This window comes from Sturnus vulgaris, chromosome 1 (genome assembly GCF_052056855.1).
Source record: "Sturnus vulgaris isolate bStuVul1 chromosome 1, bStuVul1.hap1, whole genome shotgun sequence".
Lineage (NCBI taxonomy): Eukaryota > Metazoa > Chordata > Aves > Passeriformes > Sturnidae > Sturnus > Sturnus vulgaris.
The window spans coordinates 76,798,963-76,871,051 of NC_142243.1; the positions used below are offsets into that span (position 1 = coordinate 76,798,963).

At 36.8% G+C, this 72,089-nt stretch overlaps 2 long non-coding RNA genes across 3 annotated transcripts; both read left to right on the forward strand.

Moving 5' to 3' along the window:
* Positions 1-10,928: 10,928 nt before the first annotated feature.
* Positions 10,929-35,249, forward strand: LOC148225315 (uncharacterized). 2 transcript variants are annotated; one of them, XR_015801326.1, is made up of 7 exons: positions 10,929-12,444; positions 16,299-16,398; positions 21,417-21,577; positions 32,359-32,601; positions 32,690-32,807; positions 33,157-33,247; positions 33,357-35,249. It is a non-coding gene; the product is annotated as an uncharacterized LOC148225315 (long non-coding RNA). The 2 variants fall into 2 exon arrangements; XR_015801318.1 differs by having other exon boundaries at positions 32,359-32,807.
* A 6,486-nt stretch (positions 35,250-41,735) lies between these two features.
* On the forward strand, positions 41,736-45,291 carry LOC148225316 (uncharacterized). Its single transcript, XR_015801345.1, has 3 exons — positions 41,736-42,333; positions 43,721-43,779; positions 45,215-45,291. It is a non-coding gene; the product is annotated as an uncharacterized LOC148225316 (long non-coding RNA).
* Positions 45,292-72,089: the final 26,798 nt, after the last annotated feature.

Below are 72,089 nucleotides of genomic sequence, written 5' to 3' on the forward strand. Positions count from 1 at the left end.
TTATTTGAGGATGATTTCTCCAAAGAAAGTGTCATTATTTGGATGCCATTGGAAATCCCACATCTCAAGAAACCACATTAAACAATATAATTTGTTTCCTACACACAAGACTTGTTAATTAAGGAAGGAGGAAGGAGATGGTGGAAATGCAAAACTTGCAGCCTTTCTTTCACTGCTTCTTACTTGCAAGGAACTGATTCCAAGAAAATAATGCCCCATTTCCTATATTCCATATGTAAAATACTTTTATGTTTTTGGCTTTATGTCAGCCAATACAACTGAACTCCTTTTCCCTAGTGCTAGCACATTTCTGTGTGTTGCTCTAGTTTTTACACAGACAGAGACTTGACAGAGTTCTCATTGTTCTAGTCACAACACTGTTTGGTTTCTGGTAGTCTGGCTGGGAGATGGGGAGCTGTATTCCTTTGCTCAGTGGGACTCTTCAAGTCTATTTTTTTGGTCAGAATCACCAGCTGATTTGAAGATGGTCTGGACTGGCCTCTGCTTGGTATCAGGAAGGTCTCATCACTACCCACTGCTGCTGAATGACTGACAGCACTAAATTACAAAGAGAGAATGAAGTTTCATGGTGCCTAACTTCAGTCATCTAAATTACGTTGGAAATATGTACTCCATAGGAAGGTACTTCTTAATTTTTAACTCTGAATTAACTAAATGAAAGGAATAGACTTATGTGTAGTGACTACTCATTTGCCAAAGCAATCAATACCTCTGCCTCAATTGTTGGAAGTCCAAATGGTTTAACTGAAGCTAAAGAATCCTCTGCCCATCTTCACCATTGCAAAACTCCTTGTGTCCCTTTGTCCAACATGTTCAAAAAAGATAAATAAACCTAAAGGGGCAAGAAGTGGCTTTTATCAGAAAGGGTGATGTTTATTCTAGTTTGGCATGGAAAATTGCTGTGCAGATGTCTTTGAAAAGTTGGGCTTGAAGCTTGAAGCTGTTTCATCATCCAACCATTTACTTATTTTTTTTTTCTCAGAACTTTTTGAAGTCTGTGAATGTATAATTTATGATGCTTCCCTTGGTCTTGTGACAATGAATGCCAATGGGCTTCTTGAGGCAGAAGCTTATCCTTTGAGAAGCACGTAAGTGAAGAGCTCACTTAAACTGTAGTAATTCTCTGTTCCCTTTTCAGGATCCACAAATTTAAGCAGTTACAGCACTTGCACAGAATTTCCTGAGAGTGACATTTTGGTGAAATACAATCCTGGTGAATCTGCTGATCTCTCTTTGACTTACTAGATGAGCTGCTTTTTCCTGGCAATACAATTTTGCTGACATTGACTGCTGTTCTTACCCTCAGCGTTCATATGCCGAAGCTGGAGTAGTAATGCCTGGTTTTGCTTAATTGCTTTCTACCACTAGCACAGGTATCATACTGTAGAATTTTTCCAGACTCATCAGAGAGTCTTTCCCACGTGAAAAACACAGATGAGAATGTCCTTATATAGGGATGTGGCTTTGAGTACCCTGATCTCATGCAAAATGTTAATATCCATGGCATGGGGTTGTTGGACTAGATGGTGTTCAGAGGTCCCTTCCACCCTTTCCATACCATTCTCTGATTCTGTTATTCTATGATCCTTCTTTTGTGCACCTCTGAGAAGCACCTGGCTTAGTCTTTCCTATCCCAACACATAACATTGCTGTTCACGGCAATTAAGGTGTGTCCCTAGCCTTCCCTTCTTCCAGCTGGACAAAGCCAGCTTTCCTAGACTCTCTTTGCATACTTTTTAAAAATTTTCCTACTATTGTATGCAAAGTTTTTTTCATTACATAAACATCAGCACGTGTAATATTCTTCTTTTGGATTATTACTATCTTTGACGTGAAAGGTCCATGTAAGTATAGATACAGTGTAACATTTCACAGAAATATGGGAAGTGAATTGGATAAAGTCGAAAACTACATGAGCAAAAGCTGTATAGTTTATAGTTTTTTAGCTTTTTAGTTTATAGGGTTTTGTGATTTAGGGATTTTTTCACACCTCTCTTGTAATAATAACATTGCCATCTCCAGGGTGAAATGTGTTTGAGATCATTGGATGAAAAGCACTCAGCTGCTCAGTAGCAGCAGTGACCTCTTGCCAGCACGATGAAGAAAATGTTATTTTTTTCCTGTATTATTATAATAATTATTTTAGAGAGAGAGAGAGATAGAAATAACTGGACTTCTGAAAGGTTTATTCTACTCTCACAAACTGAAAAATCTCTTATTTCTTTTCTGTGCCAAGTGCACTTTAAAGAAGCAAGAGACCAAGAGCTACTTTGCCGTCTATTTAGCTGTAAACAAGTCCCTTGACAAAAAGGTTTGCCCTAGGGAGACTCTGGAGTTAGTCACCTGAGCCCCCCATTGTGACTTCCCTGATGACTTCACTTTTATCATTGCCTACTTGGACTATAATGCCAGAATGGCTGAGTAAAGCACACAACACATCCTTTACTCCCCTACATACTGAGACAAGGTATGCTGTAACTCTGTTATGTATGAGATATGATTTCCCTGTGGCTATGCCAAGCTGCTTCCTTGGACTCCAGGCCTGTTATCCCCACAGTGGGAGTAACCCCTTTCTGATCAGTGAAACAAATGGGCAGAATTCAGCCGACATACATGTGAGTTCTTGCAGTGTTAGGGCCTGACTGTGGTATTTGCAAGGAAGCACTTGTTGACAAAGGTACAGTTCATCTAATACCTGGATAGGTCAAGGCTAAGAAATGCTGTTAGTTGGGTACATTCTGATCACTGCCATGGCACAGGAAAATACGTGTTGTTATGTTATTGTGCACATGTTGATTGTAAGCTATCAAACACAGAATCACACATTAATCAGGAAAATGGAGATTGACAGACTGAAACAAGTCAGATGTTTTGTGCTCATCTCTTGTGTACATGAATACCAATTGCTTTGGAAGAAAGCAAAACTAAGCTTGCAGTTATGCTGTACATTGTTCCAGAAAATGTTGCCTCGTATTGACCATTACACAGCTGGATTATGTCCTGAAGCATGGGGGATTAAATACTAGAAAGCTGAATTTAGTCTTAAAATGTGGATTTGAGTAGTGTGCATCTTTGCTGCATATGTGTAGCCTTTCCTGAGTTCTGTAATCTGCCTTGATGTTGCAACACACTGCTAATAAAAAATGTGGACAGAGCAGAAGGAGGGGAGGGTGTATATTCACATCACTTATTTTTTAACTAGGTAATGGAGCTGTATCAGTGAAAAGGTTTGCTTCCCTGGGCTCCATGGACTGCTGATGGAGACACATGGATTCTTCCAGAGGGGGACTCGAGGTGGAAGCACCACTTTGACCACTGCTCTTACTCCTTCCACGGTGGAGTTGGTCTTTCTCTTTCTGCTGATTTCCCAGCCAACAGAAGCATTGACCTGCTGCCCAAAGCTGTCACTCCCACAGGTGACAATAGCTTCCACAATGCAATATACTTTTCCATTTTTCTAAGTGTGTGCATAAGAAGTGGGGCCATAGTCTGAATTTTTTAAGTATCCACAAAGGGCCTATGGGGAATGAGGAGTAAGAGTAGCAAGGTGAAGGGTAAATGCTAAGAAACAACACCTAAAAGTGAAGATATATTTATCTGACTTGACTGCTTACATTGCAACTCTGTTTTCCAGGTTTCAATAACAATTCCATATGGCCATGGCTGAACCATCTCATGCTACTTTCCCTGACTTTTTAATATCTAACAAAATGCTTTGAATCAATATAGCCAATAAGGTGTCTTGGTGATGTTATATAAAGTAATGAATGATTAAATAAACCTAGAGCTAAAAATGGATTTCTTAAAGATTTTTAATCCTATCCCCCTTCTGTTGCTAGATTTGTGCTGTTACACTTAGCTCAGTCAGTGGTTGTTTAAAAGTACAGTGTGTGTAAATCCATGTTATAGTGATAGCTGGACCACATGTGCTTGGCTTTGTGAATTGGCTCCATGTGATTAACTGCAACACAAAGTACTTCTTCAGCTGGGACCCTGTGGATAAACCTGTCTGGTTGTATACCTGCCTTAACCTGTTGAAAATGACTGCAGAAAATGTTAGGGAATGACCTTGTGAGCTCATGATATTTTGATTCATTTTAATAGTTGAGTGTAGAAGGGTTGATAAAAATGAGATAAGTACAGAAATAAAGTAAGCCAGTCTGGGGCACAGCCAGCATTTAGCATTCCTTGTCTATATGACATAATTGTTGGTGCTAACCTCAGATTCTGTCTTAAGCAGATCTATCAGCATTTTTCCAAGGGGAGTGGTGCTTGAAGTATTTATACTTCACTAAGGGTGACACTGTTACAAGTTCATCAATGACATGCTCATAGATGCTTGTATTAAGACTGATGAAATGTGAAAATCCTATCTGCAGCTCCCGGGGGCCTTAGAGGCAGACAGGGGACCTCAAAGAATCTAAAAGGATGTGTGGTTCTCAGCAAACAGCTTTCTCCATCATGTATGTTTTCATGTTTACTCCAACAGATTTGGATCCTTTTTCTCCATTCAGGGAAATTTGCTTGGTAAAATCAACCCTACTTGGTAATTTGGAAAAATGCAGTTTTTTGGGGAGTGCAGCCCTCCAGCTACATCAGAACCTCAATATTCCATCTTTCTGAGTAGCTTTTTGCTCAGTTTCCAGTGCCAACCTCCTTATAGTAAACTCCTTATGGTATCCAGTGCTTGATCACCTGGTTTTCTGTTTCTACATGTGTCATACTTCAGGGATGGCTGTACAGAAGTCCAGGGAGCCAAGAAAACCCCATGTCTCTTTGAATGTCTGCTCTAACATCATGTGATGACATCTAATCCTTTTCTCTGAGTTTCAGAACCCTCTGCTTTTATCATCTTTCCCAATCCTGCCACCTTCTTGTCATTTGCCTAACTAGCCAGTTGCCTTGCACTTTCTGTAGCACCAGATTCTCCAAGGTTATCCATGTCATTCATAAAGGTGTGCCAAAGAAGGCACTCTCAACCTTTTTTCAGCATAAAAGGGAAACTCTCCATTGCCAAGCTTAGACTACAGTCCAAAGTCACTCACAAAAGCAGAGTCATAGATAGGTTCAGTGCCTTGTGTCTGCAGCCATTGAATTCCAACAGTTTCATTTCACCCTGCATTCCCGTGATCTTAAATCCCTCTACAGTACTTTGGATGGTATTGTCTGTGAATACAATGGCAGAATTTATGTATTCCTTGTTGAACTGTAAGTAGATTAGAACTGAATCAGAAATATCCTGAGAAACATGGAAAAATATTAATTTTCAAATATACATGTGAAAGTTCTGCTCTGTACAGCATTTTATGACTCATTCAAAGAGATTTTCTTTTCCCCCACACAACACTTCGTTCTCTAACTCCCCAAGCTGTTTGTCATCTTGGTTTTCAGAAAATTTTCCTTTCTGAATTGCCATCAGGTTCCTCACCAGCATCTCAAGAATCTGGTAATGCTGGTGGAACTTTGCACAGAGTTCTGTCTGAACCTTCATTTTTTCTATATTGTGTTTGATATTTTGAATGAAGTAAGTGCAGAGAAACAGTAGAAAAATATTTTCTTAAACGTTCCTCTACTTTATAATTTAGAACCTTACTACCATTACTATTTTCTATTATACAGAAAGGGTAGTACTGGGCAAAGTCCTGTAAAGAATGTTGCTCCATGACTGAAGATTTCTTCTCTTCCAGTAGTCTTGCACTGTATGATGCTGTTTGCTCCTACAAATATAGATTCAAAGCTGTAGGACTAATTTCACATATAATACTCTAGCAGAGTAAGTGTCTACTAGAAATTTGCTACTGGTGAAATGAGGTGAATAATGAATACCATTTGTCAAAAGTCAGTAGAGGGTTTCAATGATGGAACAATTTCAGAAATTTGCAACTACCAACTTGAATAAGTGCGCTCACAGCACACCTTTGTCTTGAGTTATGATAATAGTAATGCTGATTTTTTTCCCCATTTTTCCTCTGAGTAACTGCCAAGAATCTTACTTCCCAGTCTGGGGACAGCAGAGACTGTGTTCTGCAATTAAAAGTTAGGGAGTTTTTAATGAGAGCACCAAGGCTGATTCATAGTTCAAAGTTAGGCAGAAGGTTTTTTTTCTTTCTTTCTTTCTTTTATTATTTTTTTTAATCAAAAGCAAATCATTCATTTTTATCTCAGACAAAAATATGATAAAGGCTAATTCATTGAGCAGGAAGAAGGAATGTAGGGAGTTACTGATGAAATTTAACTAAAAAAAATTAGAGGTCTAATATTTTATTTCATTTCAGAAATGTAATAAATCTTATAAAAAGCGTTATACAATTTCTCCTTGAAGATATTGCAATATGATAATGATGCTGTGCCCTTGCCAGCCAATTTCTTGATTTGTTCAGGTTATTCCAATAATATCTACATTTCACGGGAGAGTATTTACATTCAAATCTTCCCTGAGATTTGTCATGCCCTGTTGTCATCGTGTTTTCTCCTGTGTCACCTTCAAGGACTGATAGGGCATGAAAATCTGTAGGAATAAACAGGACTTGAAATCCCCAGTGAAGGAAGCTGTGCCTCAGCCCTGTGGGGAACTGAGCTCCTTCACTCCCACCGATGTCATTAACACTCCAGGAGACTCAGCATTTTGGGGAAGATGCTCAGTGCCTAGAAGAATCAGGATGTAATTGCCAATTTCAAGCTTATGTGCAGAACCATGTCTCAGGCCAGGACATGGGAAGGAAGAAACAAGCTGTCTGCAGAAAGTCATACACAAACATCACTGGTTGCTTTTGTAGGAGTAGGTGTCTCTTCAGAGAGGAACTTTTACATTTCTAAAGACTCTTGCCTCAGAATAATACACTGAAAAAGAAGCACAGATATTCTCCCAGAGACATATATTCTCTTCAGCTAGCGTACTTGATTCCAAGAAATGGAAAGGCATACAAGGAATAAAAATGGCTGTGTTTAATCAGATTAAATGAATATCTCATTACTTATTCCACATAATTGGAATATTTCAGAAACCAAAAGAATGGACTTCTAGTATAGCTTAGTTAAAACTGGTAGTTTGTTGCTGAGAGTGGGGCTAATTGGGAAATCTTAAAGACAGGTCTGGGACACACCTGAGACGTTAAGAAGACAGTGATTGGACATTATAGTGTAATGCATCCCCTAACAAGAAATAAATAATATAGGATCTGTCTTTACAGTCAAGAAGAGAACAGTTTTTGTTGATTAACCAGACAGATCAGATCAGAGACTGGCAAGATGCTTGAAATATCCTTTTAAAGAGACTTTAAATTTATGGAAACATATTTTGGAAACAGAATACTCAGTTTATGGGGGGTTGTGGGATAGGTATGCAGGTATGATAGAACATGAAACTGGACAAGCAGTTCCCTGAGGAGTTGGTTTTTTTCTGAATGTTTTGTGTTTGGTTGATAGGTTGTTATATTTTGTTTCAGAGTCTTTAAAAATATTTTACAATTGAAGGCATTTCTACCATTTCTAGACATGCAGGCTTTTCTTATTTCTTATTTCTTCAAAATATATAAATTTACCATGCTTTCAAGATAGCAATAGAATACAGAGGATGGAGTATGTGGTTAACTTGCATTTTCCATTTGTAATAGTGTAATGAATGTGCTAATTTTGCTTATATCTAATGGATGAAAAATCAGCCCCCCCCCCCCATCACTGAGTGAGGATCTTCAACATCAGTCCTCGTTTCAGCTGTTCTGTGGCCCACATGTGGCACTGGCCTCAGCCACAGTTCTCACTGGCATCACTCCACGCATCATTGCATATTTGAGCATAACCTTACCCTATGTGTACGTGGAGAATGCAAGTGTATTTTTATGGTATGTGCCAGAATCCAACAGGAAGTAATTGCACGGTCTTATGTGAAAATGTGGCAAGAACAACTACAGGCAAGGAAACATATCGAGTAGAACTCTGTAATTTTTCTGTTCTTACCTTGCAGGGCAATTTCCCTTCTGCTCCTCACAAACTGTGCTCTCTGCAAAGTAGGCAGTATGAGAAAGGAGGGACTCAATACATTATGGACACCACACCTCCCTATCCCAAAAAGAAAAAGGATTGATGTTGTACTGTGATGTCAGTATCAAATGTGAGACACATAAAGGGGCATGGATGCTCAAATTGCCTGCTGCTGTCTAAGCCTGCACCTGGGCACTACTGCTGCTCTGTACTGCCCAGTGATGTGAGTCCTGGAGCAGAACCATGAACATTAAACCCCCTGGAGTGCATATTCCCCTTCTTCCTACACAGCTGGACTCAGTGTGACTTGATCCAGAAGCACGCCAGACAGAGATCCTTGCAAAGTAAGATCCTGCAACTTGAGCTTTCTACCAAAGTGCTGGCCCCAGTCCAGCCCCTGGGAACCAACACTGAGGGTGGGTGGGAGGCTGAGCCACTTGAACCACACTCGCTGCTTGATGCAGGTACTGTACAAGATGGTATTTGAAAGTAACCTATGGTCCAAATTAGCAAATGCACAGCCCTGGCATTTCACTGCTTGTCAAAAAATTCCTGCCTCTGGGCCTTTGTTCAGAGACAGAGCCAGTCTTTGCCAACTAGGCCATGTTACATATCCCAACATTAGCATATTTCTATTAAACCATATGTTATTTTGTTCAATTATGACATTTTGCTTCATTTTTAGCCTGAAACGGTATTTGAGATATCACCCCGATACTCTGTAATTATAAAGATATACCCTATGTATTGCACTGAAAAATTGTAAGAGCATACAGACTACTCAGGCATTCTATTCTTTGAGTACAGCATAGAGAATAATTATGGCTTCTCATATTCTCTGAGTAATTAATTTGAAGAATTTAATTATATTTTTCATATTAATTATTAATGTATTATTCACCCAACATAGTCAGTTCATAATTCATAGATGTATTATTCAAGTAATTTAGTTGATGAATTTCATAGTTTTGAATAAGTTATTCAATTTTTTTTAATTATTCACTCAGCTCTAGGAATGTCTGTTGACGCTTGAATATCAGCTATAGTATGGCAACTTCTTTATTTGCAGGGTCTTATGAACACCTGATATTAAATCCCAAAGCTAGTAAAATGCTGTCCAGTCCTTAAATGTTCTTTTATATAAGGTTACTTTTCAAATAAATGGGATTTTAATCTGATCCATAAGTTTAAATTTGGGATCTTTTTGCCTATTTACTTCTTAAATCCAGCTTTATTACAGAACATTCTCATAAACTACAGGCCTTATTTGCTACATTTCACCCTCATTTAAACTTAGATGGAACACAGTCTTCATATTTAACATTTCACTGATGCTAGAATTATACTGATGATGATATATCCATGCGTTAGTCTATGAGTTTTGTCATTAGTTTTATGCTCAGATAATTCTGTTTATATCAGGAAACTTGTAACCATGGCAGAAGAGAATAAGAAGTAAGATTTCTACAGTATGCTGCCAGTTGATCTGGACAATTTAGCTTAACCTAAATAATAAGCTTATAAATGGCCTAGAAAATTTCCAGGGAAATAACGTGATCCCGCTGGGAGCAGCACCTCTGGATGTGTATCAGGTAATAATTTTGTTCTGGCAGAGGCATTACATGAAGAATCACTTATCAGGTCTTTCCATATCTAGATGTAGTGATTGTATCACATAACTGGGGCCCTTAATGCTGATGGAAAACCAGAAAAGGTTGAACGTATATATGTGTATATATATATGTGCTTGTGTGCGTGTAATTTTATATGGGTTTCTTTTTAGACAGAGTGCCTTGTATGTAAGTATATAAAATAATGGTCAGTTTTGGGAAATAAAAAAAAAACAAGTGAAAAGCCCCGAGTAAAAGATATGTTATTCATGATGTTTCTGGGTCTATTATTCTGCAAATAAAGTTATTTCTATGAATTATTTTTATTTACTACTATTTTTCTTCTAAGAAAAGCTGGTCCTGTATTCTAAAAAAGTTGCAATAATTTTAATTGCATTCAAATGATTCTTGGAAACATTTTAGTGGTAAATATGGCAGTGTAGAACTGATCTTTGGAATGCAATACATAGTTTGAAATCTTCTTCCCTGTACTAACCTCAGAGAGATTTCTTTTTAACAGCTCTGAAAACAATATTGCCATTGTTTTTTCAAAAAATCCCTGTATTTAGACTGCATTGGTTCCAAGTTCTCTGTATTTTCATGTTAGCACATTTACCATTTGTGTATTGCTGTTTCACACCAACCTCAGTGTCTATGTCAAACCCAAAACACAGAGGTATGAGCCAAACCTTTCAGGATTTCCAGATCCATTATTACAATACAATATTCTAAAAGAAAAGTCTCCAGCTACAGGTTGCTTCTTTCACTGAGGAAAGTGTTTGCGTTTTGGGTTGTTACCTCGCTAGCAGGCAGTCCATATGGTGCTAAATCCTATAAACTAACTATAACTAGGTATAAAATTCATAGGGAAAAATGTAATTTATCACAAGTGCACAGCTGGTGTCTGCTTCTAAGTAGTTGTTTCCTAATCTGATACCAACCTGTTCACAGCCCCGGTATGTTATTGAGCTATAAAATCAATAACAAATACCATGCATGATTCCCTGAGAGATTAACCATTTATTCCAGCTGTGAAGAACAAATGAAGGTTAAAGCAAAGTAGCTGCTTTAAGAAAGGTTTTCATGAAATGAAACAAAGTCTTTTATAGATTAATTGATATTAACTGCAATAGCAACGTAGAATGGCTTTTTTTTTTTTAATTATGTTTGTTTCTTAAAGCAACTGACTTTCAAGCTCAGATTTACATGCAGTTTGCTTTCCCTGTGCTCCCAAAAGTGCTTGATACATGATTTACATTTCTTCTTTCCCCCCAAATGTTTCACAGTTTCTTTGCTCTTTTCTTTAATTGCAGCGAATATCTCAGGGAGGATCGCCTGGGGCAGATTGAGCACAAGCACTGAAAGCTGCAATGGTAAAAAAGATACAGCGAGCGAAATTGTCGTGCCCTTTCTTCCTGGCTCACAGCTGTAAAAGCTGTGGATGTTTTAATGTGTGCATGTGCAGTGGGAAGGAAGTGAGAGATCAGAGTCGTGGAGAGCAGCAGCAAGGGTGAGAAATGAGTGGGAAGGAGGGAAAGGGGGGAGCGAGCTCCTGCGGGTGAGCCCTCGGGACCTGGAGAGCATCGGGGGAGCGATGCAGCCCCTAATGCTTCCTGCAGCATGTGGAAAGGGGACCGGCCACGAGAGGAAGGGCAAGATTTTGAAAAGCCTAAATTTTAAAGCAAAATACAGCTCTTAGCTTTAGATGTGGTAGAACCAAACTGAAAGTAGTGGTTCCAAAGGGGGAAGAAACACCTTTTGAGTCAAATCCTTTACTGTTTTATGTGCAACGATATCTGCCTGCCTTTTTCTTAACAGATTAAAAAAAAAAAAAAAAAAAAAAAAGATGTTAGTGCGATTTTAATAAACTTAAACATTCCTGCTGTGATCCTTAGATTTTTTCAACCCTCTGTATGACAGTACTTAGCCCTGTGTACCCGCTGCTCTATCTCCTTTATCTCTGAGCTGGTTGCTATTCATTGTTTTGCATTGTATGAAGTTTGCAAAGGACTTTACAATGAAAGACGCTTGGGGTGAGTTTACTTTAGCTTAATTCCATCAACTTCTCCTCCTTGTTTTGCTGAAACAAGATCAGAATTTGACCTCAAAACACCCCAGTGAGAGCAGTATTATTTATACTTATTTTGTAAAAGGATAAATTGTAACACTGGATTTAAGTGACTTGCCTGAAGGCATGAAGCTTCTCAGTGCCACTGCAGAGACTTGAATGCATGAATCCAGATGCCAGTGTCCTTGCCTTAAATGACAGATGAACTCTGCAATCAGGATTGTGCTCTGAAAAAAAAAATCTACTAACACCCGTGGACTTATAAAACCAATTTAAGCCAGGGAAGAGTCAGGTCTCTGCCTACTTTCCATGAGCAGAAAAGCAGTGCTGAACTGCTTTTTTTCCTACAGGTCTAATGTTTGCTTATGGGATAGGGAAAATCCTCTTTGGAAATGTAAGTTCTGCAGGTTTGGTGACTGTCCTGTTAACAGAAAGCCATTTTTTTTCACCTCTCATTCATCTGTGCGAAGAGTACAGTAAAAAAAAAAAAAAAAGAATTCCCAAAGAAAAACATGTGCCAAGTTTGATTTCATAATTTTATTGTTTTCCTCTATTTGTAATTTAATGCTTTAATTATAAAGGTTTATTATAAGATTTTAATTGTTTATTCATTGATCTGAGACACTCCATGGAATTCCTTCACTGGGATCATTGCAGTAAAATTACAACGCACAGGAGACAGATCAAGCTTATAACATTGGCAGTCTTGTGGGTACTAAAATATCTTCAAAGTCAACACATTTGCTGATGGGCAATAAGAGAGAGGTAAGAAAAAGTAACTTTTCCAGTCCTCTGCTATTTTTAGTGCCTCTGTGGTTGTCTGTACGCTTTCTTCGTGTAGTCTGCTTTATCAGTCATAAAGATAACTGAGCTCAGCTCCAGCCTTGCTGGCATTATCTCAGGTTGTCATAAGAATACACTGAACTCTGGAATGCTGCATGCCCATTGTGAATGATGGTCAGCAGAGACAGCACAATGGGGGTAATGCCATGTCGTTTACCCTGCTTATTCCCTTTTCAGATGTAATGTCAGAAGTCTGATGCACTTTAAAGATTATGCTGGATTTTTAAACTGTTTTGCAGTAAGAAATTTGATGCAGTGGATACTGAGAAGAGCTGACAAAGAAATTATTTGATGTTCCTTTTAAGCCTGTAGAAAGTCTGTTCTCAGACTGTAATTTCCTGGAATTTATTATTCACAATTATTCACTGTATTTTGTTTTGGCAAATCTTTTTAACTCTGTTTTGATCACGCGCAGTCTTCCATGAATAATCATCATTTCAGACTGGAGCTGTTGTGATAGGTCAAAAGAGAAATATGGCACTGTCATATTTGTGACTGCAAATGGAAGAAACCACTTCTAGTGCAGCATTTGCAAATGTGGATATAAAATTTGGCACCTGTAAATATTCATGTACATACACTTGTAACTATGCTCTGGGCTTGATCCAAAGCCACTAGAGGTAAGGGAAAGAATGAATATTCATGTTGGTAAAACTTAATTCCCAGATGGCTCACTGAAAGCAAATGTAAAGAGAAAGCAGTATAGACAAAAATACCTTAATGCCACTAAATGTTCACAGGAAGAAAGTCCTACTTACTACACTCCGATCCTGGTGGGGTGTTTTTGCTTATATGTCAGTGAAATAGCACACATGCACACAAATATAATTACAGTCTTACTTTTGGGACTTTCTTTCCAAAACACAGAAGCTTTGCTCCTTAACAAAGAGAAGTTAGGAAAAAACTAGAATTCCAAAATACACGAATCTGGTCCAGCAGAAAGGAAGGTTTTTTTTTTCTTTTTGTGTGTATAACAGGAAACTGAAAATGTTGGAAAGTGTTATTTGATTTATTACACTTTCCCACAAAGCTCGATGCATAATTACAAGCAGGAGTTAGCAGCTTCACTGTGGGTAGTGATTCTTTCATTTTCTCTTAAAACATACACCTAATCTCCCACATATATGAAATTATGTTCATTTCAGGCCTCCAAACTGAGCAACTGAGTAGAGCAACACAACCAAAGAAGCGTGCATCTGACAGGCTTGGGTTTTTAATTTTTCTTTTCTCTAACAGAAAGGTTAAAATATAATTTTAAGAGTTAAATTCTATTGGATGAGTCTGAATGGGAAAATGCACACCTAGAATGCTGAAATTTCTCTCTAAGGCAGAGGCTGAATTTGGGAGATGTAGTCATTTGCCTCTGACCTTGGTTTTGCTTGACTTGTGTTCATCTGATGGCAAGTAGCCATCTTCACACACAGCTTTCAGGTTCCAGCATCACAAGCTACCTGGAAGTCAAGCTCACTTCTTTCATGAGAAATGAGGTGCCAGGATAGAATATCACTCGTACTAGACCACAGAGCTATGTACTATATAGAAATCTATCACTCCTGTGATGAGTTAATTAACAGATTTGGTGGTTATAGTACTATACATCCTTGTAATTTGCACAATATCAGGCTGAATGGAGGGGTTCCAGTGCTTACATCTGCATGTCTAGCAAAACATGAGCATGTACAGGCAGGAGAACCTGTCATTTTGTAGTTCAAGTATATGGGCTCTATTGTCAGCTGGCATAAATGTCCTATTGTCACTTACAAAGAGCAGTGTTGTCTTGGACTGAGCTCCTGTTTATAGGCTTTTTAAAGGAAGACAAAAAGTTACAGGACATCGTTTTATATCCTTTCCTTTCACCAAAAATTCCAGAAGTTCTTATTGGTATGCTTGTCTGTACAAGGGAGGGTTTGCCTTGATGTAAAAGAGATTGAACCCCAAATACATCAAACAAAATTTTATTGCAATAGTGAACAACCTCCTGCTATAAGGAAAGAAAGCACCTATGGATGAGGGAAAATATGTATATATGAAACTAATTCTTCTGCCGAAGGGCTAGTTTGTATCCAACACAGAGTATTCATAGTCTGTAAGTCAGACTTGGTAACACTGAGCTTTACACATGATTTTCCCTGTTTCAACTTCCAGACACGAAGAATAATACCCAAATGCTGCCACAGAATTAGATGGTTGCAATTAGACAGTGACAGTAGCTCTGCAATTTTGGAGCAGTCTTCTCATCTGCATTCCAACTGTAGGGCTCTGTAAGTGCTTAGAGAAGAAAGCAGATTTTTTTTTTCTTTCCCTGTCACTGCCTCTACCACTAGTTTTGTAAACTGTGTGACAGCATATTTTTGTAGAACATTTTGGTAGGTTCCCTTCCACCAGGTATTGTTTTGCACTGACAAACCTGAAGGTTAGCACTGGGCAGGTGTGAAGCTGCAAGGGGAATAATTGCTGAAACTGGCAGCAAGAAAAGCAGCTCTTCAGTACAGATACTGATTCGAAAGAAGCATTTTGTATGAACCATGGACAATTGCATTGAACTCTAAATAATGTGAAATGAATTTTTGATTTTCCGAAGTGCTTGAAGTTTGATGTGAGAGGAAGGCCTACTTGGTATTCCCAGTCTTCCATCTAGTTCAGAAATGCCTTTCATCTCAAATTGGGACATAAAGTTGCAAATTCTCTCAATATGACATTTCCAAATAATTTCACTTCAGAAATACCAAAGTAGCCCCATGACTTGCTTAATTTAGTTAAGAGTAGAGAATTTCTTTTTGATTTGTTTTGACTTTTATAAAACCCAGCTATGGATAATGAGGTTTTTGTTGGGTGTGATAAAGGTTCATAAAATCAAAAACCAATCCAGTTGTTTAGACAAGGTTATTTGACCTTGTCAAAATGAAGTATTTCGAAAATCTTGTGTAAAAAATGATATTTGTATATTGCAGAAAATGTCTGAGGCAATTGAATCAGCATTCTCGAATGTTAAACTCTTTTATCTGTAAAAACAGTAGATCAGCTTTAATAAAACACTGAAGTGAAAAACAGTGGTTGTGCAATATTTTCAGAGAGCCTGAGAGATACAGTAGGTCAAAATGTAATATCACCTAAGCTGGTGGAAATTTTGTCAATACTGTAACATGACTCGTGTTCTACCCGGTACTTATGAAAATTCAACATTATCTACTTGATAGACCTGAAAACAGCATCTATATGTACATATCAGCTGAGGATACAGTACACTGAAGTTCATCAGCTGAGATTGTGAATATTGCAGACCAAATGCATAAATTTGGCTTCATTATTTGTATTTTTGTAAACTATAAACTAAGTCTGAAGAGCAATGTCCCTTTATGGATACTCTGGATGCACAGTGGGCGTATCAGAAGGAGATGCTGATTTTATTTGGATTTCTGCCCTTTTGTCCACAGGACTTCAGTTTTGGCATTGCTCGCCTTTGCTGCAAAGTTCATTTCTGTTTCAGCATCTGTTCATGGACAGGAGTCTGCTTCTGCTTTTCTTTATGTTGCATCTATTGTTGTTTCACCACTATACATGTGCTTGCTGCTCTTTCTTGCTTTCTGCAAGAGCTGTGCTCTTTCTTCTCATGTCTGCCATACCAGACGTATCTACATGCAGACAGGCCTCTGCCTCAAGCATTTAATTTGTTCTAGTAAGGAATGGTCTTCATTTTCATTCTAAATTAATTTCCTTTTTACACAGATCTGTTGTGATAATCCTACCTTTTCTACTGTATTGTATTTAAATTACAGATGCAGAAAAAGGACAATAAGGAAAGAAGAAAGGTCAAAACCAATAAAATAAATTTATTTCTTATCATCTTAAGTTTTTTCAATCTACTTCTGGTGAGAGGTAGGTATGGGGGAAGTTTCTTGTATCCTATTTAATGTCAAGTCATTTGGCATTTATAAGTATTCATAAGGCTTCTCACAAGGATTCAGCTGCATCACAAATCCTACTGATATTATTGAGAAATATATAATCAAATATTTGCACAAATATTTGAAAATAAAAAAGAAAATATCTATTCTTTATTGTAATTTTTGGTTTTTTACTCTTTTTGGTATTTTTATACTTGTTTGTTATTAGAAATTATGTCCTACAAGTTCCAGATTAATATCACAGAATTAAAAGACTTTCTGTAAAAAGCTTTGTTAGCTGCTCAAAGGCAACTTTTAAGTCTTTCCAGAATATTTTATCCAGGATTTTTTTTTCTAGAGAACCTATTTGTTACTGCAAGGTGCAGTGATGTTGAACAGGTAAGGTTTTCATGCAGCACCAGATGATTCAAGTGCTCATGTGGATTCAAGTGCATCTGGTTTGCTCCAAGAGATGATAGAAGTGTACAAACCTTGATTTCCTCTTTCAATGGCCCCTGCTCACAAAGGAAACTACTTGAGATAAAAAATCAGTTTCAGAGATCACACTGTAAACCAAAGAAATTGCCTCCTGGGCTGAAAGCCACTTAGTCATGTAAAGGATAATGTTTGGATAAATAACTGTCATCTACTGATGCTATTTGCACTAAAATGCTGGAATGTTGTGGCTACATTTATGACAGTAAATTGGATAGTGCTAGGGCTTGTTTTCTTGTTCCCACGTTACCTGGCACAGTCTGGACACCTTCCCATTGCTAAGATCTCTTATCTGCAAGGCAGCCTGCTAATAACTAAGCTACTAAATAGAGACAAGTGGAGAACAAGTCTTTGCTTTGTGCTGGCTCCCAAATTTTGCCCAAGACATTTTTGGGAAAGGTTTCATTTGCTGGGCCAAATGGATGCTAATGACTGTTCAATTATGAAAAGAATATAAGCAATGAAATGCCCAGGAGCACCACTTAGTTTATTAGAATATATGTTCCTTATAATTATATTCTAAAATAAAATATCTGTTTTCAGGGAAGAAAGTGTTTCTTAGCATAAACTCTCCATTCCAAGAGTTGCCTTTTACAGTCACCTTCCCCTTTATATGTTGTCTGCAGAGAGCAAATAGCAATAAGTTCACATGAGGAACATTGTACTTACTATTCTCTATGTTATATGAAATGTGCAATTTTACCCATGCATCTTTAGAGGCTTCTGAAAAAGAAAAGCAGCCTGAAGTCTGCTGGGAATATGCTAATTAAGAGATGTGATTGAAATGTTAATGAAGATATTCTAAGGCTGACAAAGGAAGATGTCTTAATCCTCCACAGGACCATGAGGTCTTTCATTGCCCAGTCACAGCAGAGGAAAATAAAAAGAAATGGAAATAAGAGTAGACCCTGCCCATTACTGGCAAAGAGTCTGCCCTGTGTCTCTAATATTTGCAGTCAACAATGGCAGAAAGCTAAAGCAGAGCTCTGGTAGCTCTCCTCAGCATGCCAGATCAGAGACAAACTTTCGAGGCTAATTAGTAAACCTCAAACGCTTGTAACAATGAATTGTTAGCAGCAGCTTTAGAAATTTATTTTTTCTTTTAAGCAGTTTGTATCTTTGTTCTGTTAGTGCAAATCTCTGTTTTAAGTAAACATGCCATTTAAATCTTGTCTAGAAATAACGCAAATAAGCTGACAAAACATTACACTTTTAAAAAACAAAATCACAGAAACACATAGTCACAGAATGGGTAAAGCTGGAAGGCACCATAGGAGATCAAGGGGTCCAAGCTCTGTGTTCAACCAGGGTCATCCTAGAACTCATCACACAAGATGGTGTTCAGGTAGTTCTTGAATATCTCCAGTGAGGAGACTCCACACCTTCCTGGGCAATCTGTTCAGTGCTTGTTCACTCACACAAGTAAAATTATTCCTCATGTTCAGGAGGAACATCCTGCGCAACAGTTTCTGAACATCTCTATCTTGTATTGCTTGGCACCGCTGAGAAGAACCTAGATGCATTCTCTTGACACCCTCCCTTCAGACACTTACAGCCATGGATGAGGCCCCCTCTCAGTTGTCTCTTGTGTAGACTGAAAAGGCCCAGCTCCCTCAGTCTTCCCTTGTGAATTAGGTACTCCAGTCCCTTGATCATCCTTGTCACCCTCTGCTGGACCTGCTCCAGGAGCTCCATGTCTCTCTTGTACTGAGAAGCTCAGAACTGGACACAGCACTCCAAATGCGACCTCACCAGGGCTGAGCAGAGGGACAGGATCACCTCCCTCGACCTGCTGGCAACAATGCTCTTCCTAGTGCACCCCAGGATACCTTTGTCCTTCTTGGGCACAAGGACACACTGCTGGCTCGTGGACAGCTCATTGTCCACCAGAACCCCAGGTCCTTCTCTACAGAGCTGCTCTACAGCATCAGCCCCCAGCCTGTACTACTGCTTGGGGTTATTCTTCCCCAGGTGCAGGACCCTGCATTTGCCTTTGTTAAATCTCAGGCAGTTCTTCTCTGCCCATCTCTCCAACCTGTTGAGGTTGTTCTGAGGGGCTGCAGAGCCCTCTGAGCTATCAGGCACTCCTCCCAGCTTTGTGCCATCAGGGAACTTGCTGAGATAGTCTCTACGTCTTTCATCCAAGTCATTGATGAATAACTTAAGCAGAGTATTAAATCCTGGGGAGCACCTCTAAGGAGAGGCCTCCAACAAGATCCTGCGACACTGGTTACATCTCTCTGGGATCTGCTGTTCAGCCAGTTCCCAATCCACCTTTCTGTCTACTCATCCAGTCCACACTTCCTGATTTGCCTATGAGGATGTTGTGAGAGACAAGTGACATTCTTGAGCTGGGAGGATATCAACCTCCCTTGAACATCAGCCAGTCTCCTGGACACCTCTTCCATGCAGGGCCTGTTCTCATGGGATTGCTCCCAGATGATCCCTTAAGAGGCTTAAGTTAACTCACCTGTAGTCCATGTTTACAATCTTACCTGCTGCTCTGCATCCTCCTCCCCCAATACTGAGTTCCACACTCACAGTCACTACAGCCAAAGCTGTCCCCAGCTTTCTCATTCCCAACAAGGCCTTACCTGTTTGTTAGTATAAGGATCATCTTGTGGGATCATCTGCTACCCATGTCAGAAAGTCATCAATGCTTTCCAGGAACCCCCTTGGGTGTTTTTGCTTTGCTGTCTTGCTTCTCCAGCTGATGCCAGGATATGAAAGTCCCCCAAAAGAACCAGTACCTGCGACTTTGAGGCTGCTTCAAGCTGCCTGGATTAGATATTTTTGTGTTATTCAGTGCCTGAATGCATTTATACACAGCACTCGGCAAAAAAGGAGAGTATCCATTGAGTTACATGAGTTTAGGAGGTAGTAATGCAGTTTTCTAATAGAGGATCTGCTTGAAATCTGTGCTAACAGTCAAGGGTTTTTTTGGCAAGAGGATCTTAGTGAGAGAGTATTCAGATTGGTGGCTTTAAAAATGCACTAACATTAATCTGTCTGTAGCAGATGTTCCTGCAAATCTTATGTATTGAGTTACTCTGTGGCTTTGGGGGAACTTGCAAATTTTATTTCCTGAAATTGAAAGAATACAAAATTTTATCTGCTCTCCGAGGCTGTCCTAGAAGTCTTGAAATGCATCTCTGTGAATTGCATCTCTGAGGTGACCTGTTAATACTGAGAATTCAAAGTCCAGGCTACAAATTTTTAAGGAAGGTGTGTTATTTCAGACTACATCTAGTGCAGGCCGTGGAATAAATCCCCACAATTTGAACCTAATTAGTTGTGGTTGTGGTGTTCATCTTTGAGTTTAATTTCATCCAAAAGGGATGGATATTCAGTCAATGTTATACTGATCCACTGTGTGAAACAAAAGATGTGGGACATGGGAATGGTTGAACTATTTTCTTCAAAACCACATTCCTCGTCTGAACTAAACCACCAATATGAATACACTCTGTCCTTGAACTGTTGTGAAAATACAGAGATGTCATGGTGATTTTGATGTACTATTCATTGAAATAAACAGAAACAGAAACAGAGGACCTAAATCCTTTAGAAAAGAATTCTAAATCAACCATAATATCTCTCTTTTGAACACTCCAAAAAAATAAGTGATATATGAACACAAAAGATCTAGTTTTGTAGTAATACAATTACAGAAAAACAATAGTAAAGTGAATACAGTCAAACTAATGTTCTTATATCTGTCATTTAAAATTAACTGACATTTGTTTGGAGCACTGAGATTTTTGGTTGGTTCATTGAATTGAGCGTAGATTTTTGTTGCACTTCACTGCTTTAAATTCTTTATGTAGTTGACCTTTCTGGCACAGCAGTTTGGGACCACCACTGATGAAATGTTATTAATATCTTAGCACAGCTACATTAATAATCCAGAGGGAACACAGCTAAACATGCTCCTTCCAACTTGCTCAGTGACTTAGCACCAATGGTGTGCACAGCTTGTGTAGGTGACCTGTTTTCAGCAGGAGGCCTGGATACCCTCATTCCCCATGGTGAAGGAAAGGTGATTCTGTTGGCTACATCCTCTTGGACTGACACCATATTCGAGGCAGAAGCTGTTTCTCAGCACAGCTTTTGTGAGCTCAGGGTAGCTGACTTTGCTGGAACATCAGTTGCAGTGGATGCTGTATGCCTCTGAAAACTCAATCTCGGATCTACACAGACCTCTGAGTGACTGACCAGTTTAGAAGATGCACTGAAAGAGATCTGAAAACTGCACACAGATTCTCTAGCAAGGCCAATGAGACAGCACTGAGTGTTCTGCATTCCAGTCCTTTTTCCAGATTGCAAGATGGATTACTTCATCTTAATAGCTCGTATGAACTGTTAATATTATTAACATTTATTAACCCCTCTTGCAGACTGTTAATTAAATAATGCAGAGTCAAACCTTAATTCCTTTGGTGCTGACTAAATATCTCTTCCACTTGACACAATTTCATTTATCATTACCCTGTGTCCCTTGTGTTTAATTTTCAGATGAACTAAATGACTGCATCTGGTATTTAAGATACCACATTAAAAACGGCTGTGAACATAACAAACATAAGCAGGATTACCAAGAGTCATCACAGTGAAACCAATAAACAAACCTGACTGTAGGAAATTGAGTCCTCAAAAGTGTGAGGAAAGAACCTTGAGTAAGTCTGTCTTTTAATTTAAGCTTATGAAGAATAGCAGTTAATAAGCCTTTTCTGAAATGTGGCAATGTTCTCCACATGTGACAGGTTTAAGTTTACACATAAAAGCTGGAGCAAATGGATGAGGTGATTGCCCAAAATGCGATCCTAAGTTATGGTAACCCTTTACCCCAGCTTGACTTTCTACTATATCATGCTGCTATGAGCCCTACCGGAGCTAAAGGAATGACTTGATGAATGAGCTTTTGAAGCAGTTAAGCTAATGCTCCCATAAACCTTGGGGAAGTATGCAAATGAGTTGTTGTTCTGGATGCTGATAAAAAGCACTATTAATAAATAGAAAATAATTGTTTGACAAGCAAGATAACCTTTTTCATGGTTGTTGGTATGCAATAAACAATATCAGAAGTTTTAAAATCCCGGCAACAGGAGCACTGGAAGAGTGGTGCTTCCCCCTCTGGAATTTTGCAGTGTTTTCCAGAGTTATCTCTAAAAGTAAGCTATGGTAAAGAAAGAGAAGATAGGTTCAAGGATGAATAAAATCTGCCTCCTAGCTAACCACCCTCTTATCTGTCCTTTCGTAGGTCTGTCTTTTCTCTGTCTATTTTTGTTCCAGCTGTGATCCTTGGGATCATGATTTTCTGAACTGAGGGTGGAAGGGATGGAGAAAAAAAACAGAAAACCAGAAATGTTAATAAAAAAAAATAGAAGATTGATACAAAGCAAACATGTAGCAATTTTCCCTTTTCTTTCACAAATGTTACTGGGGAAAGCTTCACCACCCCAAAAGTAAAAATATGTGTGGTGAAATATGGAGAAAAATACTGCACAAGAGCAGATCTTGTTGCGTTGGTGTATCTCACAATTCAAGATGGAAAAGGGCAGAGCAGACTTTTTTCATCTCTATAAATAACATGCAGCTTTTTATCTCTGTTAAAAGATTTACAGAATCCTTTCTTTTGGCACTTGATCCCTCTAGCTGGCAGTAGAAACATAGGAACTTCATGAACAAAGAGAATCAGAGAAGAAAAATGGCTCTGCATTCCTACTGGGATCCATTACCATGGCAGTTTGGTCTCTCATACATTAAGTAATGTTTCTTGATTTTTTTTTCCCCCCTTTATAGCCAATACCAGCACAGTGAACACAGAGTACTGGAAAGGCAGCCAAGTGTTCAGAAGTTAAGGGAAAATTAAGTTTTGACCCATGTGTTATCTAGACCTTGACTTAGTGTTTCTAGCCAATCTCAGTGCTCCAGTTTTCTACACTAAAACTCTTGCAGTTGCTGAAATGGAGGCAAATCAAAACAGATCCTGTGGGCAGAAGAACAAGTGCACTGCTGCATGAAATGCCTTATTTACAACCAAAGGAATGGATTTGATATTAGAACTGATAGCAACATTTTAAAATAACTTGTATAGAATTGCAATGTGAATTTTTAATTAAAGAACACATATCAAAAAAATGCAGCAATCAAATCCAAAATGTTTTTTCATTTTGCCTTTTATTTTTTAGATATTTACTCCTTCCTTTCCTTTACTGAATTTCATGCCCTTTTCATTATTAGAGCTTAATAAGATATGCAATATCTAAGGAAGCATGGCAAGGCAAGGCAAGGCAAGGCAAGGCATATTCAAAGGAAGGGTTTCAGCCATCATAAAGGCTGCAAAATTGCCTTTTGTTAGAAGAAAATTAAAAGAAGTCATGTAAACCTTTGTCAGTCACAGTGATACTATAATTTGATGACTTGTACGTGGTTATGTGATTGTGAGCTGTCTATCCTGGTCATTTCCAGCCTATATCTTAACCAGACTTGATGCTATTAATAAGAAGATTAATTTTTTTTCTTCCTGTACTCTTTATCATTGCTTCTTTCAAACAAATTTTACTGGAATTCATATTAGCAGATTTTCTTTTCCACTATTATTTTTTTAAAAATTTAAATATTATATGACAATTATTTGGAATGTACAAGTATATACACAGGAAGAATATGAAAATTATTGAGACCATCTTGTTATCAATAACTGAAAAGCACTTTTCCCCTAATTCAGACCAGATAAATGGTATATAGTGGTAACATATTTTATATTGCATTCTGTTCAACTGTATGTTTTCTTATCAAAATCCAGTCATGAAGTCTGTCCACAGAGTACAGTGTGACTGGTTTAAAAGTGACAGTGAAATAATCGCTATTTACCTATAGTGAATGCAATTATGAGCTATTTCTCTCAATTTCTCTTTCTTGGCTTTCTGAACATCTTTTTTTCAACCAATTTTTCTGAATTATACAATTTTATTTTCATTCATTGCATTCAAACACCCCACATTAGAAACAAAAATAAGAAAATCCCATTGTTCTGTCAATGCATTTTCTAGGAATTCAGTGGACATTGGGTGGTCTCACTGACACCCATCTGGGCTGCACAAACCTTAACACCAGACAGCAAATGTGTCCCTGCCAGTAAGTAGCAACAGGGACTTTGGCAGGTGTGGGAAAGGAATTCCCATCTTTGCTGTGGGCATAGCAGTGCATCTTTGGCTGTTCCCTTAAACAAAGCTAACCTGGCAGCAGGGCTGATGAGTTCAGCAGGGACAACATGAAGTTTTTGAGAAATCATAGATTTTTGAAGTCAAGATATTCTAAGATTGTCTGGTGTAAATATTTGAGTTTTGTTGATTTACCCTATATGACATATTAGTCTTTTTGTTGCTATTTTTTATTTTTTAAACCAGCTGAACTTTTAATTAAAGTGATATGACAAGAAGATTGAATTTCTCCCTTACAATTCTTGCTTTTGTAGTCATTGTTATTTCCTGTCTTTCTCTGCATTTAAGGAAACAGCAACCAGGTTTACATCACAAAAAAAAAAATGTTTTTTTTTATGATTACTTCACCAAGATTAGTTAGTCGTTATTTAAATGTAAATACCTGGATTTATATTTAAAAATGAACACTGTTTAATATAAGTAGATTACAAACCTCAAAAGATTATTATTAAAAAAAGGAGTAAGATGACTTTTAAAACTTATTAGAAATGTGATTTTACAAATGTTAAACTCAAGTACTTTTAAAATATTAATGTCAGTGGATGCATTCCACTGTCTAGAACTAATTCAATTTAAGTAAATTAAATATATACCATTTTTCCTCCATGAAATTTAAGAGAAACTTACAGTTTGTTAGGTATTTCTGATATGATTACAGACTTTTTACTGCATGTCTTGTTTAAACATCTGCTCATGTGAGAACTATTTCATTGCCTACCTGATAAAGTGACTTTCAGTCTGTAGGATTGAGTCTAATGCTAGATATAATGTTTTTTTTAAACTCTATCTCACTTCCTACATTAAAAGTAGACTATGAAGTGTGGTCATTTCAGCTTGTACAAGTGAAAACTAGTTGGTTGATCATAATAGTAAAGAAAAAAAAAGAAACCTAGAGAAATTTGGTCATTTGGTACTGATTCAGAAGGATGAAACTTCCATGGATTGAAGAAGAAACCAGTATGTTGATAAATTACTGTATTGTGCCTATACAATAACCCCACAAGTACAACAGAATTTTAATGCAATATGGAATTAGAATAATATGGAGTTAGAATAGACCTGGAGTCAGCTTTACTGTGACAAACAAATCCCACAAAATGTTTATCTGGAGTAGTCTTTTTGCTTACAGGATTTTGAAAAAATGCCATTATTTCAGCCATACCAGAGCTGTAGTGAAAATCACCTTTCTTTTGCTACTCCAACATTTCTGTTATTATAGCTGCTAATGAAACTTTAGAAGAAATGAAAAAAAAAAAAAAAAGGGAAGAAGTAATTATAAGCTTCCTCATTTTTCTTTCCTCCCTTGATTCTGAAAGTTAGAAGAAATTATCAAATATTCAGAGATAACTTTATTTCTGTCTATTTTCCATCAGACACCAAAATTCTTCTGAAAACATGAGGGAAAAGATTGTAGAAAATGTTTAGATCTAGCAGACTGTGATGTTTTCATGGCATGCTGATTTAGTGAAGAAAAAGAAGTTAATTCTGAGTATTTTGGCTGTACTATTAAAACAGTTTTTAGTGCTTTGGTTTTCAGAGATTTTTGAGGTAATTAGGTCACAAAACCAAGCAGTATGATCAAGATCTCCATTTGGACGCAGTTAGAGTCTAACATAAAGACTTGTAAAGGACAGAGGATATGCTCTACAGAACACAAGTTTATGCAAATGACACTGTATGCAAGCATTTTTTAATAATAAGGCAGGAGGTCTGTAATTTTTACAGTAGAAGTAAGAGCTGTGCATCTAATGCTGAAAATGTTACCTTTCAAAGATGGTTTCCTTTCATCCTGAACCCTGGGATTGAAATTGTACATGATAAGAATGTAATATTTAAGGTTTTAATTATTTAAGTCTTTCTTATTTTTAAATTTTCTGGACAGTGTATCTCAGGAGCATGTAACTTTGAAATGTTACACCAATTGATTAGCATTAACTCAAGTGAAAATACTGAACCATGACATTTAGAAATGTAATCTTGATTCCACTTAGCTGTTTCTGGCTGGTATCTGAAGGATATTCTGCAAAATAAAGTTCTGATGACAGCACCAGAAAGAAATCCCTAAATCACTTGTCCAGTTTGGGTTTGTTTTTTGGGTGTGGAGCAAAAGCGAAACTTACCGTGTTAAAATGCCGATAATAATTTTTTCCTTGACATTTACAATTTGCCCTCGCAGAAGCCCAAACAAAATGCTTTAAGAACAATTTTGTGACCCTGCAACAAAGGCAGGTTTTGTTTTTAATGCCCCCATCTCGCTCTCAGACCCATTTCCCCTTGCACAGCTGAGCCTCCTCCCCAGACCTTTGCTGCAGCAGCCTCGCAGTAGTCGGTGATGGGTTGCACACCATCACATGCTGGCAGCAGGTATGAGCTGCATCGAAGCCAGAAGGGCAAAGCTGAGCTGCCCTTGGATCTAGAGCCTGTGCAGTCACCCAAATAAATCCCTTTGTCTGGATTTTCAGGTTAAGGAAAACTTACGCTGGAATATTTAGAAATAAAAGACAGCAAATTTTAAGCACGTTTTTTTGGCTTTTTTTCTTATTCAGCTACTATATGTGGCTGGCTGATTTCCTCAGGAAAATGGAAATAAAAGTTGGAATATTTATAAATTTTCCATGCAACTGACTTTGTGATTTTTGAAGACCTCTAGAATGGTACATCAGTGCTATCATGGCTTCCAAAATAGAGATGGACAGGACAAACACATGCACTGCATCACAGCCAGTATAGGAACTCCTCTAGGGCTAAAACACAAGTCACAGCAATTTAGGGCACAGGTTTAAAAACCTGAAATCTTTCTCTTTGTGATGTTTTGAAGAAGATCTAAGTGTTTACCTCAGATATATAAGGCCTATTTTTGCACAGACTAAGGAATTTTTTAGTACTTTCACAAGCTTTAAAAGAACTGCAACTATCATTGGCTTTGTCATTAAAAACTTTTAATACTGCCATAGAGAGAAAATGGGAGTCTAAATCCAAGATTTCTTCAAGACAATGGTTTTGCCTTTTTTAATGCAAATTTTAAGTCCTCAATTCCTAACTAATCAGCAACTTTCTGAGTGTTTTTTAGTTGGTGTGTGTGTAATATATTCAGCAAAAAAGTCTTCAGTAGAGGAAAAAACAGGGTTTTTTTCTTTTTTTTATTACAATTTTGCCTATATGCAGGATTTTTAATTTTTTTAATTTCCTTGAAAGTGGAAAATAGGAAAAAATGAGCAGGAAGAAAATAATAAGGAGGAGGAAGACTGCAAGACCAGGACATTTCAGTGATAGAAGACCAAACTCTTGATAATATCCAGATTGAGACCAGCCTCCTGAAAAACACAATCCTTCTTTTTGGAATCGCTCATATGCTTTTCCACACAGCTCTGACTATGTTTGTTCTGTATGTGGCAACACAGAAGATGAGATGGAAGGGGCATTGTCCCAGTGATGTACAAGGATTTCCTCTCTCCTTGCCACGTTCACTGGTTATAGTGGCTGTAGCTGCATTCCTGTTTTGACTTTGTTTTCTCAGAATGACTATTACAGCCTTCCTCCTCTCTGTTGGGAATTAATGATTTTCTCAGTTAAAGCAAACAAAAATGAGGATCTGTCCTACTGTGGGTATTTAAGCACAGTAGGTGTGTGCATGTGGATAAAGGGCACCAGGTCTTCTTTTCTGGGTTTGCAAGAGATGCCACCTGGAAAAAGCTGAGAAAAAAAGAACAGTTTAAATTTCATATCATGTTTCTGAATATAACTCTCCAATGTGTTTTTTCCAGTTTTCTGTTATCTCCCGTCAGCCCACTTTCTTATTTTTTCATCTGGCAGCCTCTTTGCATACATGTGAATGATGATTCAAATGTTTCAGAAGCTGTTGTTTTCAACTTTTATTAATGTTTCCCAACTCATTCCCTTATTTTCCTACTGACAGGCTGCCAAAATCACCCTCTGGTGAATTCTAAAAGGGTCTGGTTAGCAGAAATTGGACCCAACATTTGTTGCAGATAATTACTTGATGAGATCTTAGTCACAGAAAATATTTGACAGCTCACACATCTCTATTTCTTAGCAGCCCACAACACAGGACTACCAGAACTTTTCTTTCATTAAGTGCAAGAAGCACATTGCTAGATCAAAGATACTTTGATTAATTGAGTAACATACTTGATTCTACATAATCTTTGGTTAATTCTTGTGATTCAGCTTAGAGTGTCTTTAGACCATTTCGAAGAGCATACACCATTCCCTCCTGCTTCCGGGAATAATACACTGTAGTGGTAATCAAATCTGAGTTGTTTCATCCCCGATGTCATTCGATATAGCATTACCAGTAATAGTCTGCCAAGGGACATTTCTGCCAAGTTCCAAATCTAGATCTTGAATGAAGCAAAGAAAAAAAAAATCAAAAAAATCAGTCAGAGATTGCGCTCTGATTGCAATCTATTTTAGGATAGGATTTCAGCAATTTAATAACTGCTGTGTGAATACTCATTGATATAGACATGATCAATAAAGTTCATACTTTATGTTTTCCACTTCTGAAGTTTGGTTGAATTTGATTTATGATTTTTTTCCTAGTAACTTGGGACATAATATTACATATTTACAAAAGACAATAAATTTATAGTATTTAATTTCAACCATGCTGGGATATTATACAAAAGTTGAGGCCACTTAAACAAATCCTAAGTCATGTCAGAAAAAAAAATATTCTTGCTGGAAAAAGAGCTGCCGTAAGAAGAAAATAGAAAACAAAAGGAATAGGAGAAAAAAATAATATATATTTTAAAATTGTGGGGAAAATAAAATAATCATGTTTGCAAAGCCCACCATATAGGAACTGAATAAGAAAGGCAACATACTGGTGCCTTGCAGAGGAGCATAGGATTAAGGAAAGAAGAGAGAACATGAAAATCTGATTGTAATACCATTTATAAGTAGGACCTTACCTATTTTTGTGACATTCTTAGAATGAAGGCATCTCTTCTGGCTGTGGGATTTTAGATGGCCAGTTAAAATTGGAAGTAAGGGAAAAACCAATCAGCCAAAAACCAAGGAGAAATGAGAGAAGAAAGAGGGCAAAGAAAGTAAGATAAAATCCAGGCAGAGTAAGACTATCCAGTGCTTATGGTAACACCATCCTTTTTTCTGTTGGTTGTTGACAATATTACGGCTGTGTGCTGCTCCACTTATTCATCAGGTCTTTTCCTCCGCACCTTGCTCACATGCATTAATTGCAAGTTTTCAGGAGGCACGTTGGTTGCAGCAACTTGAAAGAATTAATCTAATTTGTTTTCATATTTATTAACCACAGCTCTTTGAGTAAGTGGACTTCAGCTACAGGTTGCAATAATCTCACTGATATGCAAATTGCCATCTATTAAATTTTTAACTCATAACATTTCTTGTTTAAACACCAAATCTTTACTTACACACCTTTCTGTCCCGATCTGGTGCACCTCAAAGTCATTGATTTGTCTGCACATATGAACATCTGCTGGGGTGTTCTTTTAAACCTTGTTTGCACACCTGTCGACATTTGAATGGGTTGAGGCTCAGTGCTGGAGGGCAGATTTACAGCGTGTGCTGTGTGATTATTTTCAGCAGCAGAGCTAGAGCTCTTGATGTGAAGAAATTGTAGGTCATTAAATAGCTTCATGTACTCCAGAGGGCATGCATTTCCTGGCAAACACCTTGCCTGTGATACCCCTTCATCTAGGGATAGTTATTCCATTGACAAGAAATGCAGCGGCTAAACCTAAACTCCGGTGTCACACGTTCTTACAGGTTAATGCTAAATCGTCAGCATCCTTGTCTTCAAACCTTAACTGATGAATCCTCACAGCGGATCTGTTTGTAAAGTACTTATTATCTTTGTTTTATAGCCTGGGCAAGCAGAAAGGCTTAAACCAGTCATTTAGAGCTCAGACACTGTTTCATTCCCCAGACAGGATTTCTGACCAAACACCAAACCAATAGGTTAATCTTAAAATAGGACTTATAGAAAGAAAAGTAATACTTGGTGGTAGGGTAAACACAGTCAAAATGAATAAATAATCACTTAATTGGAAGATAGCAAAAAAAATATGTACATAAGATTAATGTTAGGGTTTAAAAATTAACCCCTGTATCAGTTTAGAAACTGTGTGGTTCTTTGAAAAGAAGGCAGCCAAAACATTTATCAGGTCTCATTGTTTTCTGATAAGTGTTTGAAAAAGAATTTTGTCCTAAATTTTAATATTGCATTTTAGGTCAAATTATCTTCAATTACACTGAAAACTAGTATTGTCTGATAAAATCTTGTTCTACGCTGAATTCAAGGGCGAATTTATTGTTCATAAGACTAGAACAGAAAAATAGGAGAGTGCGAAATTATTCAACTAATAGGCCTATAAATTAGGGAAAATAAGTAGTAGAAAATAAGAACAATCACAAGATGACACTCGCACTACCCCAGTCTCAGATTTTGGAGCAGCCCTGTTAATACAAGAGCATATTTGATTTTTGTAGGCTCTTGAAGTGTTTTCTGGATGTGCAAGTGGGTCAGAAGGTTCAATCTACAAACGATTGGCTCTGCAGCCTTCCCATATCAGGAAGGCTGACGCCATCATAATTTTATTGAGAGAGTCTACTAGGTGTATATGTAAAAAAACCCCAACAAACTGGGGTCATATAGCATACTGTGTGTGCACAGTAAGATTCTGACTGTCTTTTGGAAAACTCTTTGCCAGGCCTTCAACAGCAGCTTGGTTTTAACCTTCATTATTTTTAGCCCTTTATTTTTTGTAAAACACACAGTGAAAAATTGGCTACATCTGGGTTCAAGGTTGCCAAAACATGTCACATACAAATTATAATAGTTAAAAAAAAAAAAACCAACAAAAAACAACAAAACCAAACCTCCTCAAAATGTGCCACCTTCATTTCTGACATTCAGGATCAGTCAAAATGATTTAGGAATTTATGTGTGTAATGTGGAAAGAGAGGGAAAAAAACACTAGTTTTTGAACACCATTTTTCAATCAGACCAATTCTTGTTTTTTATTAGGCTGAAATGATACAACTGGGGAGCACAGCACAGCAGAAGAATACATCCAAGTGCATTTCTTTTCATGATCGTTGTGTTATCCCAGACTGTAAAATGCTCTTAATTTCTAAGATCTTAATTTATAGCCCTCCCAAATATCTTTTCAATCTGTAGATCTCTAATTTAAAAGAAGGCCTGAGCATTAATAACATAAATTCCAACTGGACAATAAAACAGGAAACAGAATGTAAACCAAATTAATAACTCTTAATTTTTTCAAGTAGAAAAAGTGGTGAATTCTTTAGAGGAATTCTTGTTGTTAATTTTGCTTCTCAATTCTTGTTAGTTTTATATCTAAATATGGCCAGAAGGCTAAGGCTTTACTCAATACTGAGAGCTTTTTACACTGTTAAACCAGTGGTTTTGTCAACACTTACAGCATCCACAAACACCTCAAATAGTAATGGTGGTAGCAATGAAAAAGCTGATACAATGGTAGTCTTAAGGTAAGCCAAGAAACAAGTATGAGTGGGAAAGGATTATCAGGATCTGGTACTACCAGAAATGTGAAGGAGCTGGCAAGTGAGCAAAGGTTGTCAAAGGCTATGAATGTGAAGAAAACTATATTATGGCAGAATTATAAATTCAGCGATTTTTAAAAATGTGAATAGCATAACAACCACCTATTAAATCATATTGATTTAAATCACAAAAGCTATTGAATTTTCCATAAGCAGCTGGATGTTTTGCTGTCATGTGTTTTCTAAAAGAGAAAGTAAAATGAAACTGTAAGAGACAGAAACTTTGAAAGAAACAGTGGGGAAAGAAAGATATGGAACTGCGATTATCGCACGGGTATGCCTCTTGGGTATCTCTTGGAATATGCCTTTGCAGGATAATTGCTCTTTGGATCAGCTTGCTGCCTCTGGAACTTTGTTTGGAAGATGATTTTCTTTGTCCGTTCTCTCCAGACTTTGCCACCCTATTACTTAAAACCTAATTATCTTAAGAAATACCAATTGCCAAGTCAGGCAGCTTAGTTTTCCAAACTACTGTCTTCATTTTCACCTGCCATTTTTGATTCAGGAAGACTTCCAAGGAACAGTTTTGATTTTATGAGTAGTTCTCCTGCCCACCAAAGTCTGGAGCTAAGATACACCATGAGATCCCACGTTATTGCCTGAAATGCAGTTTGCATCCCTTTTTTATCTTCTTGCAGGCTTTGACAGAGCAAGGAACCTGATGGTGGTGGAAACAGGGAAAATGAAACAGATCTAAAATAATGTGTGAAGACCTTGCTTGGATACAGCAGATGCCTGCCCTGATGGTAAATAGCAACTGCCTTGAACCAAGCAAGTATGACAGATCCTGCATCTCTCTGGTTACCAAGATTTGTAGAACTGCACAATGTCACAACCCATGAAACATGAAATGAAAGTGAGATGATAATATCCTTGAGTAGGTGAGTAGTTAGAGATAGTTTGATTGTAGGTTTTTTCCCCCTAAATGTTATCTCCTCTCTTTTGCTTCTCTTCTTCACCTCTATTCAGTGGAGAAAACGGCAACCTTATGAAGGCGAGTGGTCCTTGCATCCATCCCTTTTACCTTTTAAATAGAAATGACTGACATAGCCTGCATCCTGTACACTTCCAAGACAAGGTGAGCGAGGTAAGACCTAAAAGCACTGATATATTTTTAGCTTATATCTGCCTTCATGTTAGTATTTTTGTGCTGTTATGGTGTGATAAAAAGAAACCACAATAAACCCCAGTGTGAGGTATATTTCTAAACGCTATTTATATTATGTGTGGACCTAGAAACAAAGATCAGACCAACGCACACATTTGTCTATCCATGCATAAATATGTCTAGCTAAAGATTATGAAGATGGATGCTTACTGAATTTCCAGGCACCACTCAAGATGCAGCATAGATGAATCTTTTGTATGTGTGTCTGCCAATATGTTATGCTTGTTTGTTTTTAAAAAGCTGCACAGTAAATCTCTTTCTGATTCAGAGAAAACAACTTGGATCCAAGAAAAAAAAGGACCTAGCTTACCTAGGATTACTCTAATTTGAACACTGAGAAATCAAGAGACAACAGCTTGGTAAGGACTGTGTTCTGATGACACATTTTTGTGCCTATGGGTGAAGGGTGAAATAGCATCTCTTTTGTGAGTCTTATCCAGCACCAATTAGTCACATTTGTCTTTGCAGACTGTGTTCTTAAACAGAGAATATAAGTACTGAAAGGCAGCATGAAGGATGAATAATTCAAAATGGAGACCATGACCTCACTGAGGTAAACTAATTTTAAGGAGAGTTTTACCAGATGACACATGCTTAAGTTTTCATTTGGAATATTATGTTAAATTTTGTTATATAGTATTGTATTATCTTGGACAGATTTTTTGCATTCTATGGAGTTCTTCTTATTTACCTTTGGTTTAAACCCACGTAGCTCTGTAGATTTCATTGGTGGCATTTTACACTCCGTAAATTAAGTTAGCATCCAGCATTTGCTTTCTCTGACCTGCTCAGTTTTCATATTTCCTCCTTTATGAACCTCTGACTGATATATTTACAGCATCAGTGCTCACAGTACCACATGTGTAGTGTTATTGGGTTAATCTGTGGAAAAGAAGGAGTGGACAGCATTGCAAAGTGCAGCAGTGAAATCGGCTTATTAAAAAAAAGGTAATAACTTTTGGGGGAATACTTAAGGATAATGGAGCAAAAATTTTTACTTTCAAAATGCAATTTTAGAGAAAGAAACTGAAAAATATCCCACAGTTTGTTGTGTACCTGCTCTGCCTGACTCTAAAGCAGATCTACTAAATGCAAGATGATCTTCCTAACAGACCTGCTTATAAACTCAGCTGGAAATATGAAATCCAAACTGCTCTAATGAGAATCAGTAAGAAGTTCAGCAGCTGAAACTTTTCCTTTTCCAGTGGAATGTGGCAGTTTGTCACAATTAAAATGTTTCTCAGGAACAGCACAGTTATAACCAATTTTTCAAGCAGATATATTGGCTTGAAAGTAGTTTCCAGTGATCAGAAACTCTGGCTCATGCTGGCTGCAGCGAGGGCACCCAGTTTCCCAGGGACTCTCCACAGCTCACCTGTGGATTAGTCTGCCTCTGAATCCAAGTTCTTTCCTTATTTATAGCCAGCCAGGTGAGCAGGCTGCTTTTGCTGCTGGTTGGGGAACTATGTTAGACTGCATAGAAAAATCTTACGTGTAATGTCAGTGTTTGGGTTTTCCTCTTAACTCTAGAGAAATGTAAATGAGGAAAAGAAAGAGTAAGATTAAAAAAATATACATTAAATAAATATGTTAATTTTTTTTGTGTGTGTGTGTGTGTTTCATTTACTCTAGAACTTAGTTGGCAATGGCAGTAGGCAACCAGAATCTTATTAGCAAGGTAGCAGTTCACATGAAAGTCCATAATTTTTTCATTTCTTTCCTTCCTCCGAAATTTTTATCATTGTACTTGATGCTTCAGTATTTTCCAGTTAGGCCTGGCGAGAATGAAAAAGCAGTGGATACAGTCTATTATTTGGATATTCTGCTGTATTAAGAGTGTTTTTAATAATTTGGTGATGGGGTTTTCTTTTAGAAATTAGTTCTTTATCAAGATGGCAAAACCTATCTTTGAGTCATTCAATCCTTAACTGAGTCCTGGTGACCCACCACTTATTTTGCAAACAATTGAGGTACATTTTACTCCTTTCTTATTTTTGTCACTTAAAAATTGTGTCACTGGATTTAAATAGATGGCTTGAACTTTCATTGGGTTGCCAGGTACCATCCTCTGAAGTCAAAGAAATTTTGGATGCAATTTTGATGATAGGAGGCTTCTTCAGCTATTTGCACAGTTTTGTGAGCTCTGTTATGGAAAGTTTTTAGCTTGAAAATAACCTGTGATCTTTGTTCTATTGTTCTATGAAAGTTCTAGCTGGGAAATATCCCAGAGACAGGATATTTTTCTGGGTTGGTAAAAGTACTCAGACTCACAGAGGCAATTCCATTATGCTCTGCCTTGTTGGTGAAGAAAGATGGATTCTTCCCAGGTCTGATCTTCTGATCTTGGTGCTTCTCTCCTGACATCCTGTCTGCCTGAGCACAGTACATTTTTTACTGTGTTCCGCTTCCTATAGTCTCTAGGACTTGAACACATCAGCACTTCTTCTGCATGGCACTTGATGAGATAAAGGACAAATTCTTCCTAACAGAAAAACTCCGTTTTTCTCATTTAATTTTTGCTTAGTTAAAGTTTACTGAAATTGATTTTATTCAAATGAAGACACAAACAAACAAAAAAAAAAAAAAACAAAAAAACCAAACCAAAATACATTGAGAATTCACATTATTGCATGATATTTTTCAATGTCGCAGGCAAGTCTTCAGTTTGGTATCAATGTATTGATTTATATCTACTGAAGGTCTGGCCTGAATAAAATTAGCCTGTATATATGCCTGTCAAGAAGCTGCGGTCTTTTAAGAAAATCTCTTCTTGTTATCGGGGCTGGAACTGTAGCAGATTCCTAATGTTGCACTTAGAAACCTTGTATTTAAAATGTATTTTAGCACTTACGCGCCTTCTGTGCAATAAACCAGCTAGTCAGGGGGAAAAAAATCTGTTTAACATATTGGTGATATAATCCTTGTAAAGCTAACTTCTGTTAGGCAGAGGCTGCTAAGCACACAACAGGCAAGAGAGAAGGGAAAGAGAAAAGTTGGGAAATGTTGCCAAAATGACACTAAATGTTAATGATCCGATCACAAAAATTGTCCTTCAAACTAGAGTGTGTAGTAAATAGCAATGAATAAATGTACTTGTCAGGAAGATTTGATTTGTCTAGCAAATCCTTACTGACATATACACTCATTTACTACTATATAGCCTTTTGAAAATGCCATTCCAGCAGAGCATAAAAAAGGTTATTTAGATTAAGTATAGCAACAAGATGAGCAGCATACTGAGTTCATTGGACTACAGGCACACTCATTTAATACCCAGTGCTCCATTACTCTGAATGAAGCTGTCTCTGAGAAAAACAATAGGAAAGAAACAGCAAATAAAAACAAGCATAATGATAAAAAAAAAAAAAAAAAAAAAAAAAAAAGGAGCTTCAGTGTAATGCTGTGTACCACCCGTATCTACATTCAGCCCCTGTATAATAGTGCTGGAAAAGGCACAATCATATCAGATGGTGCAAAAATCATCACCACCCTGTCCCTCCCCTGCTTCCCGACAGCAAAATCGTGACAACCAAGAATTTGTCTTCATGACCACCATTTGCAAATACCTCACAGTCAAAGGAAAAGAAAGAGTCAAATCCAACTTTACATGGCACTCTTAGGCCTACATTTCTCATTCAAGGGAATTACACGAGACAGCTACATTCTGTACTCAGCTGCACTCTGGCTTTATTGAAAGGATCATAAGGTGGCAAAAAAGTAGTCTCACTCTTTGATTGATTAAAGCAATGCTAATATCTCATGATAAACCATTGGCTTCAGGTTTAATGCCCACCTTCCAGCTTGTATTTTTTCCACTCCTTATTTTAACTTTATTGCCATCTCAAGTCAACTTACATCTTCCTATATACAGTTTCTGCTTTACAGGTTAACAGCTTCACATCTTCTTCCTTCAACCCAGGCTTTTGTCAGGAGCAGTTCAAGCATGACAGTCAGGTCAATCATTATTATGACTGCTTCGTTGCATGCAGGCAGTGCAGATCTGCCATAGGAAGAAACAAGGAACATCAACCTAAATCCTGGACAAAGTCAAAGGAATGCAAGTAGACACCTGCACACACACTTTCACATACGTGTACACACAGGCATATAGCTATAATACAAAAAAATCAGCACTTTCACATTTGTGAGCAGTACAATTGCACATTGTGATAAATAATATGTGCAGTATTATAGGAGGGCAGCATGTAAGATAACATAGGACTATGCCAGGGGTTTTAGCTATTGTGCTTTATACCAAGTAGTCTGTAGTAGTGTAATGATGCTTTATTGTGTTCTTTTCGTGGAAGTCTGATTACAGTCCTCATTTCTCCAGTGTATGTAGAACAAAGGGAAAGCAAAAAGAGTACTGCATTAAACTGTATTAGCTGATAAATAATACAAAATCCTTTTACTCAGGCCCCAAAACAAGATTTCTTTTCCCATCTACAAGAATGCAGGAAGAAAGTTTGAAACTGCTTGGCTTATGTGGCCCTGAGTACGTTTTCTGTCCTACTCTGCCCAGCAGAATTCAAAGGTGAATATTAAGGGCCAGCCTTTCTGACAAGGCAAAGTAAGCATCGGTTTATGCTCAAAGACTTCCCAGAAGAACACACAAGAAATTGCAACTGCTTTATCTGTCTGTCTAGAAGAGAAATGTAATTGTTTGAGCAGAATGTATTTTTCAGTTGGTTCATCCCTATCTCTTGCCTGAACAGTGCAAAACAGAGGACAATTTTCTACTTCCGCCTTCACTAAAAGCAATTGCTGAAATTATTTCAGAGGGTTAAGAAGGATTCCTTAGAAGTTTGCATGAGATCATTAGCCCCACTCTCCTTTTTCTTCTTTCTCTTTCCCCTGAGGTTTTTCCATTTTTAAAATCCAGTCTTGCCTATTTCTCTTCCCTTTCTTTTTTTTTTTTTTTAGAAGAAACAGTGCTGTCATGCTTGTGACAGAGCAGAAAAATCAGATCAGTTGAGAAAGCAGGAGATGTAGAGAGAAGAGGAACACACTCTTTCTTATTCCAGCTTCCTTTTCCTAGATCCCGCTCTGCTGTCATTCTAAAAATGAGGACCAAGTAAATTGGCTGATGCTCCTCTGAAGCCTTGAATTGGTACCATGTTGTGGCAGTAAAAAAACATGCACATGATCTCCAACCTATTTTAAAAAGCTTAGTGTATCTATAGTTTATCTGCTCATACATCCCCTGTACAATTTATGGAAAAATAGAGGGACTAATTGTTGTGGGGTTTTTTTTTCCTTTAAGGCTTAACAAAACTTTTTTACTGAAATAATCTTTTTATTCAAAACCTCATTTCTGTGAAAAAGGAAAAAAAACCGGTTTCACATAAAAATAATTTGACTAGTTACATTCATAAACAAAAAACTCATAGAAATCTCTTTTATCTTGTGCATAAAAAGCTAACTTAGGTATGCTCAGATAAAGCATTTCCTGGGTTTCTGGGTATGTGTACAGGGATGCCCTCTACACATACATAGAATCACAGAATATGCTGAGTTGGAAGGGATTCATCAGGATCAACGAGCCCAACTCCTAGCCCTGCACAGGATACCCCAAAAATCACACGTGTACCTGAGAGCATTGTCCAAATGCTTCTTGAATGGGCTCAGGCTTGGGGTGGTAACCACTTCCCTGGGGAGCCTGTTACAGTGCCCAGACACTCTCTGGGTGAAGAACCTTTCCTGATATCCAGTCTAAACCTCCACTGACTCAGCTTCAGATCACTCTTTTGTGTCCTGTAACTGGTCATGAGAGTGAAGAGATCAGTACCTGCCCCTCCTCTTCCCCTCATGAGGATGCTGAGGACCACAATGAGGTCTCTCCCCTGAGTCTCCTCCAGTCTGAACAAACCAAGTGACCTCAGCCAATCCTCTTAAGCCTTCACCTCCAGACCTTCCACTCTTTCACCATCTTCATGGCCCTCTTTTGGACATGCTCAAATAGCTTCATGTCATTTTTATATTGTGGTGCCCAAAACTTTACAGAATATTCAAGCTGAGGTGACCCCAGTGCAAAGCAGAGCAGGAAAATCACCTCCCCCAACTGGCTGGCAATGTCTCTGTGCATACTTAACAACCCAAAGCAGTACCTCTACCTCCATCTGTGTCTCTTTTTTCCCCTCCTTCTCTGTTCATAGCAGTTTATTTTTCTTGGGTGCTTCACTGTAAATCTGAATTATGTGTTTATGTGCAGCAAAGCACTCTATGTTCACAGTCAGAACCTAATTGAAGGAATGGAGTACAGCTGAGCACTCTTAGTATGAAACTTCCTGAAGACCCAAATGCAATTTCTTTTAGACTAACAAGGTTACTCAGGATTCTCCCTTTGCAAAGACTAAAATGTCAGGTGACACCTTTATCATAAGTCCACTTCCAGCCTGAGCAAGAGAGGGACACTTAACAGGCAGATCCAAAGCCTGCTGAGAAAAATAAGAGCTTTTCCACTTTTCAGAGCCAGAAGGACTTGGCCAATAACTGAAGGACTGAATTTGGGTTCCTTCCTTATCACCTTTATGCAGAACCATTTCAGAGTCCTCTTCAATGCAAAAAAAGTTGTTATTGGGAAACTACATACAGCAATAAAGAACCTTGTCCTCATATAACCCACATCAATAAATAACTCACTTCTAATTGAAATTATAGAAAAGGTTTTGCACTTCTACTGCCCATTGTGAGAATGAAAACCACAAAATCTTATTAAATTATTAAGCAGAAACCGATTCTTTCCAATTCCCTGTTTAGTACTCACGGTATGATGCAAAAACCTTATTTCCCTTTAATTGGCTTATCTATAAAAATGATAATTTTCAGACAGTTGGTAGTAAAATCCCTCAGGACTTCAGGAAGCATAATTCCCTTTTTAAAATTCTCTACATTTATTAATGAACTTGAAAAATAACACTTAAAATTGCTCAGTAGGTTTTCCCTCCTGTGCATTGTACTCTCTACAGACTTTAGTGGTGAACTTCAGGCAGTTCTTCCTAATTTTTACCTCCAAGCTATGTTTCCCAAGTGCTAACCTGGATAATCACTGTTAAATTCTGCCCATTAAATGTTTTTGAGAAGATGGAAAGTTGCATAGCAGATGTATTTCACCAAGGCCAAGACATGGGAGGGGAATGGTAAGATGTGGGCAAAAAGACTTGTTCACTCTGACTTTCATCAGTGCTTTTCAAGTCTGCATTTTCTTATTTTCATACTAAAAGAGAACAATTGTATTGATTTCTGTCTTGTCAATACAGTTTACATTGAGGGAAATGGGAAGGTGCAAAAGCAGATTCTCTTTCAACTCTTATCTACCAAGACTGTCTTTTTTTTTGTTTTATCATCCCTCCAAGATCCAGAATTAGGGTTCTAGACATGTCACTGGATTCTTCAGTGTTACTGCAACACAAATGAAAGATGTTGCCAATCACTTGAAAGGCACAAGCTGGTCACATGGTCTAATAATCGTGATAATAAAAGTGTAATAAAAAGTATAATAGAAGTGATGTAATATTTTGAATATTTTGTTATCTTAGGTATAATTTCCTCAAGTTTGACCACCAAAAGAAGACCAGCATCCTTAGTCTTGAGCAAATTAAATCAGAAAATGTTGCCCAAGAATTATCACAGAAAATCTTATCTTCTCAAACATTCTTTTATCACTTTTCAGAAGCAGAAGGCAGAACACTAAAAGTTTGTATGCTTCATAGGAAAATTTCAATTAAAGTAAGGTGGGATTTCTAACATTGACTGGGATGAATGTAATTGAAGGAGAATTTAACTACTGCCTGGCAGGGAGACTCAGCTCAGTGAAGATTGTGGTGAAGATTTGGAAGTGCTGGCAAGTGACAAGGGGATGTGTTAGGCTGGGACAGGAGCACACCAGAATGAAGGCAACAGTAGGTGTGTAAATTTTGCAATTAAACTGTAAACTGTAACTGGAAATGTGGTATAAAGGGATAAAATAGCACTAGTTAGGGATCATTCCTGAACATGGCAAGGGGGTTGGACCTAGTTATCTTTAAGATCCCTTCCAACCCAAACCATTTTGATTCCAATGTGCTATGTCCAGATGAAATGGTGGTTACCATTTCCAGCATGGATGAGTCCTCCTTCCCTCTTGAGTCTTGTGGAAAAAAACCCTGTCCCAAGAGGCAGACAGTTCCAAAGAGGTAAAAGGGAGAAAGAAGGAGGAGGAAGGGAACTACAAGATATTCATGCAGTGAGCAGAGTGTGAGCCCTTCATCTCAGAAGGGTAAGTTTCTTAACATCAGTTTTACAGATCTGCTCTTACTTTCCTTAGACCACTGCTCATTCACTTTGCTGTGTTGCATATGGAGATTCATTTCTAATTGAATTGGGATCACTTGGCAAAAGACAAGCCTGCAGTCATATCTGCATTTGAGGGAGAGCTAAAACATGACAGAGACGTGAGCTGGCCTTACTGGCTTAATTAACCAACTGTTTGAAGAAAGAAGGTGAAAGTAATGAGGAAAACAAAAAATGCTTTTTACATGCAATTAATTCTGTCAAAATAAATAAAGAGCAACATAACTGTAGTAAATGGAATTATAAGCCAAGAAATTCAAAGGAAGAATAATTCTTAGGTTGTGTTAACAACTTGTATTGATCATTTGTGGCTGTAAAAATAATGTAAATTTGTGATTTTTTTGCTTTTTCTCTGATAGATCAATGGGAAGATATTCAGAAATATATCAGGAATATGAAGTGCAACAGTATTCTGTTATTGTAATTAATTTCATTTTCTTAGTAAATTAGAATACAAAATTCCTATATTTTGACAATTTATATTTTCTTATTGTCTTCATTGCTAAGGTGTTGTGGGGTTTTTGGTTTTGTTTGTTTATTTTTTGTTTTGCCTTATAGATATATATATATATATTTTTTTTTTTTTAATTCTTGTCATATTATTGTTAGGTCCAATATGAAAGTCTGTTGTGGATCTGACCAAGCAGGCCAAAGCTGCAGAAGACTTCTGAATTTTATAATTAAATCAAGAACTAAAACATTATGGTTTTTATATATAGGAAGACACTTCCACGTCATGAAGAACTTTATTGGAAAACAGGAAAAATGCTCTTTTTTTAGTTTGGGAAATTGAAGCAAGAAAGAAACAGTGATGCTGCAGTAATCAAAGCATCTGTTTTTAAAAGTTTGAATACTTTCCCTACTGAATCATACTGATAAATAAATGAGAGCTTATTATCATCTTTGTGTTACCACCCTTGCATGATCGTTTGCTCTGTGAATTCTATTAAGCAACATTTAACATAGAGCAAAACCAAAATCCCTCAGGTCTATCCCTAGCAAGGATCCAGCACAGAGTCTGAACTATTACCAGCTCTGAGAAAATCATCTTTGCCAACAAATCTAGGTGGCTGGGTGTATCATTTTTCTGCTTCCTCAGTGACTGAATGATCATGTAAGTATTGCAAGCGTAAATACTATCCTTCACTTTTGCCAATATACTGCCAATGCTCATCAAGCTTGAATATAGAATAAGGTGGAAACAAAGCAAAACTGATTTTATTTAAAATGTGGGCAAATATTTGCAGAAACTATTTTGCATTATTTTTCTCCTCTGTTCAGCACTCTCAGTTCCCAGTGGTATGATGAAAATTTGAAATACAGAATGTCTCCCAGAGGTGCTCAGCAATTTGCAAGAACAGCCCCACAGCTAATATCTTTTTGGTTCAACAGCTTCAAAATAAATTAAAATATTTCTGGTTTCTACTGGCACTGATAAAGATTGAATAGATAGGAGCTATTTGAGCAACTTATTAGGAGGGCCTGTCTTACTGAGTTTTCTTCCTTTTAGGACAAGTTCATCAAGATGGTATTTCAATGTTTTATTTCTTTTCAGGACAAATTCATCAGGCGGTGTTTTAATGATTGACATAACTGTATATAAACAGATAGAAAAAAAAAGGAAAAAAAAAGGACATTAAATTATCTCCTTGTAGCCTGATTAACTGTGAAAATTTTCTGTATAAACTGCAACTCAGCTATGTTTAGTACACAGGTCATCAACAGTGCAGGGAGGAATACTTCAATTGCAAAAAAAAGGTGTATATTCCAAGGTTCTTGAAACCATTGGCTGGTGGGCTAAACGTTTAATTGAAGATATTACAAGAAATGGACAAGATTCAATTGTAAAGAAAACTTTATTTTATAATTTTTTTTTCAGAAATTTGTGAGGACAAGCCTGTATAATTAAATTCAGGCCTTTTAGTATGATTTTACATTGAATGTGCAAAGGATTATAAGCTACCACTATAAAGAATTAGAGGACATTCCACTAATAATTAGTCTCTATGACTCATAGTTATCATGAGATGAAGGCATTAAGATGATGCAAGTGTTACTGCAATACTGAGAAAACAAACTATAGACACATGCTAAAGGAAAAAAAAATTGAAGGATATCATAGCAGTGTGATTACTATTTTTAGTTTTCCAGAACTTTTTGTGTCTCTTACAGTAACTTTTCATTTCATTGTAAATTGTTTTCAATGTAAAACCTGTAGGGATAAGATACCAGATGTCATAGTTTTGAAGTTTTCCTTAGAAAGGAGTTAATTTCTGCACAAAATCAAACCTCTGTGTAATGTTTCTCTAAACACACTCTAAACTTCTTGTGGTTGAGCAAGTCTGGAAAAGTGAAGTTAAATGTAATGTGAAAAGAATGGGAAAAATGCTTTAGCCAGGGATTACTTACTGAATACTCATGGCAACTCAAAGTACCCTTGTATTTCCTATCAGAATTTGCCCAATATTTTTTTCCAGCTTTTGTTTATTTGTCTCCATTAGGTTTCTGATTAAAAGATTGATGCTGATATAAGTCTGCAGAATTCAACTTTTAGGTGTTGGTAAGTTATGACCGATCAGATAAATTACACATTTTTCAATTTCTCTGGTACAATGAGTCACTTCTTATAAACACTCGCAAACAAATTTATTATTATTTCTTTAAATTACCAATTGTCAAATAAATTCTAACTAGAAGCACATGAAATTGCTTTCTTTTTAATCATGGAGATCTAGCTCCCTATTTTCAGGCCTCTAAGTACTAAAAGTACAGTTTTCCCATTGCAGAATTGGACTCTGTTTTATTGATGTTTTTTCCTTTGGTGTAAATTCCCAAATCCGGATGCAGAGGCCTGAAGTATCACAATAATATTTTTATTCACAACCCTTGCAATAATATCCTCAAAATATCTTCTCCAAAGCCTATTAACAGAAGCCCTAATTTTGACCTACTCAAGAATTAATCCAGCTATTAAAATTGCTAAAATATTTGCCTGTTTAATAAAGTACTCTTGAGGTTAATAATCTACAAGTCTGACCTACTCATCATTACTATCACTGCTATTTTTTACTAAGTTTGTAGAGTCTATTTTATATTTCCAGAAGTGGAATTTGATAATATTTTATTTAAAATACAGGTGCTTAAATGAACTTCTCTACAGAAAAACACCTTGTATCTATTTAAGGATAATGTTCTGAGCATTGTGATACATGTAAACTTTTCTAGAATATAATATACGGTATAAAAACCAGATTATCTGCAGAAAAATGGCTCCCAGAGGGAATTAGAAATAGCACAGCTTGAAATGCCTTGTGCTTTGTAATGTCCTTAGCCACCAGCATGGCAAGCGTCCTGTGGAAAAGACAAATGCCTGACTTCATAGTATATGCAAGGATGTAGCTCAGGAGGGTTTGCTGGATGGATATGAAAGCCCAAGTGGGAATTTGTTCTTCTCTCACAGCACTCCTAATGGCATAGGACAGAGGGGGAATAATCCTGACTGGGATCTGGATAAATAAGAGCAATGATTTATGTCGTACTTAAACCCATAACTTGAGGGTAGGAGGGCGGAGGGAAAGAGAGACCATGCTTTACTCAGAGGAAGTCAGTGCAAATTTTTCCTTCAAAGTTGGGAAAACAGGATTTTACTCTTAAGTTTATAGAACTGAGGCCAATAGGGAACCCTACCAAAGGCATTTTACAGCTTTCCCTGAGGGTCAATCCCTTGACATTTCACTTTTTTTTGTCATCTTTTGTCTATCCTCAGTCTATTCTGATGGGATCAGGCATAAATAGTAAAATTAGACACTTGTTCAATTATACTGAAGAATATTTTAAAAAAATACTCAGTTATCATTTATATCTGTTGAACCAAGTTTAATCAATGACTTGCCAGCAAAGTTTTGACTTGACCTACTTAGAAGCTACAGACTGCCTACAGGAGTCTAGTTGGATAAGCACTATCTTAACTTTAAATCTTTATTTGCTTTCATCAGTGAAAAAGAAAAACTTCGGAAAAGCAACCTGCTCTGCACAGATGTAAATCAACAGGAAAGTTTCAGGTCAAAACACGGTAAGGGCTTTCTCATATAGCAACATCCTGCTTATCCTCTAAGACAGTCAAAACCTGTATTATTGCAGTGGCATTGGCTCCATCATTAAATTTGTTTCTGCTTACTTAAAATTCAATTTCAGATAAGTATGTTTTATATCAATATGAGAAGTTTCTAAGGTGTAGAATATCTTGGGAATCCAGTGAGGGTAAAGACTGGTAGATCAGTTTTTAATTGTGACTTCAGTCTGTTAAAGGCATGCCATTTGCTTTGCTGCCATATATCATACTGAACAGCAGTGAAGCGTGGTGAATACCTGGGAGGAAGAACATAACAAATTTCTGCTATTATTGCAAGAAAAACAGGAGAAAAGCTACTGCCAAAAAAATGCAAACGAACCCAATAATGAAGGATATGTGTAAAGTTGTGTAATTAAGACACGTGGTGGTGTAAAGGACAAACCTGTGACATGCAGCAATGTAAACTTTTTCTATTGCACAAGTACATGAAAATGAAAAAAAGTATCTGCAAATCCTGAGTTTCTTTAACATATCTATACTCTGTGACTTTCAATAATCTTAGATTTTAGTGCATTTCCTTTAAAGGCAACATTGCCAGTTTAGGTAATGTTCATTTCGTATGTATAAAGAAAAGTTTGTATAAAGATTAAGACGTCTCAAAGTGAAAAGTTTGCAGAGATAAAGGTAGAACGGAATAAAAGGAAGCAATGGATAAACACAGAGTAGACAAAAGCATAAAAAGATGACAGGTGAGCAGAAGAGAGAAAGCTTACTAAAACGTTAACTTTGGAAAGGAAAAGACTTTGTTTAAACTTAGTGTGAGTCTCAGTGTCCAGCTGAATAACATCACTGATATTAAGCATACAAAGGAACTGTGCTAAATGTGAACTTCTTTCACAGTATAAACTTTGAGAAATGTTTTGCTTTGTTATTGTAATGGGTAAAATGAACAGATATCTCCACTTCTACAACTTTATTCTCCTCCAGGTTGTGCAGAACTTCATCTCTACAAGTCTGTCCCATACTATACATCAGGGAAGTTTAGACTTGGTTTGAGCTGTGCTAGAACAAAGAAAATTCATAGCTATTTAATTAGTAATATAACTTATAGGGGCCAGTCCTTTGTCTTAAATTTAAATCATTTAATTGGAAATTTCAGATATTTTTCTTTTCTCTTCTATTTATTCTGTCTCCAAATTGAGACAATCAGTACTCCTGTGGGGGGTCAAACAGTTTTCACTGTGCTCGGGGGTGGCTCAAGATTATCGTGGTAGTTACACAATTATTGGCTGCTGTTCCTATTATTATTATTTTTAAAATCAGAATGAATATTTTAATTTTCCAGTTTTAGGATTGCGTTCTCCAATAGGTCAAAATGTAATGCTTCACTTAAGTTTTTTCATGGCTTTTTCTTAATATGTTATTTCTTTAGACTCTCTGGGGAGAATTTAAATTGAACTTAGCAAAGAAAGAAACAAGTCCATACTTACACTTACTGAAAACAAATCTGTATCAAAAATTAAGTGTGAGAATTCTTGGAAGACCTTACAGGCTTTAGTTATCTATTATAAATTGAAAAGGATATGAGTGCCAAAGATTCTCAGATTCCCTTAAGAATCCACCTTTTTAAATCCTCTTGAAGGCAAGAAAAATGTCAGAGGAAATGTCCAACTCCTTTGCCACACAGCTAAGCAGATCTGATAGCTAACTTCATGCCCATCACAAGTAATATTTTTCACTTTTTTATGAAAGAAACATTGGAGAAAAAGAAAGATGATATAGAAGTCTTTGGAGAAAATTTTACCAAAACAGCTGTGAATTTGAGACTGTTTATTTATGAATAGGCACAGGATGTTTTAAATATTTTGTAAAGTATGGTAAATTATATAGTGATCCCAGTGATTACAATTTCTAACAGCACTTAAAATGAAGAGCAGGAGTTGAAATGAGAAGAACTATCTGTGTGGCAGGGCAGATAATGAAACCCTTCCATAAGTTTCCACCTTCCCATATCCCATGCATATTTCTGGAGTTACAAACTTCTCTGGACTGTGTAGCTAAAGAGCATTTGTAATGTGAAGACCTGTCAAGCACAATGCATTGGCTGACTTATTTTGTAGAAGTGTCTAGCTCTCTCGTTTTTGTTTTGTTTTTTTTTGGGTTTTTTTTGTTTTTTTGCCAAAACTTGCATAGGCAATTTTTCTGAATATGTGTACTCCTTTTTTTCGGAGTTAAGTGTTTAGTGTTTAAAGAATGACCCAAATTATTGTAATCAATGGAGGACTTTTCTTTTACTTCAACCGGCTTAGGACCAGTGATTTGTGATCATTTTCTAAAGGAGAAAAAAATGAAATCAAGAATTTCTTTGTCTTAAACCCCAAAGGTCAGTTGTACTAAAATTGGAATTAATTCAGCTTCCTCTAGTTTAGAAATGTATTTGTGTGTTTTTCTTTCCATCACACATTTCAAGGTTATCATGAGACTTGTTAGCATATACAAGGAGAAAAAATGCCTGTTCTGGCAGAAAAAAAGTGTGTTTTTTTTAGCATTAGTTTATTGATACAGGTGAAACTGGGCACAAATTTTCCATCAAATGAGCTACCCAGAAGACATGTTAATTGGAGCTGCAAATTTAAGTGAGCAATATAAAATGCATGCTGTGAGCCAAACCTGAATTCATAATAGGAACTCTTTTCATTGCAGAAACTGGAATCTAAGAGTGAAGCCAATTCTGTTAGAGGACTTAAATTTATTTTATTGCTCACAGCTATCAAATTCTCAGTTAATGTAAAGCATTGCAATTTCATAGATTTTACTGGAGCTATGCAGTTTATACTACTCAAAGATCTCACTTAGAAGTGTATCTGGTAAAAGCAGCACAGATTTAAAGTAAGTACAGAGTATGCTGATAAATAACTTCAAGAAAGATATTAGTAATTAATTCAGAATACTGAACTCACCCAAACAACATAGAAAATCCGATAAAATTAGAAAGTTTTCTTTTTGCCTATTGCTGTATCTGTAGGGACAGAGGCTTGTTGTGATTCATTTCTGAAGGTGGTTCAACCCATGTCTTAGAGATATATCTTAGGTGATCTGCTGTCAGGGTTAGGCTTGTATCCCTTCAAAGGATATGATGTTCTGTAAATAATATGTCTTTGGTAGTCATTGTTGTGGTTACTGTTGTCAGGAGAGCTAATAAAACTGACAAGTAGAAAGAGCTCATCCTCCTCAAAGAATTGACTGCTAGAACCCTCTCACACACCTTGCTCCTGCCCTTTGCCTTGGGCACGGCCATCTCTCAGTTCTTGTGATTAGTCTGTTGGCAGGCAAGAATTGCAGCATCAGTTCTACTCCTGATAAGTGGAAACAAAAAGAGTGGGGATTTTAGGACTCAGTAACATAATTTAGAAAACAGTGAGATTCCAATCTGGCCTCCAGCACCTGCATCTTGCCAGAAGACACAGAGAGGTAGCATTACCTAAGCCCTTTTCCAATTAAAAGCTATGTAGAATAGGGAAAACCATTCTGAATGGAAGATTGGGAAAGTTGTCTGAATTTTTCCTTAGTGCCCTGCTCAGAAAAAAAAACAAGGCCAGCTTAGTAAGTCTTATAATGGATTACTAAATGAGGTCCCATCTAGTTGTTCAAGTGAAGTGTGAGTTTTCATCCCAGACAGATTCCCCAGTGTGGCTGCACCACAATCCATTCTGCTAGAAGAAGCAACAGCAACAGAATATGCATAATAATAATAATAACAATAATAATAATAGTATGAAGTAAATATATCTCCCTAAATAATTAGCTGAAGGTATATATAATGAAGACTCTGCAGATATCCATAGTGTACTACAACTGTACCCTGCGAGGATTTTAGCCACAGTTAGAGTCAGGGCTAATGCTATTACTGGATATATCAAGATTTTATAGTTTAAAAACAATGTTTTGTGTTTTACAATTTTAACTAAAGTTTGCTTAGGGAGTGGCAAGGAAAGAATAAGTTGTTTTGCTCTATTAAGGCTCAATATTTAGTTCTATAGAATTCCTCTATAAATCCACTTCAGTTGTTTCATCCATAGGAAAACAATCTGTTGTTGACTCTGATAGCTCACTATACTTAAAACCCCTCAGAAATTAGTGGCTAGGATCTCTTGCTGTTTGTTTTTTTAACTGACAGTGCAATGCTGCCCCATTCAGTCTTGAAAACACCTGTCACTTATTTTTTTTAATGTATTCTTTCTTCCTTACACCACATTTGTTTTAAAGCTAAATGATTTGACAAGTCTGTACCACTGGGAGCTTTACTACTGACTTCAAGGGGAACATAGCTGAGATCTGTATAGATCTCTACCTTGGCTTGAATAGACTTTAGATGAGTGCCTCTGGTTTCATGTTATACTCAGCTGTCAGTCTTCAGTTAAAATGAAAAAATGCAACTCCCTCAGGTGAAAAAAACAGAATCATGTTTTTCTTGCATCTTCACTATACTCATGGACAATGCCTAGTTGATATACCTTTGTGTGTTTCTTATAAATGAAAGACATAGCATTTCAAAAGCAGCCCTTCAATAACCTTGAACTTTCAGTATATGACCTACCAGGTTATCAAAACTGTTATCTCTTAAATTATGATGAGCTGTAGAACTTCACTGGAATTGTGCCTTGCATATCTTGGCATTTCTTTGCATGTATAAAAAAAAATTATGTGAGTGGGTTTTTTATAAGGTTCCTTTGTTGCATATCACTTTCCACTCCATAATTCTATTTCTCTTCTTCCTTGGAGAGGAAGGACATATTTTGCTATTATCACAAGAGCCTCATGAATGGTCTTTATCTACTTAAGAATTCCACCTCTTGAGGTCAACAATAAACCTGAAATATAACTGACATGATCTATTTCAGCATTTTATAAGAAAATGTTTAACAGTTCAGATTGAAAAAGAAACTAAAACTTTTTTCTTACACAGTGAAGACTTTTTCTTACACTTCTTTTTCAGCATAAATGAGATAATTTTCCCACATACCATACATAAATATATATTATAAAAAAACCCTCTGAACTTTCTTGGAGAAACAGTGTTCAAAAATTGATTTCAGTTAAAAGTAATAAAGACAAACAGCAAAGAGTTCTGAGATTAATTTTTAAAAGTTCAGCTAATTTCCAAAGATTTAGGGGCATTATAGACATTCATCTTCTAAGCATTTTTTTTTGTCCTTGTTTCAGGATAGACAATAACTGAGCATAATAAACAGGTACAGTCGATCTAATTTTAATCTTAAAAAGCCAAAAGTATGAGATAGTCATACACAACTCTCCACTATAGTATTACTTAGACAACTTAAGTCAATCTTTATGGTTATTGAGATGTGTACAATTTGATTATTGAGTTTTTTATTTTTATCTTTCTGAAGATATTATGAGACTCTTTACATTTGTAACTTACAACATGACAACCCAAGTTCATTTGATTTATCAGCTGAATTGTGTTTCCGGAGTCCTTAGTATTTCTGACAAGTTGGTGCTTGATAAGGGTTAAAAACAAAATAACAAACTTAAAAAATCAACTCTTGACTGCAATGATCCACTTCCATTTGCAGCATCTGGAAATAAAATTAAAACCTTCCTGAGAAGAATTAGCACAGCAATAATGAGCATAACAGCAAAGCATAACGCAAGATAAGACATGTTTTGGTCTGGTGTCATTGAACATTATCCCCTCTTCAAAGGTAATGTGTAAGTAACAGTATCTTTTCCCACATATAATTAACCTTTAGAAATGCAACCTTAGATTTTCCCTGCCAGTCTGGCTACTGAAATCTCTGGTAACAGAAACAATGAAATCCAAGACATGGCAAGTTTCCAGCTAAAATCTAATGGGATCAGACGTTAAAAGTTGCTTCAGAAATGCTGCCTCTGTTCATGTCTCTTTCTTTCAACGACAACACTGAGAGGCTTGACATTAGCCTCTCATTCTTCTTCATTAGTATCCATCAGATAAAGAACATTCTGATTGGACCGCTGCTGGCATTTAATGTATGACCAAGATGACATCTTTCTGGGGAGGGAATACTTGGTTCAGCTCTTAAAAACACAAAGAACTTCTTAAAGTGAACTTCCATTCATTTATTTAGATCATCCCAGATACTATGAATCACTTCCTATTATGGATAATTCAAACATCCAAATTCCTATGCCATAAAACTTCAAATACATTCCTTCTACCTCAAAATAACATAGCAGAAAATTAATATCAAAATCTGGTCTAATCCCTTTCATTTTCTTAAATGAAAAAGGACAATCTGTTCAATCTCCAGAGGTATGCTACAGGCAGAATGTCCAGTTGGTGTCAAATAGTAGACAAAAGTCAGTAACTTATGAATTGTTGCATTCATTAGTCTATAAACACCTTAAAAATAATAAAGAAAAACATAATTTTTATAGCTGAAGAAACTGAAGTCTGAAGGTAAATACTCGAGTCACTGTTACAGTATAGGAGAGTTCCAGGCCTGGAAACAGAAACCAGAGCTGGACTTAAATAGCTTCTTGGGTCTGAAGTAGAAAACATGGCAAGTACTAAATGCAAAAGGCTGTGAGATATTTATTTAGCTTACATCTTTTGCTTAGATGTTATGGCAGGACAGATTATTTCACATGATCTTATTTAGCTGACAGACCCCTGTTAAAGAATTTTGAGTTACCATGGCCTTGCATCATAAACTGTCTGTGCATTTTGTAATTTCTGTGTCTTGTTAGATTTGTTTCTGTTGCATCCACTACAGATCATCCAGTGCAGGGGTGAACTGCAGCCCCACAACCCAGTCCTCAGAAACTCCTCTTGTGCCCTCCCTTACCCTCTGACAGTCAGCACAGTCCATTACTGAGAGGACAGATCTGTTAATAAGCTGTGAAGCAAAATAGGAACCTAAATACTAGGTAGCAGGCTAATGGAATAATGAGAAACACAAGAAACTGAGGTGAACCGAAGTACGTTTATTCAGCCAATAACCAGATTTGACCAGCAAAAATGAGCTCTGAGACAAAGGTTCAAGTCTACGGCTTAATTACCAGTGTGATTTCATGGTAGATTAGATTAAACATCTATGTGGAATTATATGCTGTATTATCAGAAAAGATCAACAGCCACCTGTTTCAAATGGTGTTGACTCTAAAGAAGTGACCTTGACAGTGGCAACTGATACACAGTTCTGCCAGATTGCACAACATGCTCTCCTAAGGTTCCAAATCCTCCAGATTGCCTTAAGTTTATTTCTGATATGACTCAGTCTCAAAGTAATTTAAAAATGGGTTAGTGATTTTGGAATAAATTACCTTTCCATAGTTCAAAATGTTGTTTCACAAAAGGCACTGCACAATTGTTAATCATATAGATACTAAAAAATTAAGTTGTTTACGATAAGTAGAAGGCTAGGAAGAGATTTACTACAATAGCAGCCCTGAAAAGACTTTCAGAAATGTATTTGCTTTGATGCAAATCATAGCTGTTTGTCCATTGCACTTTCCATATAAAGTGAACCCAGGGACTAAAAAGAAACATTACAATCCAGTAAAGAAACAATGCCAAATGCTAAATGTCTTATTATGAATTAATTTGCAGTCCCTGATGACAATTGAAATTGTCTTGACAGGAACCTGGGTAAACGAAACACTTCTAATTGTTAAGGCCAACAGCAAAATTAAATAAATGCCTGCACAGAGAGTGGTGTATCAACCTTGGAATTACTATATTTATCAAGATTTATTTTTTCATGAGACAGATTGTATTTAATATATAGGTTTCAATCACCATGATGTAGCTCCACATTGTTGGTCTGGAGAGCATGTTGCAGGATGATGCTATAAATTTATTAAATAGAGTGTGTTTTGTGACAAAGTAGATCATCCAATCATGGGAAAGAAGCAAGTACTTGGCTTGAGGCAACCAAACACCAATACCCAAAGGAGTACTTGCAAGCAGTCAGTTTGCAATAACACAGGCTACAAGTTGCTTGTGCAGAATAATCAGCAAGTAGTTGGGAGGAACAGACAAATGGTAGCAATCATTGTCCTCTCATAGGTAATTACCATAAGAAGAAAAAGAACTAAAGTAATTGAATAAAATGTGCATAGATTGTTTACTCAGCTCTATTAGCAACAAGCAGCACGTTGTCATTAAAACTAAAAGACGAGAAATAAAACATTGCTTAGAGCCTCAGTGAAACAGTGATATTGGTTTCCACAACATTACCTGGCATTTTAAAGAACACTTGCAGAAAACAAGAATTCAAAAGGACCCTATAAATACTTTCGCAAGTTTACTTATTTTGTACAAATTATGTTGCCACTGCCAAAGATTTCACTGAAATTCAGGCAACAATTTAGAGCTGGATTTCACCCCTTCTGATGTCAAGAACAGTCTGCTTTTTATTTTGATAAATCTTAGTAACTGGTATGGAAAAGAGATAAAAATGCTAAACTCTGGTCAGAGCAACAAAAAACTTTCAATATTTCAATGGTAATTTTTAGGACAAAATCCTTTTGCAGTATTTTTTTTTTCTAAGTATGTTTCTGCTTCTGCATTTTTAAAAATTTTTTGGTGCTTATATTTTCTTTTTGTGGTAGGGGAACTTAATTTTTATCTCCTTTAAAGAATTTTTTCTTGGCCTAAATGAATCTTTCTGTTTACCCTTCCCAAGAAACCTCTTCTACAAAATAATAAAAGCACAACTGGACAAGTCAGTTTCTCTTTACTTGTATAGACAGTCTGTGAAGATTCCACTTCCCCCAGGGCTATAGGCAAGCAGGCATTAGAGAAGTGATTGGAGAGTTATAAGACTGCTTTTGCTGCTGCAACATTCATTCTACTGGAATGATTGTCCTTAACAGGAGTCACACAGGCCAAAATTGAAATTTGTAGTTTGGTTTTACAGATGCTTCCTATAGTTTATGCACTCGTGTACATATATATGTACGTTCATGTACATACATTCAGACATACTTTTATTGATATCCACTTTTGTCTGCTTATTCTAGCCTTTTTCTCTTCTCTGATACAAATTTTCCTTTGAGCATTTTAAAGATACTTGTTAATTGATGACAAAGCTAAATTCAAGTCCAAAAAAACCCACAAAACCTTTCAGTATTAGCTAAGATTAGTTTTGAACTGCAACTTTGCCTTTCAAGACAGTCTTTATATAATTTTTAAGCAACATACACAACAAAGGCATCCTTAAAACCACTTTTACATTAGTAGGTCATTCAACTGAGTCCACAGGGAAAGAACCTTATTTATTATTTACGTTTTAGTAGCACACCTTGTGTAAGGCTCTGTCCGTAGAGACAGCCAAGCAGGTGGTTGCATTGATTTCCTGCAGCATTCCCAAGCACAGGTTTTCAAAAAGCCCCCAAAGGGCTGTGTGCTGATGTCCAAAGCAGAAGAGCAAGGAGATGGTACCTGGCTGTATACCTTGGTGTTGCAAGCAATACTTAAGCTGTGCAACATACAATGGGGCAGAATTCTCCAAACTGGCTTGAAAAGTTAGGTCTGGAGCTGGAAATAGCTTAGGGACATAAGTTTAGTGTGCAAGCTAATTAGCCCAAATGAGAGGGAAGCTTAATTAGGTAGGACAGTGCTCCCTATTAGCTGTGCATATCATTCTTGTGGTGATTCCACGTAGATCACTGCTGCTTACCATTTTCAGATTTAACCAACTTTTACTCCCAGTGAACACTGGTGTGAGCTTGGATTTAGCAACTGGGGTAACAAAAAAAGCTGTAATAGCTCTGGCATATTTTCCTAGTTGTACCATAAATATGTCTCTGAATTCAAGGATCACATCTTTCTTTTTTTGATTTCATAGCTCAGAATCAGTGTGAGAGACAGAATTAATTCATAATTCCAAAAGGATTAAGAGGTTAGAAGAAAAAAAGTGTGATACTTATCTGAGGATATACTTCCCTTAAGAGTCAAGTAGATTTCAAATTCTTCATAAAGAAAAAGAATAAGCAACTTATTTTCTTCCTGACCCACCTCTAGCAATGGAAACCTGGGAAGTGCCTGGAAAAAAAACATAAGCACTTAAAAATTAGGCACAATGAGCAAAATTGATAATGGTTACATGTTGCCAACTTGTCATGTTGATTTGACAGGACAAAGAGATATAAAGGAAAAAGAAGCAGAAGAGATTAATCTTCATGGGGGAAATGAAGGAAAGGAACAGGAAGGAATTCGTGTACTTTAGGGTTCAGAAAAAAATTATTCTGCTGGTGAAGTAGCACTATGCTCAGCTGAGCTGAGCTGATTCTTATTGTCTTAGGATGTCCAAGGCTGAGACTGATATGGATTTCCTTCAGTAAAAAAGAAAAACAGAAAGGTGAGCTGTCCCTTTTCACTGGAATTTTTCTTTTTTTCTTCAAAACTAATTTCTTAAAAATCAGTTATTTTCCAGCAGTGTCGCCTCCAATCTTCTCCAACTCCTCTTTGTTATCCCATTGCTCTCAAATAGAGAAAGGGTAAAATGTGAGATGAACAGTAAGATTAAAAAGGCTTCTGGGGATCAATTCCATCACTACTAAGGGCAAGAGGACATGGGTTTATGGTCTGGAGGTCATTCAGTGTTTTCTCCAGAGGAACCATTTCCTGGAACATAAACATGTAATTTAAAGTATATTGTGTCAGCAGCATTTTTGGGGCCTGATCCAGCAGCAATAATTGCAAGTTTCTAGGCAAGGTGGCCTTTGGGTTCTCATTAGTGCAGTAGGGTTACAATTGCATGGTCATTTGCACTTCTGCTCTGTGTGATCAACCTTTGGCAGCTCACCTATCCAGCAAGAGGCCAACCTGCTGCAAACATGGGGCACATCTTGCCTGCTTGCCATCACTGTATTCTGTATTCTGCCAAGTTGCTGACACACTGAGGAAGAAAACCTTACATGAAAATGGTATTTCTGTTTTCAGTGTTCTGATATTATCTCTGATGAATTAACTCTATTTATCCTTTATCCTGCGTAAGGCTCTTGAAGAAAATCATGTGGTCAAAGGAGAAAGCATTTTCTTTGAGTTCTTATCCATTGTATGAGCTTAGGGGTGTGATGTGGAAAGAGAAATTAGTAACATGAAGTCCGAAAACAGATAATTGCTAGGTAGAATAAAAATGCTGTAGCCTTTCAATGTTACCATTTTCCTCTGTGGGATGCATATTGTCTGCCATGTGGCTTGGAATTATATTCAGCTCACTGTTCCCTTATTCACAGCATAACTGCATTCATTTAACAGAGCCTATTCTTAGCTATTAAAAAAAAAGTTAAAAATCCCTCTTCCCTCCCCAAGTGAGTTTTACATCTAAGTTATTTCTGTGCTCAGTCACATTCTTTCAAAGCTAAAAGTGTCTGCTGGACCCTAACACCATCATCTGTATCTACAGAGTGCATACACATTTAGACACACACCCACTTACATATGAAAATACGTTACTCATTAAAACGTATTTTTACACTAAGTGCATAAACACAGAATTTATTGTGCCTCTGCCTTTAGTTCTAATATATGACATAAACTGTTTGATAAACTTTGTGTCTTTATCAAACTGCAGAGACACAGACTGAATTCAGCTGCAGCATGTGTGTATATATGTACATGCACGTGTGCATGGGTATGTGAGCTGTGCGTGCGTATAGACACAAGCACAGTCTCCACAGTCTTCCTAATTTGTGAAGTATGCTTTCCTGTTAAGGTACTATGAACAACAAATGAAGCAGAAAGCACCCACTACTTCACAAGTCAGATGCTATCTTGAGGCTCCAAGGATTTCTTAATTGAGTAGGGTGAGGTCAGGAGCTTAAATGACTGAGCAGCAATGATGTGTGCAAAAACATTTTTGCTGCTTCAATTTCCATTCCTAACATCCAGGAAACATCTCAGAGAAAGAAGAAAACCTTTCAAGTGTCACCAGTGCAGGAGGACAGGATTTTACACTGAACAGCTGAAAGAATAAAGAATGTATCCAATGCAAAGATTTATGCAAGACAGTACAGGCAGCATTAGTTTGCAATTGTGAAATCAGGATACTGGGCTTATTTCAACTCCTGCCTCAAATATACAGTATTTTATCTTTCTTTATCCCTTTATCTTCCAATTAGATTGGAAATACTTTGTTGCAGGCATTGCATTCTGTACACCTCCAAATAAAATCAAGACTCAAGTCCGGAAGAGGGCCACTGAAAATATTTGGGTAAATATCATAGGTATGTAAAGCAATAGTCAAATCCATTGATGACTCACTTGATTATTAACCTGAAATAGGAAGTAATACTGATTAATTAAGATGGATTTTACATATCCAGTGAGCCGTATTCTCCTATGTTCACATCAAAAAACAAGCATTATAGTTTGTATATTCTTGTTGCTTTTGACAACTAGTATATAAATTATTATATAATTATGTGCCAGAACAGACATACATCATGAGCCATCAGCATGACCCTACTCACCATGCCAGTTTCATATCACCAGTTGTTTAAATGGTCTTTGTCTCCTCAGTCTTCAGGACCTTTTGTGGGTGGCCTTTGAAGTTGATAACTCAGAAACTGAATTAAAATTCTTCTTTTCATTTAAATCTAGAACTGCATACATTTGAAATTATATTTTCCATGAACTTTACAGATACTACACTTTCATGATGGATAATTCACTCAATGAACAAAAATATTTGATTACTTCTTAAAACTGGAAATATCTGGAGGAAAGAACAGTATTAACAGATACCTCCTAAGAATTTCTCCATATCCTTATAATACCATCAATTCCATCTTGATTTTGCTGATATTACACAATATCCAGTTCTTACTTCACAGTTTGGCCACCAATTGAAATTTGATTGACTGGCTGAGCATAGATAGGACTGAATAAGCTGTTATTTAAATCTTTTCATGGCCAGCTTTTTAAAGTGCACCAAAAGAATGGAGACCATCAAACTTCAGCATGTATCAGCAAATTTCAGACTCACTGTGTTTAATTGGTTTTAGGAAAATAATCTCTCAAATCTTGCTTTTTCTATATACAGAGACAGTATATCCACAGAATCTACTCTGGAGTGCTGAACCCTGGCAGTGAATGTCAAATGTCCCTCTCTCTCTCTCTCTCTCTCTGAAATCTTTCTTGTTGCGGCAAGTTTTCAGTATCATTGAAGTCTTGGCATGCTAGTTTATGTATAATTAATATAGACCACTTAAGTTCCATTGAAAAACACCAAAGAACCATGGTTTATGTTATTTGAATGCTACCTTGCCAACACAGATTAGGAGTTGAGATTCTGTCAAGCATTGAATTTTTTATGGGACCCGAGTAACCAGATGATGAAAAGCAGGTCTTTCTTCCCAGAAAATAAATCTTTAGTGAATTCTTCAGGTCTTTGAACACAGAAAAAATAAAATAAAATCAAGACTTGTACCACACACTATGTTTATCCTAAATTAATACAAAGTAGACAGAAGTTAAATATTTAAGATATGACCCATCCACTGGGGAAAGCAACTTTGCATAAACACTGTCAGATTTCAAAGAAGTGTTTTTCAATAAGTCATAAAATTAATATCTGAGAACACTGCTCTGATGATATTCCCCTCCTAAATGGGAGCTCATCCTTCTGAACTTTTGTTTGAAAATTTCATTTTAAATCATGCTCTATAAGCCTGCTTGCATTTTTAAAGAAAGAACTAAAGACATCTTTTATGAGGAGGCTTGGGTAAACAAAGTAGTATGAATAAAACAAAAATGACTGAAATTTTTTCCTTTCTATCCTCTGACTTAAGCCCTTTTCAAGAACTGGACAGAAAAATAATATTGGATTAATGTAATGTATATTTCTGGTGAGGTCAGGAAGAAACACAAATAGAAAGATAAAATTAGTATTTCAAAATCATCTTCAGGAATAATCCCTATGCCTGTTTTCTCTGGCCCTGGGTCCAATAGAGAGTAGACAGCACTTTGAGGAAGAATAAAAAGGTACGATTAAAGAAGGTGGACTTAATTTTTTGGTCAGAACAAAGGCCATGTTTCCCTCATTCTCACAGAGAGTTTGCTGCTTCATTTCCCAGGCTTTGTGTCAGCAGAGGTTTGAGTCCATTATTCTTGGAAAAGGAAGACAGCTCTCGTCCTCTAATCAGATTGATTCCCATGATCCATCAGGTTCTCAGGCACAGTCCCTCCTTGAGTTGTGAGTTGACTGAAACACCACCTGATTACTTTCCCTGATATTCCACTGCAACAGAACAGGGAGCCTTTCAGAGCTTCAGGCACATCAGAAAATACAGGTGGCTGCTGATACAGATGTTGAAGTGAACACAGTGTTGAAGTGAACGTGAGTTTTAATTTGGTTCATTTCCATACTGCAAAATAGCTTTTGATGTCACATGGTGCTTTCTATGGCTAATATTTCATATATTATACAAGTTGTCAGAAGAAAGGTGGCTATATTGTCTGGGGGCATTTGGAACATTTGGCAGTCAGCAAGCATAAGAGGCATCTCAGATTTTCAGTATCAGCTTATTAAAGTCATATATCTCAAAAATCAGCACAGAGATTTCTATGCACGATGAGGAAAATGTTCATTCCTAGCTGAGATAGTTAACGTCGCATTAGAAGGAAGAGATCACTTGCTTTTCAGGAGAGTTAACATTATTGAGGAATGAAAGTAAGAATGATGGAAGATCTGAGATATGAGAGGTTTTGTTTCTAGGCTTCACTAGAAAAACATTAGCTGTGATCAGATGGCTGACTAGCCACATTCACAGCAGGATAAGAACTCAGTTCAATACAGAAGAACTGCTTAGAGACTCCTTGTAGAAGTTTTGTTGAAACTAAATTGAACAAAAGAAAATTTAGTCTAGAACCCCTAAGGAGTATCTGAAACATGCTCAAACAGTATTGGACTTATCTATGAGAACATTTTCAAGACACTTGGAAAAATCAGAGTACTGACCTGTTAAAGGAGAGGTAGGAGGAAGCACAAACCAGGAAATTATGGATCACACTTTCAGAGTTCCTAGTAACATAAAGGTATAGCTAAATATAGATTATATATACATATAGATAGACATAAAAATCATTATATTAAAAAAAACTACTAACAACAAACCAACCAAACAAACAATAATCCGATTTTAAAACTCTAAAGAATAATTAGGGAAGTAACAGCCAGCATAGATTTGCCAGCAAGAAATGATATCAGGCAATCTGATTAAGTTCTCTGAGAAAAGGTAGCTGGTAATTTGTGGAGAAGAAGTGGAAGGCATCATAGTTGACGAGATTAATAGATATGCTACTTATAAATCTGGAGAATATTCAGATAGAGTAAAACTATAATTTTCAAAACCCAAAAATTTTTGAATGGAATAAACTTTCTATTTATTCCTCACAGATAGAACAGGAAGCAATGGGCTTAAATGACAGCAAAGAAGATTTGGGTTGGCAATTGGGAGAAACCTTTTCAGCTATAGGCATAGCAGAGCACTAAGATACACTGCCAAGGGAGAACGTGCAAACTTCTGCCACTGGAAGTTTTCAAGAACTGGTGAGACAAAAATCTGTCAAGAATAGTTGTCATATTAGTCATAGTTGATCTTGCCTTTGGGCAATAAGATGTATTAGATAACCCCTTGGGACTTTATTTACTATGATTCTGTGATTCCCATGTAAACATAATGCTGTTGACTCAAATTAAATTAATGTCTAGAAACTTATATAAATTATTTTAAGGAAAAAAAATGCACACTTAAAGAAATGTTACATGTGAAGGTTGGACAGTTTTGTTTTACAAAAATCATAAGGATGAGGAATACCCAAATGAAGCTACATCTCCTTGATGAGCTTCTACCTTCATTCTGTCTTCTGGCTACAGTAACATTTCACAGCACATTTAGGTACCTGCCTTTTTCACTACCCACCATTGCACTGTCCTAGTTGTAGCAGAACTTTGAATTCAAATAGTTTAGTATCTGGAAAATTGCCCAAAAGTAAAGATTCAAGCTAAATTATTTGTGCAATGACATCCCTCCAGAATACATCCCCACTACCCTCAATCTTCAAAACAACAATTAGGTTTGCCCAGGGTATATAAGAAGACACCCAGAAGGGCTTTTGAGGGTGCAGAACTGACAAGGACTGCAGGACAGAGGTATGGTTTCTCATAAGGACTTGGCCAACCTGGTTGCTCAGTCTTGGGAGCTGAAGATGCTTTAGGAAGAGCATTGTTAAGAGCCTGAGAAGTCTGAAGAAAGCTTCTAAAGCATTTTATTCTACATAACAGAGGTTATTAGCTGGCACTGAACACTGAACAGTTAGGATCTCAATCACTGCTTTGCTCCAAAGATTTCATTTAATCCTCTTTACTTAAAGCACTTACCTGAGGAAAAGAAAATAAAATTTAGGTATATTAATCTCCAATTTTCCAACTCAATAATACTGAAAGATTCAGAAAATTGAAGTTACGCTTCCTTTTGACTACAGAGAGAGCCTAGGTAGGCCAAACCCCTCATTCAAACACATCAGAGAAGTCTGTCAAGATAGGAGTGAGGAAGGTAAAGTTCTGGGCTCAGGTTATCTGCGTAAGTCAAGAGAGATGAATTAGGGCTAACTCCTCAACACTTCACTCATCAGCCAGTATAACTTTGCAGTGTGTAGATCAATAGGATATTCTACAGAAAAGTACAAAGGCTCTTACAACAATGTACTGTCAAAACCACTCTCCTGTTTCCTTGATCTTAGGAATGTGTGATAGGAGGTCTCTGCAGCAAGGATACAGCTTTCAAAAATATGAAGAGTTCCATATAATCACAATGAGATATGGAGGTGCAGGAAGTGGAGAAAGTTGAAGGCATTGTTCTGATCTCTATTGTTGGGTTGTATTTTCTGCAGGAGTATCTTTCTGTTCAAGACCACTGCATCCCTAAGGCTGATCCTATTTTTTCTTTTTTTTTGCAGAAGAAACAATTGTTTACAGAGGTTGAGTTCTTATTCATGTGCAGCTCTCGGGAGGGAATCAGGCCCCATAGCAGGAAGCACTGAACATCTTGAGAAAGCTGCAGCTGCCTTTTGCAGACTCCAGAGGCACGTAAAGTTCAGACTGTGTTTGTGTCTTCAATAAGCTGAACACTACCTAAACTGAAACAAACTTCAGAAGCTGCTGGGGATCCAGGATCATTACGATAGAAGTCTGAAAAAGAGAGATTATCATGAACTAACTTGTGTGCGTGCATTTAAGCACATCTTTATGCAGATAGACAAATACACAGTTATTCACTACAGCGTGAGATGTTAGGTAACTGTGAAATAGAGCCAGAAACATTCAATTTTAGTAGGGGACAAAAACGTATTCTCTATTCTACAGCAATTCATTTGTTGATGGTGATGGCTGGAGACCCCTTTAGATTAGTTTGGCAGTGGTACTATGGCTGCTCTGTGGGTATTTTAAAAGACATAATCTAACTAGGAAAAAACCAAGCAGAATTGCTAAAATGAAGCAAAGTGCTTGGGTGGCTGTGCTTCTTACAGCAAAAGAAAGCCAGTATCTTAAGTAACCCAAGACATGCAGTTCTGTCTGCATCAAGAGAAGTTTCTTAATTTCCAATGCATCACCACAGTTAATATAATTGCAAATAGAACTTCTTGTAAGTCTCATCTTTTCTTATGGTCTGGTAATTTTCTAATATTGCACCTTTAAAGTACAGAGGTACAATGTGATAATCCCAGTTGGATCCAAAATCTAATTATTATAGTGAAGGAACACAAAATAAAACAAAAGCACCAAATTCCTCATCAGAGTGAACAAGAATGGTGCAAATTCAGATTCACGTCAACACAGAGACTCAGAGGGCTGGAAACTTGCTTATATGATGTCTACTATGTAAATTAGTTCTAAATTGGTATTCCAGGTGCATCTTGGGAGGCTGCACATGGAATACTGTGTCCAGTTTTGGTCCCCAATAGTGAAGAAAGATGAAGATAGATTGGAAGAGTCCAAAGGAGGGCCATGAAAGTGATCAAAGGGCTGGAGAACCTGCCCTAGGAAGAAAGACTGAAGGAGTTAAGTCTTTTCTGCCTGAGGAGAGCGGGCTCAGTGGGGAGCTGATCACAGTATTCCACTAGTTTTAGGATGACTACAACGATGACAGAGGCTTCTTCTTCACAAGGGACAAATGGCAATGGGTAGGAGCTCTACTGGGAAAGGCTTCATCTGGACATAAGAAAGGAGCTTTTTACAGTGAAAACAGTAATTCCCTGGAAACACTGGCTGTGACAGTCCCCACCACAGAGAAGTTGCCCAGATGCAATCAAACAGGGTTTTATATCTAGGCTTCCTTTCCCACAGAATGTTGGACTGGGTGATCTATCAAGGTCCTTTCCAACCTATGCTGTTTTATGATTGATTCTATAAACACAAAAAATGCACAGATCTGTCTATTCTCTTTTACTATCTTCTTATATTACTTTTCTTAACAGCAAATGATCCACAGCTTTCTATTAGAAGAAAATAGTCTATTCCTTCAAAAAAATATGCATGATGAATCCTTTCTGGCAGAAGTGAGGCTCATATGTGTCAGATATTCCAGATTTTACTGCAAGACCTATCCTTGTACTACCTGTTTGTATGACATCATGTTAGTCTACAGTGATTTCTTGTGTACTGTAAATTATGTATACATTGGATTATGTGTCTGAAGGAAAGCCTTAAAACTTATTCAGACTGCTTAAAGCTGCCTACTCCAAGGTTCTCAACTTTGCTTTGGAATTGCAGTTGTAGTTTAAGTGTGAGACATTATCTCTGCATTTGAATGCAGTCTTTCTCTTTTTTTATTTATAAATAGACTAATCCCAGAAATGAGCTGCTAAGCATTCAGCTGATGAGAAGGTAAATAAGCAAGTTCCACTTTGAGTATAATGGCTCACTCCATTTAGTACATACTTTGGTGTCCAGGTTTGGCTCAAATAAACATTTTTTCCTACCCTCCATTTTTACATAATGGCTCCCAGATGGCATCAATTGCAGGGGAAGACAGATTTTCCTAACACAAAATGGTTTAATGCTTCATAGCCCACTGCTAAGAACAAGAAATTGAGGTTTTGGTCTCTGTTTCAAAGATTGCACATGTACTTTAAATGGGGAAGATGCCAAAATGGTGTTGGGAGAGAATCTCCCAGACTGGTGTCTAGACTTTCCTGCCAGCCTCATGGAGAAAAATTCATACTTAAGGAAAATGTTAATGGGATTTTGGCATGTCAGATTTTTCAAAATTGAATTTTCAGAGCTCGTCTGCAGCTGAAGTCCACCCTTAGCAGTGTTTTCTTGCTGCTCCTTACTACTTGCTCATGAGCAGTGATTTTGATAGGCTTGGGCAGTTAGGCTCCCAGAAAATCCATGCCTAAATTCCTTTTAAGTGCACATGCTAAATTTTCCTTTTGCCTTCAATGCGTGGACATTTATAAAGTGTATCTGACAATTTACAAAAATTATTGAGAAAAGCAAAAAAGCAAAGACATTTCCTTGATTTTCCCTGCTAGCTCAAGTTTATGAAGTTGAACACAGGGTGTAAGCACAATTTTTATTATATCTCCCATTGAAAAAAAGTGCTTTTGACATCTGAAGCCTCTTCTAGACTTTTCATTTTAAGATCAGTTTAATAATATATATCCTTTCTAGATATCAGCCTGGTGGAATTTAGAAATTTCTCTGATCTTTCTAAATAGACTGAAAACAACAATGAGGATGTACCACAACATTTTTTGTTAATGACATAAATTAATACAGAGAGATCACTGCTGTAGTCAAAGGTTATAGCAGAATTTTAAGTTTTCAGTTTTGTCTTGATATATTTTTGGTCACTGTATGCAACATTATCTTCTAGTTATCTGATATTATTGAGAAATGATAAAAAAAACCGTTTAAACCATTATAACATATTTATACTAAAATAAGTATAAAGTACATTATGCAAGGGAGAAGAAATATGTGGATATATACTAGAAAAATTACCATATAACTAGTTAATAGAAGATTATAGGGAAAAGAATGAAAATTATACTTGCTAATTTGCACAGAGCTGTTAGAGAAATAACTTCGGCGGATAGTTAAGTGATTTTTTAAATACAGAAAACAGTGAGGCAAGCAAATCCATCACTTAATGTTCTTTGCTCATTTTAAATGAAAATAGTTTATTTTGCTTCTTTCTCCATACCTGAGCCACTTGCTTTGTGCTTATTCTCCTTTGTTTGTTGTTTCTTTGTTTTGTTTGGAGTTTTGTTTTCGTTTTTAAATTTGCGCAGCCTGCTCCACAGCACATGGATATTCCTGAAGGACCTGCAGCCTACAAAGAGGCCATGCTGGGCCATGAAGGACTGCAGCCCATGGGAAGGTCTCACACTGGAGCAGGAGAAAAGTGTGTGGAGGAAGAAGCAGCAGAGAGATCTATTGGGCTGACTGCAGCCCCTCACTCCTCATCCCTCTGAGCTACTTGGGAAAGAGGATGTATAGGAGTTGGCAATGAGAGAGTGAAACTAACCTGGGCAAGAGCAGGGAGTAGGCTTTAGTTCTTACCTATTTTTTAGTTTTTCTCTGTTCTTGTCTATTTCTCACCATCAAACTAAAAAATATTTTTCAATCAGTCATTTTCCTCAGATTGAATCTGTTTTGTCCACAACAATAACTTGCTAAGTGACCGCTCAATTTTTATCTTGACGCACCAGCTTTTCCATCTTATTTTCTCCCCCTGTCCTGTTGAGGAAAGGGAGTGAGAAAGCAGCTGGGTGTGCATCTGGCAGCCAGCCAAGGTCAAGACACCACAGATTCTTTCATTCTCTGGAGCTTGCAGAGAAACTTGAAAGCCAACAGATTTTATCTAGTCAAATAATATTCTGTGTTTGAAATACTTGTGTCAATGTGAAACCTAATGCATGTTTCTCTCCTTCAAGTTGAAAGACAGGGTTTGTGGAACAATACTTAAAACTTAGCCTGCCATTTTCTTTAAGATATGTGAAGTCAAATTATATCCATAATCCACTGTCATACATGTGCATTGTCTTAAAAATAAATATGTTAACTTATGTGTATACATTCCTAAACATAATAATTACTCCTAGTTTTGGTATGAGAAAGTATTTTAGCCCACAGATCTCAGCCCCTGATGTGTACATGTCACTGAAACAGAATGTAAAGCCAGTTTGAAAGACAACTAAAAAATTATTTGAGTAAGAATGGAAAATACAGATTTAGTTAGGGCAACAATGAATAACTAACCTCTGGATCAAATGATTCATAGGGAGGAAAAAAGTTCTCCTTTCAAACTACAGTGACAAAGTAATTGCTTCTGATAGTGTAATATTTCCGTCAAGGCAAAGATCACATATGTTCTTCTCTTTCCCAAAGAGTGACACATAACTCATAACACATAAGATGAGAAAACTCTCCTAATCCAGACACATCTGTATGTGAACATGATTTTTCAAAATGTTTGAGTAACACACAAAAGTGGTGACTTGCTGATAAAATAACTTATCAGTGAGCATGCTGCTGCTAGAATAACTTGGGCTTTAGACCTGTCTCTCTTTAATTTCCATTTCAAACTCTTCTGTTTGGAAATATTAAATGGTCAGGATTCATTAGCCAAGGATGACAGCTCCATAGTGAGCTAACCAATCCATCCAAACACTTATTCATATATTATTTATTTTACTGAGTGCATTGTGTAGCTCAGCTATTGAATGTACAGGTTTCAACACCCTAAGTTCGAAGTGTAGGTTTTTTTTCTGTGTGAGTGTCAGAGAAAATTATGTACCTATTTGTTATTCAGAGGCTTCTTTGAGGATTAACAACTCACTGCTGGCTCCAGTTCATGCTCTTCTGTGGCAATATTTCCTGTCCATTTGGCTTCACAGGAATATTTTCTCTCACTGTTTTGGCTATCATGCAATAGAATTCTGCAGGCCAGATTCAGACACACAAAGCTGAGCCCAGCAGCATCTTTTTCCCCAGTATAATGTGACATAGAGAAAAGATGTTTCTAAGTAAATTCATCACCATCTAACACTAACTTGTAAAATTTTAAAAATTATTTAGGAAACAGTATACTGAATTACTAGTATTGAATAGGAGCACAAGAGTGACCAATTTTTTTTATGTGAAAGAAATACCATAAATCACAAAACTTTAGCTCTGAAGACTTAAATGCCTTTGTGGGTAGTAATGCTAGAAAAAGAGAGGTACAATGATTATATAATTTTTAAAAATACAGAGACAATTTTATCACACACTTTTTTGTTTGTTTGTTTTTTTACAAAAGGTTTTATTGTAAGGGCCAAATTCCTAAGGAAACCCCTAAGGTAGGTGTTAAACATTCAGGGCCCAGTTATAAACACAAAGGAAGCCAATACCTTAACAGAAGGAACTATTTTACCAAAGGTGAAGTAGTCAGATAAGATTTGCCTATTTAGCTGATCTGTGTAAGCTAGTGACCATTTAAGGGGGAAATACAGGCAAAACCAAAAAATATTTGTGCATTTTGGTACCCCTGGGGTATTGTCATTGAAAATATATAGTGTAAATAATGAATTGAAAGGATATTTTTCAAACCGAGAAAACTGAAAATATTAAAAGTTATCTCATTCTTCTGAAAAAGCTTATCAACAGCACTGCAAATATCTTTAGGAAAAGGCATTCAGTATAACAAAATGAGTACTTGTCATATTGCCTGGCAAAATGTATGAAAAAAGACTCAAAATGTTGAATCTCAGATCTAAGTATGTATTCTTATGAGTTGTGCCTGTGTTCTTATGAGTTTTCATGTGTATTTATTAGGAATTTTGTTATTCATATAAATTTACTGTTTAATAATCTAGCATTTTCATTTATTCCCATGTCTGTGAGAGACAGAGTGAGCTTCACTTAGATAGATCCTGTTGCTGCTGATCACCCGGGCCATTGGTCTTGTGAAGTCTTGGAATCAATACTCTTCAGGAAAATCAAAAATTGTGATTTTTTAAAGAAGTAAATGAATGTGTCCATGCTATAAATAGAATCTAGAGACAAAGACTGCGCCAAATATTCAGTTTCAGATATTTGAACCTGTACTTCATTCAGAAAAATAGTTTGGGATTGTGTATACTGTGCTGCAAGAATTCCATGTTCACTGGTCTTTTCCACATAAGTAATTCTTAGATAAAGTAAATATTTTAGGTTTTATCCTTTACACGATTTCAAATTTACATTTGCTTTCCAATTGTCCTGTGTGATAGATGAAGGTGAGATAACTTGATTTTCTTGCAAAGGAATGAAACAATTTGATAACATTATACAAACTAAGTACTCCATTTCAGTGCTTTATAGACAAGTAGAGAAACACATTAAATTATTATTAGGAATATTAATTATTGTGTCACTGTGACACATAACCCAGATCAACTTGTACTTAGCATGTATTGATCAAAGTTTTCAGATCATTGGTTTATAGAAGAAGAAGAAATCACTAATTGCAAAGCTCAATCTCTATTTATTTTATCTCATGTTTCTGTAAATATAAATATATAAATACCCAAAGATAGTTGCCATAATAAAATATATGCAAGGAGTATATTTTCTAAACCAATGAGATTCGCTTGGTCTCTACAGACCTTTATATATGACTAAAATCTAAAGCTAAAATTACCTGTAGATAGACTTGGATATGGGTAAAGGAGTTTGAAGTAAATACTGTGGCTATTGTGTCTTCAGTGAAAATTCTGCATTTCCATAGAGGGATTTGAGAATGAATGCTTCTAGCTTAGCACTGCTAGAAATGAGAACCAAACATTTCTCCTCCAGATTTTTTCTCTGCTTGTTAAGATCCAATTATTAGGACTATTAGAGAGATGCCTCTGCTCGAAATAAGGTGCAAACAAGACCATATGTCAAGTCAATAATATGGATTTTATTTAATAGAAAATGTGAGGTAAAAAGAGGCAAAAAGAAATAGGAAAGGGGTGGGGAGGCAGGTAGGAGAGGAAAAGAATGAAAGACAGGTTAAGTAGAGCGATATCACCCCCCGTGGGTCCGGATGGTTTCCCATTGGTCTTTTTCCTTCCCTCTTCTCAGTGGTGGGGGTCCTGCAAAGCACAGAGTTCAAAGGGTTAATATATGTTCGGGTGCTCTTGGGAATACCCAAGCACCTCCCCTGGGAGGGGGAAGTTTTATCCTGTCTTTTCCAACAGTGGGGATGTGGTGCAGCTCTCTGAGGCATATTGTGGGCAGGGGCTTTGGTTGGTTGCAGAGAAGCAGTTGCTTTTTTGCACAGGTTTCTACAGAGGGTGAAGTCCTACCGTGATCTTAACAGTGTTGGAGACAATCGTGATCTTTAAGTCTTTTACACTGTTACCAGGAAATTATTAACTGCTTAGTTACAAACTAATACAAATGTGATTTCTGAAAAGTCAGGAAGATGCTATGGAAAACTGAATTTGGATTTTGCGTCGGTTAAATTAACTAAAAAGAAACACACAAAGTATTAGAAAATTATTTTTTTTTTTAGAGAAATAAAAATCAAAATTAAAAAAGAAATTGAAATAATAATGAAAATTATTTGTATTGACCTCCAAAGATCTGTCATTTTTACTGCAAGTGAGGCAGAAAAATATTGAGGAAAGATTGCCAGACTTAACTAGACAAATTACTTCTTCAGTAAGAGAGTAAGAATAAATAGGAAGTCTATAAGGAGTGTAAAAAGAGAAATCATCAACTCCATCATGGAAATGTTATGTCTTGAAAAGGTTGTTTTAACAAGTAAAAGCTACTTCAGCTATATAAAGGGGAAAAGAACAAGGAAAATAGAAGTAGAGTCAATATACAATGGGGATATGTTGGAGATTAAAAGGGAACTGGGAACTGCCCTAAAATAAATAAGCATTTTTGTCCCAGTTTTAAATAGAATAATGATGTCTGATAAAGTATGTCCTGTGGAGATCATCTCCACTAACACAAAAGACTGTCTCTCCTCCACTAAGTAAGAAAAATTAGTGTAGTAATTATAATACACGTGCTTATTGAAATTTATAACTATTTATGGCAACATATTAAGCTAATTTAAATTCAAGAGAATTCAGTTTCATCCATTGTTAATAGCCTGGGATTACAGTAGCTGTTGAGAATTCATATGTCCCCTGGTTCTTTTTAAGATAGTAAGAATCTCCAAATTCACCCCATTTCTTTTGAGTGGATTTTTCCTCACTTCAAAATCAGTGAAAGCATTAATCAGCTTTTCCAAATGAATGAGTTGAATTTCTTTGTTTCCTCCTCCCTTAAAAGTTAAAAAAAGACTGAGCAGGCTTCTTAGTGGGTGATTTGAAACTTTCTCTTTTTCCAATAGGGAGTGAAAAGATATATGGGAGGACAGATCCTTCTCTTTGTGCTCTGTATGTTCAGCAATATAAAAACAAAGCCTCCTGAGAGCTGGAACCATCTCTCTCAAGCATACATCTCCTTTTGCAGAAGTTGTACTAAAAGAACTTTGGTTTTCTTTCAATTTTTACAGTCTTCAGAAAAAAAAAGAAGCCAAAACAAACAAACAAACCCCAACTCAAAACAGCAACAAAACAAACAAACAAGCAAACAAAATCCCAAAACCCAACAAGAACAACAAAAAACCAAACAAAAAAAAAAACCTTACAAACCAAAACCCAAAAAAACACTAATGCACAAAAATGATTAGAGCACAGAAGATAATATGACAAAGACACAAACTTCTATACAGACAGTGTACATGTATGTACACATCTTATGTGCTCTAAAATCATCTAGATTTAAAAGATTACAGTGTATCCTTTCTGCATTTTTACAGGTTTCTTTCAAAAGAGACCGCTTGGTAAATAAAAATTTGGATATGAAAATTGCCAATCTAATTTTGAAACAAAAGAAAAAAAAACAAACTACTTTCTGAGTACTTTTTGAATGTTTAAGGAGGAATTAATTATCCTTCTACACTGAGAAAAAAATATTTATACAACCATACGTCCAGAAAGAATAATTTTTTCCCCTTTTCCCATCTATTATTTGGGAAAAAATGAACCACAACATTTTAAGCCAACACTCAACAATAATTGAAACACGAGCATGAACTCTGAAGGAAATCACAACTAAGGAAATGAAAGTAGTGAAAAATGGCATAAAACTAGGAAAGGTCTCGTAGTGGTATATTTTACTATAGATTTTACAAAGAAACCTTAATTAATTTTAAGATAGACTTTACTTGGTCTAGGAAAGGAAATAGATGGAGTTGCCTATGAGTGCACATACTTGGATAACCCAGACAATCCTTTCCACTTCAATCTGCCAAAGACATGACATAGTTCAGGTGAGCTAGTTGAACTATTCACCACAGCCTCCCATGGGCATTATTTCATTTCAGTATTGCCTGCATCATTCAGGAGCTGGTGGAGAGATGCACAGCGAGGAAATGAAGAAATCAGATCTGGCACCAAGTGAAATCCCTAACTGAGTCAGGTAAACTATTGTCCTTCTTGGTCCACTTTAGGTTTGTTACAGACCCAGCTCCTGCAGAGTTCACTTCTGAACTGACGAGTTCTTTGATGACAAACTGACTCGAGTGCAAGTTGAAGTCAGCATTTTAAGGGCCATAAGAGAACAGTCCAAGCCCACAGGGCATTGTTTAGTGACATAAATGCAGAGGTTTTTTGAGATGGTCAGACTTTCTAACACCTCATATCCAAATCCCTGTAAATTCCACCTGGTCTTTACAGCCTTCTGAGCTATACTCAATTTCCAGAA